Raw genomic sequence first — 68914 nt, 5'->3', positions numbered from 1 at the left:
GTCTCTTTATAAGTGTATCTTGCTTTTTTCCTATCTGTTTTTAGAATAAATTCTGGTTCAAGTCGGTTCGATTAAGCCGAAATTTTAATAGTATACTATAAGCTCGTGTATTTTAGTGATTTATATATATTCTTACAAGTCTCTGTACTTTTTGATATTTTCAAGAACAATTTCATACTTGTTTTCTCCATTTTAAATTTTCTAATTCGGAATAAAAGTTAAAAATTAAATTGATTAGTTGTACAAATAAAACTGATATTATTATGCATATTTTGTTTTTGCTTCCTACTTTTAGTATATAGTTAAACCAGTATAATATCTTTTGATTTGTACTATTTGTTACCCAAAAAGTGGAAAAGAAAAGAAAAGCGTACCGACGTTGAAAAAACGTAAGTTTTGTAGACTTATTGATAACAACATGCGTAAATTTTTCTTTTGTAAATTGATGACAGAGTTAGTTTAAGTTAAGGTTAAGGTTATTTTTTTTTCTCTTTTTCTTTTGGCATGTGAGTAATACCATATAAAAGAAAGATGGTTTGGGCCAAATTGGTTAGTTCCTTGGGGAAATTTTTTTTTACAACTTCATTGTTTCCCAACGGTTCACCACAAGTACATTGGTTGTTTGCCTTTTCCACTGGGGAGACTATTAATCTAAAGAGTATATTTAAATTTTTAGTAAACGTGCAAAATAATAAATTCAAAATATGTATTTACAAGAAGATATAATACTACTACTAAATCATATATAACCTATTTATTCTTGATAGGATTTTCGTTTTGAAGCAAATCTTGATATCATTTACACCGCATTTCAATAATCAAGACTGATAAAGATTAGACACAAATTTATGACTGGTTCACTAGCTTTTTCAAAGAAATTTCTAAGCTTACTTTTATTGTTTCTATGCTTCTACATTTCAAAGAAAATGACCAAAAAAGTGTAGTTCTATAGCTTTTTTGAATGGGTACCTAGAAGGCTCGTTTTGTCTAGTGGATATCTCGAAAATTTATGGAACTTGAGACAATCTATAATAGCAAAAAAAAAAAAAAACAGTTTTGTAGATGTGGAACTTTTTTTTATTAGTAGTCATCTGATTCTAAACGGGAAAAATGCCATAAAAATCTCCAAGTTTCAAAAATGGGACAAAATAATCCTCAACTTTTGAGATGTCATTATAATCCCCAACTTTGGGTTGACTTAACCAAAAAATATGAAACTTTCTTTGACTTTGCCGTTTTAAGGGGTTAAGTCTCTGTCAGAAGCTAATAGACGGGGATAACAAACCGCTAACGGCTTCCGTTTACCCAAAACGTCGACGTCTTATTATCGAGAAAACACTGAAGGAAATAAGAATCCCCAAATCGATTTCTAGGTTTTAGTTTTCAAATCTCCAAATTGATTTCTCAACCTCTCTCTTTTCCGATGAGTTCAAGTTCTATCACATCCGGTGGCGTAGGTGAACGTGGTCTGCCGTCGAAGTGTGTGTGTGAATCCGGACATCTTTGAGAATCCGGACCTCACACATGCATGTTCACCATCGTATATCCTCTCCTCATCCCATATATCATCTCCACTATCATCATCACTCTCGTCTCCATCGTCCTCTCTCGCAGCCGGTCCAAATTCAGCTTCAAAATCATCACAGTTCTCTTCCTCTACACCAATATTACCGTCGTCATGATCTTCTACAGAATCTACATTTGGCTCGCAATTTCGTTCTACATTTGAATCTACAATGTTCCATCTATGATTTTCCTGATCTTCTTCACGGTTACCTTCGTCACGGTTGCCTTCGTCTGCATATCTAACCTCATCACAGTCTTCATCACCAACTACCTCACAATCATCTCCACTCACGGCCTCACGATCATCTTCGATATCTTCAGCAATCTTCTTCCTTTTTTGTTTACGTTTAGGTTTAGTAAATGCCTTACTGTTTTGATCTGCAGCATCCTTCTCGTTCTCCTCTACGAGTCGCTCAGCCTCAGGACCATCCTTTTCAGTCTCCACTTCGATTTGATCCGCCTCAGGTCCATCGTTCTCATTCTCCTCCTCAATTCGATCCGCATCACGTCCATCCTTCTCGTTCTCCTCTACGAGTCGCTCAGCCTCAGGACCATCCTTTTCAGTCTCCACTTCGATTTGATCCGCCTCAGGTCCATCGTTCTCATTCTCCTCCTCAATTCGATCCGCATCACGTCCATCGTTCTCATTCTCCTCCTCGATTTGATCCGCCTCAGGTCCATCGTTCTCATTCTCCTCCTCGATTTGATCCACCTCATGTCCATCCTTCTCATTCATCTCTTTGATTCGATCCGCCTCAGTATCAGACAGAATCTCAACCGTCTCGACTTCAGATTTTTTTTGAATAGAGTCTTTCAATCGCAACGACCGCCGCGGCGGAACAAAAGTGTTTTTTCCTCCACGGGTCCTCGCCATGAAGAGAGAATTTGAGAGAATTTTGAGAGAATTTGAGAGAATTTGGAAATTTTTTTTTTTAGGGTTAGGGATTATAATTTCGATTCGAGATTTGGGGATTTTTTTAGTTACAAACGACGTTGTTTTCTCGATAATAAGACGTCGACGTTTTGGGTAAACGGAAGCCGTTAACGGTTTGTTAACCCTGTCTATTAGGTTCTGACGGAGACTTAACTCCGTGCCTAAAACAGCAAGGTCAAAGAAAGTTTCATATTTTTTGGTTAAGTCAACCTAAAGTTGGGGATTAAAATGACATCTCAAAAGTTGAGGATTATTTTGTCCTATTTTTGAAACTTGGGGATTTTTATGGCATTTTTCCCGATTCTAATCTTGTTTTTTTAGCAATATATTGATTTAAAAGCAATCAATTGTTTTTAAATTTACGGAATACTATATACATATAGATTACAAAGAACCATTTCAAACACGTTTGTTAATATATATAGTTGATACATACAAAATCATGGGTACAACTTACAACCATCTCATCTCAACGATTCAGAGACGACAATGGTTTACGCGGTGGTTAAACGATAAGAATCTGTATTGGACAGAAGAAAAATAAAACAATGAGAGGCTGTCACTTTCCATGTGCAATCCACAGCCGTGAAACCACGACCGTTCGATCATCCCCTCGTAATTTACAAGCTCCTTCTGGAATGCTAATCCAACGGTAAGAAACAAAGCAGATATATATTTACCAAATCTCAATGACAACAACTTGTTACTTTTTCTTTTGTCTCTGTTACAAAATTCTTTAAAAATATTAATAGTAGAAAACACAGGAATACATATCTTTCTTTCATATTCATTTATCATTTTCTAAACATTATAATATTACATGACAAAAATGTTAGGCCACTGCATTTACATTTTTACAAGTCCCACCGAGCAAATTTTCTCACCAAGTACTTCTATTTATGAACTTTTATTATTTCTGTCGGAATTATCTACTTCATAATTTCATCCAATAGGAGTGTTAATATTTATAAAAATATATACATATATATATATGTACACAAATAAACCTATTGCTTTGGTAGAGATTTTATGAGTTAGAATATTGGTGACAAGAAGTGATAATAATATTTTAGTAGTACTACGAAATATCGATAGAAGACAATAGTACTTCAAATAATAAATACGATGAAAACAAGATACTAACTAAACTAATCAATCCCTTCGTACCACCATATTTTTACTGTCTCACTAAATAATTTTATACAAAAGAGAAGACGGTGTCGTCAAGTACAACATTACCGGTCAAAGCTATAAGAATAATAAGATTATCATAAGTACAACATGCCTAAGATCTAAAAACTAATTGTATATTAGAAATAAATAATTATATTTGAATAGTATTTATTAAATTCATCTTGACGATGAGATGACACAAAATAGTTGTAGACCATATGTATTTAAAAATTTCTCTCCGGGTTATGCGAAAAAAGGAAAAAGCATTTCACATGTCTCTCTCCTGACATGCACGAACCAACAAATTGCTTCTTATTATTAATATTTCATTTTGATACTAAATCACGTTATTTGTTTATCAAATCAAATAAAATATAAAAAAACACATTTTGACCACAACCTTTCTCTATATAAACATTTTAGTCTCCTCCTCTCTCTCATCACCTCAACGATTTTCTCTCTCTCTCTCTCTTACGTTTTAAAAAGCTAAAACAAAAACCTCTAAACACCATCGTCTCTCTCTCTCTCTTCTTATCCAAACATGGCTGCAACAGCAACTGTATCATCATCGCCATTGAAGCGCCTAAGAGATGAGCAAGAACAAGAAATCATCATAGCACAAGAAGAAACAAAAAGACAAAAGCCTTGCTCATCTTCTTCTTCGTACAACCAAGTTCTAACTTTCCTAGATGATACACAAGCAGTAGAAGATGAAGCCGAAAATGACATAACTTCCCTTATCACCACTCTTCAGCAAGAGATCTCTACAGAAGAGCAAAACGCTGCCGTGTTTGAAGAGACCCCTTCTCTCTCCTCTTCTTGCTCCTCCTCATCTTCGTCTTCATGCACTTCGAAAGAAGATGAGTACGAAGAAGACAAAGAGAAGGTGATGAAGCATCTTCTTGAAGCTTCAGACGACGAACTCGGGATCCCTAACACTGAAACTGGCGAGAGTAATTATGAGATGATTAAGAGTGAGACTACTAATCAGGAATACGTTAATGGGTTTAGTATATTAGATGGGTTTGGTGTTGGGCTTTGGGAGCTTGAGGACGAAGCAGCTAATTATTACACGTTGCTGCAGTCAGAACTGTTCATGTAGGCAAGGCTAAAATAGATAAAACAAAAAAAAAGAGGACGGGTAAAAAAAGGAAAGTAAAAACCAAATTGTGATGATGAAAAAGAAAAAAGAAGAGACTATTTTCTTTAATGGAAATTTCTTTATCATTATTGGGGTTTCGTTATTTTTTCCATGTGAATTTGACAAGTGTCTTCTTCTTATTTGTTTAGATACTATATGATTTATATTGGTTTGATTAATTTCTAGTGGGACTAATGATAATGATACCATTTTGTTGTTTTTTATCTCTAAATTGTGTGTTACGTTATTAAAAGACTCAATCCTACTACAGTTCAATGAACATATACAGATATATAATAAATACGATTAATTCAAGTGGGTTTTACTGGTCCCATAGCGGACCATAGTGTTTCCTAGTGTAATAAGCTTTCAAAGACAATTTCTCCAATTTATTCATATACGTAAATCAGATTGAAACCCTTTGGTGACATATAAACTTCTAATTGCGTACCATGTAGTACGTTCAAACTTTACAAATTACGTGTTTTGTAACGCATCTACTTTACTTGCCCAACCGGTGTGATTTCATACCAAACGTATGAGTAGTAGTTTGATATGTGCAAAACTTAGAATTTTGTCTGTTTTTCGTAAGATGTTGAGAGTAGTAAACGGATTACAAATTTAGAATTTAAGATGTTGAGAGTAGTAAACGGATTACAAATTTATGGTATAACTTACAAGGGCCACGTCCTCAAATATTAGTTTTAAAAATTAGATCATCAAAACTGGACTGTTTCATGTTGAATAGAAATAGTGGATTTTTTTTCCTCGATCTCTCAAATATCCGTATCTATACGGCCATACGTACCATACGGTCCATACCTATGAATCTGTACTCATCATTATTTTGTCAATATCCAACTCTGAAATCTCGAATACTCACAATTTTGTAACAAAACAATATATAATACTAGTTTCAGTGTCAGGGATATATATCAAATCGAATCTAAACGATTAATGAACGAGAATAGTTTGTTCAATCCTACCTATAGTCCCATGATGCATCCAGTTAATTTTTACTCTCGTTACCATTATGTAAGAGGCTACCGCACTGATAATTCAAAATTACATAATTTATTAAAATTAGATATCAAAATTTCTGAAATTACATGACAGCTCTATATACATTCACATCTACATATTACGTACTTTAATTTTGTTGACAACGTATCTAAACGCCACATCTAAAATTTGGCGTACATCACTTGGTGGCGTGTTTTGCGATTTTAGTATTTTGCGGCTGAATAATACCTAGAGAAGCATTTCTGAGAAGTGAAATTTTGCTTTATTATTGTTAAAGTGTAAACGCGTTATACACAAATGGTAGAACGGAATTTTAATATACTTGGAATCAGAACGAAGGAACAAATAAATCAACAAAGTCAAGCTAGAAAATGTTGGATTTATTAATCTAGAAGCATGGTCCATGCATTGGTCTCTTCCTTAGTGGAGATGATCAGAATGTAGCCATGCCTACGTTAATGGAGGCTCTAGACGAGTTTCAGAAATCAGAATAGAGACAAAAACAAAAGTTTATTAACTGACGATGAGATGTTGTAGTATATCCTATTTTTTGATAGTTTCTACTTTTTAGTATCTAATTTTAAATAAACTTTATATATGAAAATTTAAGATCCTGTATCTTTTACTTTTAATGTTAACTGACCACCAAATTACAATTTTTTTTTTTAAAAAGAAAAGGATTATTCAGTTTTTTGACTTCACAGAGATCGTAGGCTAATGCTTAATGTTTCTATATAAATCTAGTAATCTGCACACCATATAGGTCCATAGCTTGAAATAAAAGGATTAACGAGAGTGTGTGCCTCGTGGTTCAATGCTCATGGTTCATGATACGGCACGGCAGTATCACGATCGTCTACGTAATATCGCTGCATACTTGCATGTATATACACGTATCAAACGAGAGAAGAGAATTATAGTTTAGCAACGTGATTTTCTTTTTTTTTTTCTGAGAAAAATTAATTATAATATATTTAAATTTGTGTTCGAATGATTATATGTGAACTAGGATGGAATGGTAAATTAGACGATAATCACAATAGACTTATTACTCTTGGACAATTTTTATTTATTATAAATGCATCCTCTTTTAAATTATGAAAATATGAAATTGTCGGTCCACTGTCCACAGTCCACAGTCCACTTAAGCGATATTTTCCACTGACGCTATGTTCCACCAGTTCCTGACATCGATAATTCAATAGTTATCTCATTTTTGAACAGATCTAATGAGTTTTGATGATTAATTATACATGTCGTGTTTGTTCGGGTAGTGGACAAAAGTTTAGATAATATCTGGAGTACATTATTGTTTTCAGCTAATTTTTCATAACTTAAATTACATAATGACAATAATTTATTCGAAATAACACAACCCTATTATTTCACCATCTTACATATTTTTTACACTAACTAAAACTATACTAAAATATACAATACAGCCTTAATTGCATTACATATATTTTGAGTAATAATATATCAAAAGTACATTTATTCGTAAGTAGTAGGTTACTATGAATACATTTCGTGTAATGCTATTCATGTAAAAACTGAATTAAAATATCATATATGCTTATAGTTTTTTTCTTCCTTATGAGTGTATAGATTGGTAAATTTGCACACTTAGACCACAAATTTTGTGCAACAAGAACTATCTTTGGATTCAAACATAGAAACCTACGATGTCTCCGAAAGATCTTTAGTTTCAAACTTTCAATCAAATGAGCTACCAACTAAAATCACAGCTATAAAGTTTTATCAGACCTATAGGAAATACATTGTGTGTGTATATATCTATATGTCCTTTTCATTTGGCTACGGTTGCGTTGTAACAAAAGAATATCAAGTGGGTATTGGAAATTTAGGACAATGGCGATCGTGACAATAATGATATGCGACAGAGGGATTATGCTCGGCTTGATTACATAGTTGAACTCAAAAGCATTATTGAAACACGTCACTAATCATTTTATTGTGTTCGTTTCATTTGGAGCTATATGTAAATTGACAACAAAAACGATCGCATCATGTCCGCCACCCTCAATTATTCTACTTTCGTCTCTTCTTCTTCAAAAATAGAATATAGATACGATTGGTGACGCAAGAGATGAAGTTTGTCAATATAATATTTAGAAGTTTTATAAAGACGTGTTAAAAAGGTTACCAGAGAGCCAAGTAATAGCAATAGAACTAAAATGATTATTTGAGAAATAAATAAACGATTGAGTCCATTCTCATTTCTAAGAGGTTTAGATATATAGTAGCAATAATTTATGGTACCTATAAAGCTCAAATGACTAGATTTCATGTTTTGATATGTTTCCAATAATTTTTTTTATACTAGTAATATTATAAGTAAATTACAAATTTTGATCACCAAAGAAAATTAGATATTTTATAGCCACAGCAGTCGTTTCCTCCTTGAAATATGATTACTTTGGCAGATCTATTTCCTTGCCATTGTGTTTCATAGATGATGCTTAATGCAACAATTAACGTTAAACACACCGCTAATAATTTTTTTTTTCTCTTTTTGTTAGACAAAATAATATTTCAATTGTTTTTGTGATTGTTTTTGAATACAGTATAATAATTATATATAGATGATTAAGGATTTCTAGATTTAACCAGTAAAATGAGTGTTAGGAAATGGTCAATAAATTGTCAAACAACAAATGGTAAAGAGGTCCTCAGATTTAGGTATCTATCTTCTTCGACGACAATTTGTGTTGTTTTCCACATTATTCTATGTCTAATTTAAGAGATAACCATTTTACTTTTTTGAACAGTTCACCACTTTCATATACACAAAAAGAGAGAATATGTATGAAATAGCCATGAAAATAAAGAAAATTAAGAAACTTGTTATGGTGTATACTAGAGATTTTTTTTGTCTATTCTTATAACTATTTTTCTTATATTACATGTTATTTTCTAATTTCACAAAAAACGCTTATATAATTTTATGGTGAGAAAATTTTGATACGTACTTTGGAATTTCCGTCATTTTTTTTTCAAAGATGCTACTTTTTCGAATTTTACACGATATTAGAAAATCTATCTTCTTAATACAGTATAACCTCTATAAATTAATACTCTTTAAATTAATACTCGCTATAAATTAATAAATTTTTCCAGTCCTGAGTTGGGCCGGTATAAAAAATGACATATTTCGATAAATTAATAAGATAATAGTTTTTTTAGAAATCCTATTTAAAAATATGGTCTCATCAATATCATAAATTAATAATCAAATAATATATATATATATCTAAGAAAATCTAGTGAAATATGACTTTATTGTTGTTTGTATATTTTTGAATCTGCATTTTTATCGGAACTCATCTCTAATGTTTTTCATTGTCGCCTTTTCAAATCGCATCCAAAAATTGTGGAGAGTCTTAAATGCAATAATTAATTCTTTACATGTAATTGGTTCTAAAATTACCTTAATATCTTCTTTGACTTAATCATTACCATGAATGATACTAGTAGCAATTTCTTCTAAACTCTAAATTTCTAACATTTATCATTTTTACCGAAATTCTAAACTTAGCAATTAAGATAGCCAAGATTATAAATTAAGAAATTCTTTAAAAATATGAATAATAACAAAAGTATATTATTGTAATATAAAATTTTCAATATTATAAAAATTAAAAATCTCTTCATATCGATAAATTAATAATTATTAATTTATCGATAAATTAAAACTTCTATAAATTAATAAATTTTCATGGTCCCGACCTTATTAATTTATAGAGGTTTTACTGTACACTATTTTTTTTTAATGTTAAATGCTATTTAGTTCCATTTTTTCTAAAATCAAATTTCTTTTGTGGAACATATTATTTTCTTACATAACATGTTATGTAGTTCAGTATAACATATGAAATAATATAAATGTTACATGCTATTTGTCAAAATTTCACAGAAAAATTATTTCATTTTCTTCTCAATCACCTAATCTTTCTCTCCTTCTATCCAATTCAACAAAAAAATGATTTTATCTTTTTACTCCATCTAAAAAATGTATTCAGAATTATTTTTCCATTAACCAAAATTATATAAATAGTTTCTTAGTTTCCAACATGGACTCAGAATTACACATGAAGACGTATCCAATTGGTAACGTATAGAAAACTGTACAAAAAACTGTAAGCTGGAGTTGTAAGCTTTTAGTAAATAGTGCAAAGCTGTAAAAATAAGCTGTAAATAAAAACTATATGAGAAAACTGAGAATAAAGTTTTTGGTAAAATTTTTGTGATTGGTAAATATTAAAACTGTATATTTGTAAAGCTTTTAAAAACTGTTACCAATCACACCCGACAACTTTGATAAAAAAATCCTTTTTTTTTTACAGCAAATATAATGTGACAACTAAAACTATATATATCCATGCATCGTGTGTAATGTACTTAGAGATGGCTGTCCGAAACAGCTCTCGACATTTCCTAGGACAATTTTGATGCGACTTCATCTCCGGGTCTAGGCATCTAGCTATCGAACATGTCATATCACCTTCTTTGCTCTATCTCCTTTAGGTCGATGATACACGAATTCGCTCGCACACGGACACAGTCCATTTATTTATTATTTTTATTTCTGTAATTCCAAATTGTGAGCATTCCGCTTAGTTTTTATTCGGTTTGGTTCGTGTGGGTTATTTTGCTTTCTTAATTTAGTCGATTTTGAGTTTTTGACAGTTTATGTATTAATTTTTTTTGGATAATACAAGAAAAGTTTATATAGGTAATCATATATTAAAAAACATGGCTTGTCACAATCAGCGAGGATCTTATAATATATATGATTATCGGTATGTATATATGTGGTTTCATATTGTTTGATCAATAAAAAAAAAAAATATGTGGTTTCATATCATACTAAAATCGGTTTTGGTTCAATTTCGATAATTCATGGGGATAGTAGATATATTTGTTTTACTATCTTATTATTGAGAAAATATGTCATGCTTATCTATTTGACAGAAGGCGACGATTTTGAAAACTTACCTATTATAATTTAGAGATCTTAATCAAAGGAAGAAAAGATATATTTGACTTTGTCTTTCAAAAGTTTATTTATTCGATTAACCAAAGAAGTAATCAAAATGAATACGACGCCAAACTTTTTTCTTTTTTTATTACTTAACCTGATAATCTTGAATTGAAATGTAGAAGAAATTTCAATTATTCAATACCATCGACCAAACGTATGATGACATTTCTTTGTAAGGAGTTTAATAACAAATTACCTAACAAACAAACTGGTCTAGGAGGACAAATTATATAGTGTAAACAAAAAAAAAAAATACACATTATTCCTAAGTTTCACCGTAAATGAGAGGAAATCACAATGGACTATAATGTCAACAAACTTAATATTCTCTAAGCCCAAAAAGTCTACAGAAGAATAAGAGCATAAATAAGGCACATCATTCAAAGTAAGGAGGACTCACACACACCACCACCTTCCTCCCTGATACTTTTGCTACTGTTTGATGTTTTGTATAGTACTTTGATTCACCCAATATGATGTACGTATCAATATCGGTGAAGCATATACTTTGAGAGTGAGTTGGGTTTTAGGACCTAAATCTTAAAATGAATGCTATCTCAATGTTCAATTCCAAAATTCTACAAAATGAGGCTCACCACTGAATCACAAGTTTCAATGTTGGATACTCTCTTTATTCTTATCTTCAGAGGAATCCAATTCTTTAACACCACTGAATCCAAGTTCAGCCATATCCTGTTTTGCCATCAAGTTCCTGCAATGATAATAATAAACCAATTAATCATATGATCACAATCCCATCAAAGTGAAAACAGGAACTGTAGAGAGAGAGAACTATGGTGGTGGTGACATACTTAGCCATTCGACACTGGAGATATTTCTTAGAGAGATGTCTACATTGTTCAGATTTATGAGCTGAAGACTTAAGACAACCAAGATACTCTTTCTTCTCCTGCAAAAACACAATCAAGAAAAATGCTTAAAGAAGTGAATTAACTGAAACATAAACCAAAAAACATATACAACTAAAGGCGAAGAAGATGATGAAGAAGAAGAATACAGCATCACATTCGTGCAAGTGATCCAAAGGGAAAATGCCCTTTTCTGGTGGTATTGGTCTTAATCCTCTGTTACCTCCAAATGCTCCACCTACCCACACAAATCAAAAACAGCCGCGAGAGTAACGATTCAGCTCGAGTTTTTAGGAAGTAACGTTGATCACTAAAAACACAGTGTTCTTGTTGTCTCCAAGAAAGATAAAACCTTTGATCTAGGGTTTTGGGTTTAACTGATTAAATAACTAACCAAACACAAACACAAAAGACAGTGTTCCTGTCTCCAACAAAGATAAAACTTAGGGGCTCTGTTTCAGTACACACAATTGGCAGATGATCAACAAAAAATATAAAATGCCCAAAGATGATGATAATAATCTCATAAAATCTAGTACTGAGAACATACCTAACAACCTAGAATCTTTTATCAAGTTAAGGCGAACCTGATCTAATGTTCACATCTTCAATTCTAGAGAAATAGGAATCTAAGAAAAAAGAAAACAAAGTAGTAGTAAGGAGAAGAGAAGAAAACGCACCTGAACTCATGATGTTCAAAAACTCTAGAAGCCCAACAAAGATGTGAATTGGATAAAATGGCAAAAACAAAGTTCCCAAGGCTTTCTATTTATTCTATTACTAGTAGTACATGGTTCTGGTTCCTGGCTCGCTCATCTGAAGAACAAAGAAACAGTAGCCATATGAACTTGAAATCGAAGATAAGAAAGAAGAAGAGATTGAAGCTGTGTTTCGTAGCAAAATGGATTGAAATCGGCCGGCGCTTGGGAAGAAGAAAGAAAGAAGCGATTGTTTTCAGGTTTTGGAAGACGACGCCGTTTAAAGGGGAGAAAAAAAAAACACAAACCATATATAATAATATAATATAGGTCGAATTTATTATTTTCATTAAGCTCAGATAAAGTTAAATATGTTATACAGGTAGTATATTATTTTCTATGTATAATTTCTTTCTTTTGTTAAAATACGTATACGAAGTTGTTGATTTTATTTTCATGAATCTCAGTTATATTTTAAAGAAACTCGGAAATTAACGTTTTTATGAAATACTTTCAGTTTCCGCATGTTAAATCTATATAAAAATTTCTAGTTTTCCTGCATTTTTCCAATATCTTTGAAGTTTCAAACGAGTCTTATGCGGATGCCAACTCTTAATCAGGTTAAAGAACGAAATAAATAATACTGAGAAATCGAAGTAAATAAATAAAGGATAGACAGGACGCTTTTGAAAATATATAAAAAGAGAAAACGAAAGAGAGATTGAAACAATTGTTCAAGCAAAATGGAATCATACGAGGAGAGGATCCATGTCTTACAAATGTTACATCATCAAAAGTGAAACGAAGTACCAGAGAAACTAGATTAACGCTTCTTCTACTACAACCACAAATCATCATCATCTTTATTCGCTCGTGGCTGATATGAATGCACTTCCAGGTTGACGGTTAGCCAATGGCCCATGGTTTGACAGAAACTGCAACAACACAAAATCCAATTCAGAATCAACATAGCTCTCGACTCAAAGCATATAAATTAAAGCTCAAAATGTGTGAAAATCAGACTAACCTTAGCATTGACACCATCAGGAACAATCCTCTTAATAGCTCTCAGCTTAGTGTACTCAGCACGGTTGAATTTAGTGAACCCCCTGAAAACACCAATCATCAATTTAGTAAATATGCTTAAATAGACAAAGAAACTGAGACAGAGACATTGAACAAGACATTACCATTTCCTGCTAACAATGATCTTTTGACGACCAGGGAACTTAAACTTAGCTCTACGAAGAGCTTCCTGAGCATGAGCTCCATGGTTATCCTTACACCTCACAGACAAAAGAACCTGTCCGATAGCAACTCTAGCACAAGTACCAAGAGCTTTACCAAAAGCACCTCTCATACCAGTCTGAAGCCTATCAGCTCCAGCACACGAAAGCATCTTGTTGATTCTCAAAACATGGAAAGGATGAACCCTGATCCTGAGATGGAACGCATCTTTACCAGCAGACTTAACCATGTACTTGTTACAAGCGATACGAGCTGCCTCAAGAGCTTCACTTGACACATTCTCTTTCTCCCATGAAACCAAATGAACACAGAATGGGAACTCATCAACTCCTTTCCTCTTCATTCCAACATCATAAATCCTGATTTTTGGATCTGGTACTCCACGGCAGTACCTTGATTTCGGGTATGGCTTTCCCTTAATCTGACGGTAACATCTCGCCGGTCCTATACCATTTTCACATCGGATTGTTCAATCAGCAACGTTCACACAACAAAAAAAACCTAAATTGACATAATCAAAACATCAAACTAATCCAAAGCCTAAAGATTTCGTATGAACACAGACTCAGAAAACAAGATTCTTCTACACATTTCAGCGATTCAATAACACTAAAACCTAGATTGACATAATCAAAATCTCAAACCATTTCCGAATTCTACCAAGTACGAATCGATTGCAGCGAATTCGAAATGAGATTGTGGGTAAGCAGAGAAGATAGACTTACTTCGTCCCATCGCGTTGGATCCGTACGGTGTTGATGATGGCAAAAACCCTAGAAATTACAAATGAGGACGCTGTGATGTTTCATTTATAGGTGCGACAAAAACAAACCCTAAATTTAGCTTACGTAACTGCTTAGCTAAATAAAGGCCCATTGGATATTTTTGGTGTGCTCGGTCCAGGCCTTTATCTTTGACTTTTTGACCTTTGTAGCTTCCAGTGTGAACACGTTATTTTTTGGATTGAAAATTAACGCGTAAGATCATCTCCAACCGTGGAATTTTCCATTTGGGTTTTTTAATAATATAATATTGATATTTCTAATATAGCTTAATTTTACATTTAAATTTAAATTTTAAATTAAAAAACTGGTCATTGAATGAAAAACATCCATACAGGTTATTCATGAGGTTCTAAAAGTGTTTGATTAAGAATCTTTTAATTGTCGCTCTCCTCTATTATTTATATTTACATTTTTTAGTAGGAAATATTTTTTACAACCTTACTATTGGAAGTGGTGTAATAGCATCTCCCGTAGCTAGAAACTCTAATGCGTTTTCACATATTTTATATTGATATTTCAATATGATTTTGTATTATATATTTAAATTATGTTTTAATTTAAAAAATGTCAAAGCAAAATTATTATATCAGATGATACATACATATGAGGGAGAGTATATATCGAGATTCAAAAAAAAATTAAAATGAAAAATCATATTATTTTTTTTCTATTTTCTATGGCCATTATCCTACGGATTACTTTGTTGTAATCGAACAAGCAGAATTTGCCAGGTCACATAGTTTCTCCTCACAAAAATATACATCACAAACACAAATGTTATAGCTAATGAATACTAAGATAGTTACTACGGTCAAGTGATATTTTGAAAAATCATTTAAATATTATTATAGTAATATTGATATAAAATATAATCTTAATTAATTAGATCTGATGTACTAATAAGATTTGGCTTAAATCTATACAGTAGCTATTAAAAATATGTAATAACATGCAATCAAATTTAGAAGTTTTAGTCGCTGAAAATAATAAAATAATCAAACCATGTCAAACACTTTTTAATAACAAAAAACGATTATTATTATACAAAACAAAGAAAATTTCTTTTTCATCAAAATTATTAAATCCTTTATTCGTCAAAAATTAGAATTAAAAGATTTTTTTCACACATACCAGAAACTAAAATCCAAAAAAGAAAGTAGATTCGGATTAAATGAGAGATTATATGCTAATAAGAACCAAGAATCTTGACATACATCAATAGTAAAAACATTTCATTTTCTCTAAATTTATAATGTTATTTTGAAATATATGAAAACGGTTATAACGAAAACTTAATAATAATATATGTAAGAACTAAAAGGTGGTGAATACTTCAAGGGTTTACATCATCACATATCCATGAGATGAATCCAATTCTATACATGAGAATCAAAATTATAATGGTCACTAAAAAAGTCAAAATTAAACAACAAACACAAAAAAACACAGTTACTAATGTCTAATGGTAACTCATCTTTTTTTTTTTATCTTATTAATTCATCCGTCCAATTTTTTTTTGAACACAAAACGCCCATGATTCATGACATGTAAATCTAAAACACAATCAAATAATACAAAATTAATATAAAATATTGATATTTATTCGATATTAAACAATAATCATAACATATTGATAAGAAACTCTACTCATGAGAGGAACCTAAACAATTAAAAAATATATATATATTATCAAAATTATATACTTAGGCTAAGGAATGCGACTAATAATATTGTGGCTGAGACTCAATATTTATAGCTTCATATCTAGGAAAAGTCTTCATAATTATAAAATACTTTCATACAAATATTCATAATATATTTAGAAATCTTAAATTTATATAAAAAAGAAACAAAAAATGAAATATCTTATAGTCTCAGTCAATCGATACAATTTTATTTTATTTTTTTTATTCATGTATTCTCAACAAAAAAAATAGATTTCATTGTGTATTTATTAAATTTATCTTAATCTACTAAAAATGTTAAATAAAAGAATATTTAATTTGGAATTTAATTTTAGGTGTCGAATTTCTAATATTATCTCAATCATTTAACAATATTTAACTAAAAGCAATAATAAGAACTTTCTTTTTTAGTTTTCAAAATATTTTTCTCCCAATTTCCTAAAAATTTTAAACTAAAAACCAATAATACAGATTTTCCTTAATTTAGCTTTCGAATTTATAACACAATACCTAATATATATATATATATATATGAGAAATTTTGAGAAATACAGTTTTTGATATACTCATTTTCAAAAATGTGTAAACTAATATCTATATTAACATTTTTGAAGTACATTTTGTGTTATGCCCTTTTAGTTTTGTTTATTTAAAAAGTTATTTACAACATTAACTCCTAAAAAATTTCCAAAACTAACATTACTCCAGATTTTGTTTCCTAAATATTTTACATTTCATTCCAACTAAAAAATAACAGCAATCAAATATAGAAATAGAAACTAATATATATATATATATATATATATAACCACACATTCTGTTGTGTTTTAAAGATATTCTATATCTAAATCCTTCGCAAACAATGAAAACAACAATTTGATTCTCATTTTGTTTTTCAAAAGCTTTGATTCTTAATGTAAAACAAACTTCGATTGACCTTTATTTAAATATTATAATTAACATATATAAACTTAATAAAAAAATTTAATTATTAAGAATATGTAAAATTAAAAAAAGTCTGAAATACTATATAATGTGATTATATAATAGATGAGTTATAAAGAGGACATGTTGGAATTAATAAAATATTATTAAATTTGTGTTAACACGGGTTAAATCCTCATTTAATTATTTATCAACACTACTAATATTAGAATATTTGCCATAAAATCAAGTTGATTTAACTAAGATTGTATAAAATAATTAAATCATTAGGGAAAATGTGACTTAATCACAGCGTAAAAATTACTGATTATGTATTGAGATCCCTTATGTTTTGTTATAATAATTTAAAAAGAAATGGAATCTTAAATACTAAATAAAACAAACGAAATATAGTAAACAAATGCTCATGAAGTGTATTGCGGATTAAAAAATAATATAAATATTTAGCTGCACAACAACCGAAAAATTTAGTTACTCCCTCCGTTTCAAAATATAGGATGTTTTAAGCAAAGCACGCAGATTAAGAAGTTTTACTTTTAACAAATTCAACCAATCAAAAACAATACTGCATAATATAAAATACTAAAGTAATCTAAAAGTTGCATTGAAATTTGAAGACATCCTATATTATGAAACAAAAAACTTCTCCAAAACATCCTATATTTTGAAACGGAGGGAGTATTACTCTATTACAAAATATCTAGTATTTAACAAATAAATACAACATAAAATATAAATTATAATAAAAATTATATGCCCGCGGTGTACCGCGGGTTAAAATCTAGTACTATTTATTACTAGAAGAATATATATATTAGGTATTGTGTAGTTAAAAAAAAACAATACGAGAAGAAAAAAAAAACAAACAAATACCATAAGCATGTAAGAAAAGGTGTAAGTCAACCTTCCCAAAATCTCTAATTAAATCAGCATCTGTAACTTGGATATCTTTGTGACTTTGACCATCAAGAGCTCCTTCAAAACTAAGTCCGAATCTCGGAAAGAATCAATGATTCATAGGTGGGAGAAAATAATGAATACATGCACCAACATAGAAAAACTATATACTGAAGTGTTTACCTCTCGGCAAAAAAGGTCAATAACCTATTTTATTTTCTATCAGACATGCCAAAACCATAGACTTCTTTAGTAGAGTAAGAAAACAAATCAACCAAGCCATCATCCCGATGAGATATGCTTGCATAACTAAACATTATAATTGTGTTTTTTTTTTTTTTTTGTTTGGGAAACAGCCTCATACTAGTACAATGTTTACTATAGGTATAATGTTAATTCAAAATAGTAATAATTTAAATTTTAATAGAGTGTGTACTGATAAGATTTTTTTTTTCTTTTTGTATTAGCCTATTAGAATACTAAGAAAATTCGATCAACAATTGGAGCTTTATGTCTTGCTTCCTTCATGAATAAAAAACCTTCCTAAACTTCTTAATACCGGCGAGCTTTACTTTGTATCGTGCCCTTCCACTAAACCATATTGACCTTTGTTTAATAAAGAATGTTATGTAATGTACTTATGTGTATGTCTTAAAAATCAAAACAGAACCAAATAATTGCTTAGCAAAATATCAAGCGAAAACTACAAGAACCACATTCAGCAACTTAGATCATGGCCTCCAAATTAGAAGTCTAATAGGGACACATCATAATACATAATAGACGACAACACACGACCACATATCTATACTCTACCGCTTCTCGCCGCATAAACAAGTAGCAGCTTGAAGTGCAAAGTATGTTAGGATGATGTCCGCTCCAGCTCGGCGTAAACACATCAGTGATTCCATCATCACTTTCTCCTCATCGATCATCTTCAGGACTCCCCCTGCTTTGATCATTGAGTACTCTCCAGAAACCTGAAAATTCATGGAGAGTTTCAATCAACAAAAAACATAAAGACTGGGAATGTTGTTGTTCAATAAGCAAGACTGTGATCAAAGAAATTACTTGGTAGGCAGCAATAGGCAATGGAGATTTGTCCCTCAGAAGTCGTATGATGTCCAAATATGGAAGACCTGGCTTCACCTGTAACAAAACCACTCCAATTTGTTACCGAACTCTAATAACATGTTTTGCTAAAGCATGATAAAGTACTTACCAGGAGAATATCTGCTCCTTCAGCCTCGTCTTCTCGTGCCTCAATCAAGGCCTCTCTGTAATTTGCAGGGTTCATTTGATACCTATATAGTTCACAACGTCAGTTTGTAACTGCTAGGGTTAGAAAAACAAATACAAATTCAGTATCAATAAGGGTTGATGGGATTTACGTCTTCTTGTCTCCAAAGCGTGGGTTTGAGTCCAGGGCTTCACGGAAAGGACCATAAAATGAACTTGCATACCTGTTGGCAGAAAATTTTATACAATTAGACAGAACAAACAACTTCTAGAAAAGCTATTGAGGGAAAAATAAATGTATGATTATTACTTTGCTGTGTACGACATGATTGACACGTTCTGGAATCCTTCAGCATCAAGAGCTGCGCGGATGGCACCCACTCGTCCATCCATCATGTCGCTTGGACTCACGACGTCCGCACCAGCTCGAGCCTGGAAAGAGAGAAGGAGAGATCATTGATATCTTATTAGTACGAAAAAATTTCAGACATTTTGAATCACTAATATCGAAAAGGTGAACCTGGGAAACAGCTTGCTTGCACAGCTGGTGTACAGTTTCATCATTCATGATCACACCTACATAGATAAAAATGTATCAGAGTTCCAACTAAAATGTACCAGATGGAATTTGGGTAGAAATACTTACCATCCTCTCTAACGATCCCATCATGACCATCGGACGAATAGGGATCCAACGCCACATCAGTGTAGATAACCTAGCAACAGAGGAGAACACTTGTCACAATTGCAAATTACAACATTTTTCATCTCCTGGTATAACTAAAAAACTGAGATTACGGATCTTACAAGATCAGGATATTTGTCTTTGAGAAGACGAATTGTTCGAGGCACCAAACCGTTGTCATTGTATGCCTCATCCCCTGTTGGATTCTACAAAATGGACGCCAAAACAAAGCGTTAAAGATACAACTCAAGAACATATATACACACAAAGAGAAGAGAAGCGTGAAAGACCTTTAAAGCCTCAGGAACTTTAGGGAACAAGACAATACTGTTGACACCAACAGCTCGAGCCTTTTCAACCTGTTTGTAAAAGAAATCAGACCAAAAAAATTCACTTTCTTGTAACATGGCGGCAACATATAAATGAATCAAATCAAAAACACAAGGTCAAAACCTCTTCAACAAGACCATGCCTCCAGCCAAGTCTATAGCAACCAGGCATAGCTCCGATAGGTGTGTCTTCCTCACCTGCCAAATTCCAGAAACCACATAATGTTTATTAAAGACAATAGAGACCCCAATGAGAGATGTTTAAAGTCAGAATACAAAAGAAACTAACAAACCTTCATGAATGAAAAGTGGGTATACAAAATTTGCAGGGGAGATGTCAGTTTCCTGAAAGGCAGCTCTCGTAACAGGGGATGCACGGTTACGACGTGGACGTCGGTTTAGATTCTGCAAGCAAATAAGTAAACATTAGAAGAGTTAAAAACAGTAAGCCTCTTAAAAAGTTTCAACCTTGCAGCTAAATCAATCAAAGAACCGATCATCTTGTACAATGCAATTAGAAGCAGATTCAATCAATGAAATAAAGTGATTAGGATACTCACAAGAGGCTGAACTATAGGTGTACCAGCCGGAGCAGCCGGTTTAGGAGGAACCGGAGGAGCCTCTGGAACATTGCCAGAAGCTACAGCGGCTTCACACTCAGCATCACTCATTCCAAGCTTCTTAGCGTGTCCATTACCCGATTCACTAGCTCTTATGACAAGGTTACGACGTTGACTAGTAGCAACTCGAGAAGAAGCAACACTCACTTTACTCACAGTTGATCTCAGACCAATAAAGCTCTTACAATCGATTCCTCTGGTGGAAGAAAAGCTACACGAGGCGTTAAAGATCGGTGTAGTAGCCATGAATCTACAAAACACACACACACACACACACACAAACAGAGGAACGCATTGAGAATATTATCAACGAATTGTGCTATTGAGTTGTGAAATTAAGGTTTCTAAAGATCTACCCGTGACTTAGAATGAAGGATTGAATTGAAAGTTACAGACTTTAAGATCGTATATTGACTAAACAAAGCAAGATTTATGTGAAAATGAAGAAGAAGGAGAAGGTTAAAGCAGTTTCGTTCGAAATGAAAACACAGAGTAAAGTTGGTGTTAATTCAAACCTTGAATGTGAAGAAGTTGTTGTTGGGATTAAGGAAGCTGAGTGGAAAAAAATGGGGTTTTAGGAGAAAGATGATAGCTTTAGATGATCGCCGATTTTGACAATTGACAAAGAAGATAGAGACTGGTGTTCACGCACTCTAGCTGCGAGTGAGAGTATACGAGTTCGAGGATTGGGAAATTTTTAAGTGTTTGGTGGTTTTAGTTTTAGAAATGGGCTTGATAGAGCTTAATGGGCCTATGTTAATTTGATGAAACCGGGCAATGTATATAAATAGGAATCGATTGTATACTCAACTATGCTATATTTGTGAATACATGGTCACACATGCCAAGTATATTATTATTGTATACTCAACTATACAGAGTATATGTATTACATGACCACATGCATGAACTATATGACATTATACGATTAACATCATAGACATATAATCCAGTACACCGGTCAATTGACTCCAGCAAAGACCTGTGTTGACTCCGGTGTTGACCAACACTTAAAAAGAAAATTCTAAATAAAAATAAAAATTATTATAGTAAATTATTTATGGATTTTCATGATTAAAAGATATTTTCTATTCAATATCCAAATTATTTTTTATATATCTCTAATATATTCATTCTTATAATTAATTACTTTTTATTTTTCAAGCTAAAGTAAATAGTTAAATAAAAATCATTTATAATTATTTTCAAGATAGAAAAATTCATTTATAATAATCTTCAAGATATAAAATCATTTATAATTATGTTCAAGATATAAAAACAATTTATAATTATTTTCAAGATATATATATATATATATATATATATATATATAAATATCTCATAATCAGATTATTTAATTACTACAAAATCAATAAAATTAAATTCAACTACTTTCATTAGAAAATAATATGCAAAAGATTGAATATATGACTATTTACTCTAAATTTTGCATGGTAATTGTTATAAAAAAATTTAGACACTCTTTTCTTTAAAATTTACATACTCAAAATAACATATAAACAACAAAAAATTAACAATATTTATTTTTAACATATGAACATTTTCATTTTTACTCTTTTTTACACAATTACAATATGTTAGATTAATTTTTAGAATTTTTTTTTAAGGTTTGAGTTCTCTATATTACATTTAGAATATATTTAGGAAATATATTAAAAATATCTTTAGATATTGAATTAACATATAAACAACAACAATAAAAATTCACAATATTTACTTTTAACATATGAACATTTTCATTTTTGATCCTCTTTTACACAATTACAATATGTTAAATTAATTTTTAGAAATTTTTTTAAGGTTTGGGTTCTCTATTTCACATTTAAGATATATTTAGGAAATATATAAAAAAATATTTAGATATTGAATAGAATATTTTTTAATTAATAAAAACCATAAATGATTTAATATAATAACTTCTTATTTTTATTTTTAATTTTAGAAAATTTTTTTTGGTCAACGCCGGAGTCAACACTGGTTTTCACCAGAATTAATCAATCAGTGTACCAGATTGTATGTCTATGGTGTTGAACACATGACGTCATATAGCTCATGCATGTGGCGATTGTGGCCATGTAATACATATATTTTGTGTAGTTAAATATACAATAGTATAGTTGGTATGTGTGACCATGTATTCACCTATACTTCATGTAGCTAGCCATCTTTTTTCCATATAAATATTTTTTTTTTGCTCTCTCTCCACTATTTTAAGAAAATTCAAAAGGATGGAGAGTTGCATTATTGATTTAGGGAGTCAATTGGGAAGAAAAAAAATGAGTAAATGAGCAGAGAGAAGCAAATATGTGGTTGTGAGATACGAAGACCTGAGACTTGTCCAAGTAAACGGAATCTTATTAATTTATACACACTCTCCCTACAAATTAAAAACCTGTTTGCTTTTGCAAAATATAATATATTATTTTTTTGAATGTAATGTTAAATTATAGTATTCAAAGGAAAACTTTTTTACAATCAGTGCGTCAGTTCTTTGACGGAATTAAAAGAATGTAGAAAACTCAAATTCTAGAGCCTAGCCATATGCCCTTATGATATTGAAGAAAGAACAAATTTTTCTTGAGCAGAACATAAACATGAGTTCTTCTTATAATAGTTTTTCTCTTTCGATTCTCTTCTTTTTGCTACTTTTTGTTATTCTAGATTCGGCTAATCTGACAGTTTCTTCATGTCAATCCGAGTGTGGAGGAATCGAGATCCCGTACCCTTTTGGAATCGGAAAGGGTTGTTATATGGAGAAGTGGTACGAAATTACATGTAATGCCTCCTCTACTTCAGGAAAGCTCGTCCCTTTTCTTTCCGTAATCAACAAGGAAGTTGTGAATATCTCTCTTCCGACTCGGTTTAGGTATGGGTCAATTCACATAAAAAACCCAATAACTTCAAAGGGATGCTCAAGCAACGGAGAAGTGCTAACTGGATCACTTTTGAATTTGACGGATACCCCTTTTTACGTTAGCAAGGGAAATACACTGATAGCGGTTGGTTGCGACAACAAGGCATCGTTGACAAATGTCGAGCCAAGCATAGTGGGATGCAAATCAAGCTGCGGCAAAAATTACCATACGCATACCCCTACTAAAGATTATCTTGCAGCAGTCACATGTAATACCAAGTATGGCTACAATGACAGGTATTGTAATGAAAGCAGCACTATGGATGAAAAAAGTTGCAACGGTGNTTTCTTTCCGTAATCAACAAGGAAGTTGTGAATATCTCTCTTCCGACTCGGTTTAGGTATGGGTCAATTCACATAAAAAACCCAATAACTTCAAAGGGATGCTCAAGCAACGGAGAAGTGCTAACTGGATCACTTTTGAATTTGACGGATACCCCTTTTTACGTTAGCAAGGGAAATACACTGATAGCGGTTGGTTGCGACAACAAGGCATCGTTGACAAATGTCGAGCCAAGCATAGTGGGATGCAAATCAAGCTGCGGCAAAAATTACCATACGCATACCCCTACTAAAGATTATCTTGCAGCAGTCACATGTAATACCAAGTATGGCTACAATGACAGGTATTGTAATGAAAGCAGCACTATGGATGAAAAAAGTTGCAACGGTGTTAAATGCTGCAAGGCAAACATGCCTGATATGATTCAACAAACTGTTGGTGTCACCATCGAAAACACCACGGCAACGGGAGGATGCAAAATTGCCTTCTTGACAAACAAGGCACATTATTTGTCTAGTGAATCTGATCCGCAAATGCTTCATGCTAGAGGATACAGTACAGTTGAGCTAGGATGGTTTATCCATACGGCGAATCATTCTTTTACGAAGTCTCTGGGATGCTATGATGTAAAAGAGTACAAAAAAGAGTACGAAAGTAATAATGGGAGGGCTCCCGATACAAGTTGTCTATGCGACTACAATGCTTATCTAAGCTATGCAAGATGCTCATGCAGATTTGGTTTCCAAGGCAACCCATACCTTTTGGACGGATGCAAAGGTTAGTAGTAATTGTGGTTTTAATTGAAGTTTTCTATGATCATGGTCAAATTAACCTTATGAAATCATCATTAAATTACAATCCTTATATTTTGAAAACCAGATTTTAATGAATGCCAAGTACCATTATCTGATGGAACTTCAACTTTCTGTGGCCCACGCGCTTCTTGTGTCAATTTGCACGGAAGCTATGACTGTGTGTACACAAATCATCGGCCACTTGCTATAGGTAAGTTGAGGGAATTTTTTTTTATCCCAAAATTTGTGCGTGTCTCCATTTAACGCCCTTTTTGCCTTTTATAATGGTGATGACCAACATTTTCGTCAACAATGATGATGAACTTTTTATATATTACCATTTACCCAAGAAGTAAATAAACGAAAAAAAAAACGTTTTTGCTTTCTTTTTTGAGTTTCCAGGACTTGGGGCTAGTTTTGGCTCATTAATCTTAGTTGGTGGAATATACTTGTTATACAAGTTTATTAAAAAGCAAAGAGAGTTACACAAAAAGAAGAAGTTCTTCAAGCGTAATGGGGGTCTATTGTTGCAACAACAATTGACTTCCGCAGAAGGCACCGTCGAGACGACAAAAGTGTTCGGTTCGAAGGATTTGGAGAAAGCTACTGAAAACTTCAGTTCAGATAGAATACTTGGTCAGGGTGGTCAAGGTACTGTATACAAGGGAATGCTTGTCGATGGAAGGATTGTAGCAGTAAAAAAATCCAAAGTGGTGGATGAAGACAAGCTAGAAGAGTTCATCAATGAGGTTGTCATTCTTTCACAGATCAACCATAGGAACATCGTGAAACTCTTGGGATGTTGCCTTGAGACACATGTCCCACTTCTCGTCTACGAATTTGTTCCTAAGGGTAACCTTTTCGAACATCTTCATGACGAGTTTGATGATAACACGATGGCTACTTGGAAAGTGCGTCTCCGCATGGCTATAGATATCGCTAGTGCTCTCTCATACTTGCACTCGTATGCATCTTCTCCAGTTTATCACAGAGACGTCAAGTCCACAAACATAATGTTGGATGAAAAATATCGAGCCAAGGTATCTGATTTTGGAACTTCAAGATCGGTAACAGTGGATCATACCCACTTGACAACAGTAGTTTCGGGTACTGTGGGATATATGGATCCAGAGTACTTTCAGTCTAGCCAATTCACAGACAAAAGTGATGTCTACAGCTTTGGGGTTGTGCTAGCCGAGTTGATAACCGGAGAAAAGTCCATTTCTTTTTTGCGGTCTCAAGAAAACAGGACATTGGCAACTTATTTTATTCAAGCGGTGAAAGAAAACAAACTCTTCGACATCATTGATGCTCGAATAAGAGATGATTGCATGTTGAGTCAAGTGACTGCAGCGGCGAAAGTTGCGAGGAAGTGTCTCAATCTGAAAGGGAGGAAACGACCAAGCATGAGAGAAGTGTCAATGGAGCTTGATAATATTCGTATGTCTTCCGGAGATATGCAACCGCAAGAGCATATCAGCGAGAACGAGGAAGAGGAAGAAGAAAACAAAGGAGTTGTGGAAGATATCATAAGTGTAGAATCAAGGAACAATGTTGTAGTTACCGCTCCAGCTTCTCAATACAATGTTGTTACTGGGTCGTCTTCGTCGTGGTCAGATGTTGAACCATTGTTTCCTCTCCAAACACGGTAAAACTTCAACTTTGAATACTTGCTTGAGTGTACAATAAATATTTCTATTATGATCGTTAAGTGTGTCTGTGTGTAAAAACTATGTGTGTATTGTGTAATAACGAATGTTCGTATCCATTTCCCAACAGAAATAAAATAATTCAAATACATAATTTTATATTTTATATTTTTTTTTTGCAATAACTAGTTACATTGTTTGTTTGTTTGTTCTCTAGTGTATTTCATAGGGACAAAGTACATTAAAAAATCCGAATTGTACTGAGTGAGTCAGTTCCACCAAAACCAAACTTTTGTCCTCTTCATTTTATAAACTCCACAAACTAGCAAAATGCTTTATTGAATATTTGAAGAGTTTGTGAAACAAATTAGGACAATATGAGACGAAGAATCTCACCAGAGAACTTGAACGATTTCTCAGTCTCTTGCAAACAATGCCTCTTCTCGTCTCTTGTTCACCACTGCCCATTCAAATAACAAAATCCACATTAGCCCCATTACAATGAATCCTTCCTGTTATAGATAGTGTTATATATATGTTCAATACCTCTGCAACGCTGTTCAGTTTTTTCCTCACATCTTGTAACAACTGAGATAGTTGGCCATCCCATTTATAGAACTCAAGTTCTTTACCATCGAGTATCTTCTTAGATACCTGCAAATTAAAGTTTCAGAAACTAGTTACAACTTCCAAGTGAGTTTAGTGCAGAAAGTTTTTCTTCTTTTTTACCTTTGTACCAATCATTTGGCCACCGGCACTATGAGCAAAGTAAATGTTGTAAAAGTGACATATGAATGCTTCAGGATCCCTCTCTGCTAAAACTTTTAAATACTCAGAATATGTTCTACCAGGAGCCATTGCCTCTGGAATCTCATAACCTTGTTCCTTGAACCACTCCAAATCCTTCCCAAGTTTCTCAGCTCTTTCCAATCCCGTGTTCTTGAACACAACATCTACTCGTAAACAAAAACAGAGAATTTAACAAAATGTTACACATGAAAAACATTATAAAGACAAGACCTACCTTTTCCAAACCACTTCAAACTCTTTAAATGAAACGACATGATACTACTCAAAATTCATAAGAAATGAGAAAGAAACTCACAAGTTGGGAAATCGGATTCGTCAATGATCCCTTCAAGAGTGTCGTAAACCAATTTACTATCCACAAGAAACTGTAAGTATCCTTCCACAGTCGGCTCCCATTTAGTCACAGGACCTTCCTCTGGAGATTTAGATTCTTTTTCTCCTTCCTTTGCCTGATCTCTAGTGTGCAATCTCATCGCCACGAGTCTCATCTCGCCCACGAAACCAATTGATTCTTCTGGATACTTCTCTCTTCTTACCATCTCCTTTACAGCAGCCGCGGCAGACACCACGGAAGCTGGACCTCCGTTTGCTTTTACAGCAAGATAGCCACGTGGAGCGGTTAGGTTTCGGGGATAACTAATCCTCACGGTCGGTCTCAGACCGAGATAGCTCTCGCTATAGAGTCTTGTGCTTGATGGAAAGTGGCATGAGGAGGAGTTAAGTGTTGTTGTAGCCATGATTCTGCAACATACACACACAGAGTTAAGGATTTATTCAAGCTATAAGATATATAGAACCGAAATTAGGGTTTTTAGGAGAAACATGAAGGAAGAAGTGTAAGCAACAAGGCTAACGAGAAAAATACAAAACACGGTTTATGTCTTTTTGACAATTGACGGATTCAAACACCTAAATGTTATTTTTCAAATCAAATCGGTGAAAATAAACAAAGATCAGAACCATACCTCTGGAACTCTGAAGATTGAATGGAGAACAATGGAAGATGAAAGGGTTCAGGGGTTTGGGATTTTTCTTTAACATTCCTTTGTAACAATTACCAATATCATAAATTGGTATATTTCCTTTTCTGTTTGTTTACTTTTTTTTTTTTTTTTTTAGTTTCGGTTTTATTTGTTTCCTAAAACAGTCTGATATTTTTTTGTAATCGAAAATTTAGATTTTTTTCCGTTTCTTTTGTTGAATAAAAGTGTCATAATACGTTACGTCTTCTTGAAGAAGTGACTCGTAATTAAGGAATGTTTTTCTCACTTCGTGGCAGAAAGAGAGTAAAAAAAATAAACTCATGGACTAACAAAAGTGAAACCCATTGAGATTACTTTCTTTAGTTGTGCGAGTGTGATTGACCTTTTCGGTTAAAGCATGACAATTAAGTATCTGCTTGCTCTGGCTAGGAGTTTGTTTATCATAAGCAAACAACACAAACTGTATTCACAAAAGAGTAAATTAAATATAATTTACATCACACAGTTTTTTCTATGAACATCAGAAAAACATCATGTTCCAAGTAAAAATTCTACATCAATGTGTTTTCTCTTTTTATTCTATATGTCACTATCTTTTCTTTATCTTTGTTAGTCTCTCTTTCTACTGTAGGAAGACACATGAGTCCTAAGACACTAGAATGTTGTGGCGTTCACACACTTTACCTCCATTTTCACCCCACCACTTCTCCGCTTGTTCTTCGGTAAACTGTTTCCGGCTGCAATAAAAGCAAAGTTTTTAGCGAGCTTGAACGAGATATAACATAATATGTCATGTTGTTTTGCTTAGCAATCATATACCTGAACCTGACACGCTTGAGTTCATTACCACCACCAGGTAAAGACAACAATGTTAAATACACTCCTGGTTCGTCTTGCACAACTCTCTCTGGCTTCTCACTGTGTTTCCTATGCCCGTTAGCTAAGCTCCTACTTGTTAGGTTATTTTGACTATCATGAGAAACCATGCTTCTTATATGTGTTTGGCTACTAGTCTGAGTTAATGTCCCTGATGTCTCTTTGTCTGTGTGCTTTGAGTTGGTGTTAATACCATCCTGTTGAGATTGTTTTTCAGCCATTTCCTTCATCTGCAAAGACCATAGTAAAGTTATGGGTGATCGATATATGAAACAGATGAATGTAGTTGAGTTTGAGTCTGGAAAATGTCAAACCTGAGTGGTCAGAGATCTAATAACCTCCTTTGCAGATCTGTTTTCCTCTGCTTCATCTGCTGCCATTGCAGTAACCACTTTCAACTGCTTTCTAGTTTTTTCGAGTTCCTCTTCAAGTTGGTGGGTTTTGAAATTAAGTTGTTCTACCTACAATGTTCAGTGAATAGAAACAGTCTTTTAGGTCTAGAAGCATTTGCTTTTGATGTAATCTACAGCTGAAATTAGATATGGTTAGAAACCACTACCTGTTCCTTTAGACCTGCCATTTCTTGACTAAAACTTTCTTTTATTTGTTTAGATTCCTCAGCTGCAACTTCATAAGATCGACGTGGACTAGTTGACTTTACTGAAACAGGAGACGCTGTGCGAGAGCTCACTCCTGAACCAGGAATTTTAACCTTGGGAATTTTCGGCAACGCTGTTGATCCTTTGGATAATGGTGAACTAAGAGGCTGTAAACTGCCATTCATGAAAGGGAAGACATTACGGTTATTTGCTTCAGATTTTAAGTCTCTTCTGTGGTGCCTTCTTTCACCGTAATGCAATAAAGAATCAGCAGACGATATTCTGGAGTGCACTGAGAGGAATCTTTGAGTTAAGCTGTCTCTTTCAGGAACATCTGTTGATTTCCGCATGTTCAAAAAGTTTCTGGCCTGTGAAGTTGGCGTAGAAGGAGATGATTCTCTAGACTTTTTCAGCTTGGTAAAACATCCGTAACACACTCTGTATGGTTTGTTCATATCAGGTGCCAGAGCAGCTCTCAGAGACTTCCTACTGCTGCATACTTTACAAAATACCAGACCACAGTTGTAACAGTTGTGGCGTTTTCTTCTAAAGGTGAAGGGATTGCGGCAACCAGCACATAGAGAATGTTCAGAGCCAGGTACCCATTTGTGAACACAAATCACAGCAGTAAAGTTTGATCCACATGTTATAGCCTTCACTTGCTTTTCTTTCAGAAATCCCACAACCGCTGGTTCCATTTTGTTCTCAACGTTTCCTTGGCCTAACTGGCCATTTAATCCCTTTCCCCATGTGTAAATTTCTGATTTACATGTCAAGACTGCAACATGATAAGAACCACACGCAATCTCCTCCACAGAAGCCTCTACTATGTCTCCTTCAACACGTGCAGGAAAGTTTCCCTTGGCCGTAGGGTTTCCCAGCTGGCCATAAACCGTGCTACCCATTGTATACACATGTCCTGTGGATGTAAGACAAACCGTGAGACTATGTCCGCAGGCAACTTGGTAGATATTTTCATTCGTCAACGAGACTACACACTCGGGAATTAGTTTTGAATCATAATCACCATGACCAAGCTGGCCTTTTTCGCCGTCCCCCCATGTGAAGACTTGCCCGCATGAAGAGCCAACTTCTGCATCAGATGCTTCATTAGTCACTTCTACCACTGCAGCTGTATGCCAAACGCCACAAGCAACCTTCACTACCATTAGTCCACTTAAGCTTTCAACTTCACGCGGCACACTTGTGCTTCTCCGGTCTCCATGACCTAGAGCACCAAAAGATCCATCTCCAAACGTGAACAATTGGCCTGATGATGCAACTACTGCTGTATGCCAAGGACCGCAAGCGACATACGATACATGAGTTCCTTGTAAGACACCAGTCACTCTCTTGGGAATCCAGCAGCTGGATTCATTCCCGTGCCCAAGCAAATCGACATTATGAGTGCCATCACCCCAACTGTAAAGATCACCGGATTGAGTAACAGCGCATGTATGGAAATCCCCACAGGCTACAGATTTGAAACCAATTCCTCTGACACTATTAACAAACTTTGGTTGGTGGGCATCTTTTTCTATGCCGTGCCCTAGCTTTCCTCCTGCTCCCTCGCCCCAGCTGAAGATCTCTCCTTGTTTGGTAACTAAAACCGCATGACACCTACCACATGCAATGTTTTGGGCATCAAGAATTGTTGACTCTAATGCTTTCGGTAAAAGGGCATCCTCTGTCGTGGAGTTCAGTGACTTTCCAGTACCGCTCAGTACACCATCATATATAGCTTCACCCCAGACAAAAACATCACCTAAGGCATCAAAGTCTTCGTGAAATGAACCATGGCTAGAGGTGCTCAAAACGCTAGATAGACTGATCCGAACTGGGTCACTGGTCGAGAACCGTGAATTTGAATTTTCAACAATTGAAGGAGCTGGAGAAAATGGAGAGAAGGTGTTGGCATTGGCTTCTGTCTGATTGTTACTGGCGGGTGCAGTTATTGAGACAATGTCAGCAAACACTTTTCCCAACCGATTAGGTGCAGAAGTCTCAGTAGAGGGTTGAATAACTTGATCCTGTAGTAATTAAGATGATGCAAAGTATAAGGTGTATGTTCAAATTCCTAAAAACATGAAACGTGGTGTTACTCACAAGAATTGTTACAAAGGGAGACACTCTTCGAGCATGAGGGGTTGGACATTCAGCGGAAGTGATCTCAGGTTTAATAGTGTTTTTCCATTTAGAGACTTTTACACGAGTAATCAATGCCTTCAAACCAACAACCCAAACTTCTGCTTCATCTTTGTCTTTACATATCTGCCCAAAAAATCGTCAACAAAGTCAAGATGAATCNACTAAAACCGCATGACACCTACCACATGCAATGTTTTGGGCATCAAGAATTGTTGACTCTAATGCTTTCGGTAAAAGGGCATCCTCTGTCGTGGAGTTCAGTGACTTTCCAGTACCGCTCAGTACACCATCATATATAGCTTCACCCCAGACAAAAACATCACCTAAGGCATCAAAGTCTTCGTGAAATGAACCATGGCTAGAGGTGCTCAAAACGCTAGATAGACTGATCCGAACTGGGTCACTGGTCGAGAACCGTGAATTTGAATTTTCAACAATTGAAGGAGCTGGAGAAAATGGAGAGAAGGTGTTGGCATTGGCTTCTGTCTGATTGTTACTGGCGGGTGCAGTTATTGAGACAATGTCAGCAAACACTTTTCCCAACCGATTAGGTGCAGAAGTCTCAGTAGAGGGTTGAATAACTTGATCCTGTAGTAATTAAGATGATGCAAAGTATAAGGTGTATGTTCAAATTCCTAAAAACATGAAACGTGGTGTTACTCACAAGAATTGTTACAAAGGGAGACACTCTTCGAGCATGAGGGGTTGGACATTCAGCGGAAGTGATCTCAGGTTTAATAGTGTTTTTCCATTTAGAGACTTTTACACGAGTAATCAATGCCTTCAAACCAACAACCCAAACTTCTGCTTCATCTTTGTCTTTACATATCTGCCCAAAAAATCGTCAACAAAGTCAAGATGAATCATGAACTCTCTAAATGCTTTTCTACAATTGGCAAATGGCACGAAAACTCACCAAATCCAAGGACCTGTCGGGACATATAAGCGAAAATGACTGATACTCTTTCTCAGGACGTGGATATCTCTTAAATGTAGCCTGAAACAAACTTTAGCCATTGAGTCTAAGATGAAAGTAAGAACAAGTGGAGGTAAGAAGAATGATAATATAAAAAGACGCCAATAGAACATAACACCAACTTACAAAGTAACAATAGTCGAAATGGGGATATAAAAATATTTCAGACTCTAACTTATAATTAAGAAACTGTACTTGTTTTGTGAACGAAACACGCATATTGCAGAGAAAAACTCACCGTGCGTTGTCCAGGAACAATTCTCTGGACTTGATTCAGCTTAATCTGCTTCTCTTCTTTCCCAGAGTACCATACTAATGCAGACTCATCCTATATATTCACATATAATATATATGAGCAAAACAAGAAGGAACACAGAGAGTTCTAATTCTAATCATGGCGTCAAATGAAAATCTTACACTTGTGAGCTGGAATGGACAAAACTTAGGCTTCCCTCTACGTCCATATTTCAGCAAGTACGACCCTTTCTTAAGAGACGTAATGGCCTGGAAAAAATCATTACACAATGTTATAAAATACACTGCTTCAAACCATACTAACTATCAAGAAATGACATAAAGACACAGCTGATGATAAAGAGTAAAGGTACCTGTTCGACGTCTCTTTCAGAGAGACTAATTCTCAAGGAATCAGCCATTGATGAAGCTGCTGCAAAGAGCTAATCCCCTTTTGAATTGGAATCATAATTCTCAACCAAACCGTTTAACATTACTCGAATCTCGTTCCAATCATTCCTAAATCCTATCTAACCCATTCTTACTAGTTAGAATCCCTTCAAAATTGAAATAATTTTCAAAATCCCCAAACCCTCAAGTCCAAAATGTACATTAAACCAAAAAAACAACAAATCCACTCTGGAAAAATCCTCAGGAATTAGAACCCTAGCTTTCTCAATCGCCTGTTCACCAAAATTTTCAAATCCTGTTCTTGATATATCGAAAGCCAAAATGCCACAGGGCTGGCACGCCTCAGGTTTCGATCCTAATAATCTGAAAGCCTCGATAAGTATCAAATGCGAAAACGAAAACCAGCCTCGCCGAACGTAGAAGCCTGTACCGTCGTCGATCGCCGGCGATGAGGATGGAGGAGCAAAAAATTTTGAGAGGCTTGTCGTGATTTGAGAGAACCCACCTATACGCCTATGCTTCGCTCCCGTATTCAAAACCTTTCTTTCTTTTTTATATTTTTTAATTATTCTTTCTTTTAATTTCATCATTTCCATAACTAACTATATGCACATCGTTAATAATTAATCTAGGCCCGGCCCATAAGCCCAACTCGTTACAAGATAATAATTGAATATTTCTAATTATTTGTTTTTCTCATCAAAGTACTACAGAACAGCGACAAAAGCGGACAGAAATGGTCCCTACGAATTTTGACTTAAAAGTTTTGCTTACACACACAAAACAGTAAATGTTTTTTTTTTTTCCCCCCCACAAAAATAAACAAACTAAAAGATGTTAACTGTTAACATTGAATTCCATATTAATCTTGAGTGAAATAAACTGAAACTTTAGCAAAATCATGTTTACTAGATAGAGCTTATACATAAATCCTGGCAAATTATTTTTTTAAAAACCATAGAGACAGACAGACAATATATATTATAGTCACATAGCGAGAGCTTATAAACTGAAAGTAGCTTAACCGGTTTAAGAACAGACCGAGACCAATGTAACATGGTGGTAACTTTAGTACCTATAGTCATCATCAAAGATCATGTAATTATTGCTTCCTCTAGTACTCCTCCCTCTTTCATAACTATCCTTCTGCATCCCACAAAACACACACAACATTACATTAGCTAATATACCATTATGTAGTATGTAACATTTTAAGGTAAATGAGCAATGTGAGAATTTTACTTACCCTAACGATCATTCGCTCAAACGCCTCGGTACCGTGTTGTTCCATGTATTTCTCAGCAGCAGTGAGGATGTCGTCATCGTCCCGTTTGGGGAAGAAATTGAATTTCTTGTGAGGAACATACCATATCTTTGTGGTGGCTCTTTGAGGATCTCTGTAGAATGGTCTTACGAAATGTTTGTAAACATGTTGTGCTCCGTTGAACTGTGGTAACACTAACCAACATATCCCAAACAGCTTCATGTATGGCCATATCGGAAACCTTATATGATTAACAAAAACAAAAACTAATAAGTATTATTATCTAATTATGTAAGGAAAAAGTATTGAAGTGTTAATGAATCACACACTAACCATTCGAGAGGTTTGGAGAAAGTGAGTTCAAAGAGAGAGAGGAGTGCGTAGAGAACCCAGTAAGTGAGCCATTGCTCATCTTCTGGTAATGATCTTGTCTCTATTGCTTTCACTGATGCATATCTGTTTTGCACAACATAAAAAATTCAATTATTACAAAAGTGAAATGCCTCGTGTCTTGGATTCTAAGTGGGTTTGTGTGGGTATACGTGCATCTGAAATACTTTTTTTTATTCCATATAGTGACAGAGGATCAAAGTTTTAAAAGATTTTGTTTTTATATTTCTTTAACCCCAAAATTTTCAAATGTTCATCTAATAAATCTGAACGCAAGATTGGCCTAGAAAGTGAGTTTTTGGCAACAATTAAATTAGCCATATCAAACAGATTTAACACAAATCATATGAGAGACAGAGAGAGAGAGAGAGAGAGAGAGGGAGGTTTCACTTACAGAGGGGAGACAAGAGTAACCAATGGGCTGCAAAAGCAAGAACACAGACACAGTAAGTATCCACAAAACTTCATAAATTAGTACTAATCTAAAGAGGGTTTCATTTTTCAAAACCTATCTAGTAGAAAATGTAGCTAAACTTAGTAGAAATAAAACGAAGGAACCAATATAGGATCTAGTAAACACCAAAAACACAGATCAAGATAGGATCTGTAAAGAGAAATAAAGAACAAGGAGAGAGAGATTTACAGAGCAAGGACATCAAAGTTCTTGATGAGAACTTGAAGAACATTATCATCTCCAGAATTTGAAGGCATTATTACTCTCCAGTTGAACTCTTCCAACTTCTAAAGCTTTCCCCTTTTTTTATTTTCTTCTCTCTTTCTCTCACTCACTGTAGAAGTAGAAACAACAAAAGTGGAGGCCAGGTTTCACTTACAGAGACCCTTTCTTGGACTTTTATGACCAAGTGCACTCCCTTCGTTTTTTTTTTAATCTATTTTTTTTTTTACTTTTCAAAATTTTGGGGTAAAAAAGAGGCACCGAAATTTTACACTTTATTATGGACAATTTTATTTCCTTTTCAACCACACCTGTTGGAAATTTGAAATATTACTTGTGATTTTTTCCTTATATCAATTTATATGTTTCTACAAAAAAAAAGTAAAAAACTATTAAAATTTTGAATGTTACTACAATTTGTTAAAAATAGTAACTTAATCTTGATCGTTGGTCCAATCTCCCAAGTCTGGTCTCTAGACCTTGGTTTTTGCCTTGGAAAAGACCATGTTGACGTTCTCAGCTTAATCCAACATGGGCTTACGAAAAATCTAATAAATGGATGGGCCTTACAGGAGCCCATGTTTTCTATCTACCTCATATCAATTAATGGAGCTGGAGGAGTTATTCCAACTGGGGCTGAGCATATAAAGGATTCGTCTAGTTTTTTTTTTCTTTTTTTCTTTTAATATATCAATCATGAAAAAGGTTGAAAACCATATAAAGACTATTTTCGTATTCGAAATTTATGTCTTAAGTATTGATAATGACTAAGTTAGACCCGCGCGATGCCGCGGGATATTATTTTATATATTTTGAAATACATTTGATATTCATAAGTATGATTTTTAATTTTCTGAAATTATATTAATCATGAAAATTATGGTTTACACAATGCTAAGATATTGAAATGAACCGAAGAAAACCTACAATGGTTTGTAACTCCATAGTATTTGTTATTACCATTATTTACTCATATAATTGGCTTAACTCTACTATATGCTATGTATTTGTTATTACCATCTTCCTTATATCAATTTATATGTTTCTATAAAAAAAACTATTATAATTTTGAATGTTAGTACTACATTTTTTTAAAAATAGTAACTTCAATCTTGATCGATGGTCCAATCTCCCAAGTCTGGTCTCTAATTAGTAATTACTCTCTAGAATCTAGACCTTGGTTGTGCCTTAGAAAAGACCATATTCCATATATATGTACTTGACGTTCTTGTCAGCTTAATCCAACATGGGCTTACAAAAAAATCTAATAAATGGATGGGCCTTACAGGAGCCCATGTTTTCTATCTACCTTATATCAGTTAATGGAGCTGGAGGATTCCAACTGGGGCTGAGCATATAAAGGATTCGTCTAGTTTTTTTTTCTTTTTCTTTAATATATCAAGGGAATTTGCACTCACTAACCAACAAAAAAACTATAATTAGCCCACTAACTACTCTAACCATTTATAACTAATATACTCTATATAAACTATAATATATACTATATTACCCTTGTCCTTACTATTTCCTTCCACCCTCTTCCACTACCATCCCCACCCCCTACCACCACCTTCCCCACCCCCTAAAACCACCATCTCTACCTCCTANTTACTCTCCAGTTGAACTCTTCCAACTTCTAAAGCTTTCCCCTTTTTTTATTTTCTTCTCTCTTTCTCTCACTCACTGTAGAAGTAGAAACAACAAAAGTGGAGGCCAGGTTTCACTTACAGAGACCCTTTCTTGGACTTTTATGACCAAGTGCACTCCCTTCGTTTTTTTTTTAATCTATTTTTTTTTTTACTTTTCAAAATTTTGGGGTAAAAAAGAGGCACCGAAATTTTACACTTTATTATGGACAATTTTATTTCCTTTTCAACCACACCTGTTGGAAATTTGAAATATTACTTGTGATTTTTTCCTTATATCAATTTATATGTTTCTACAAAAAAAAAGTAAAAAACTATTAAAATTTTGAATGTTACTACAATTTGTTAAAAATAGTAACTTAATCTTGATCGTTGGTCCAATCTCCCAAGTCTGGTCTCTAGACCTTGGTTTTTGCCTTGGAAAAGACCATGTTGACGTTCTCAGCTTAATCCAACATGGGCTTACGAAAAATCTAATAAATGGATGGGCCTTACAGGAGCCCATGTTTTCTATCTACCTCATATCAATTAATGGAGCTGGAGGAGTTATTCCAACTGGGGCTGAGCATATAAAGGATTCGTCTAGTTTTTTTTTTCTTTTTTTCTTTTAATATATCAATCATGAAAAAGGTTGAAAACCATATAAAGACTATTTTCGTATTCGAAATTTATGTCTTAAGTATTGATAATGACTAAGTTAGACCCGCGCGATGCCGCGGGATATTATTTTATATATTTTGAAATACATTTGATATTCATAAGTATGATTTTTAATTTTCTGAAATTATATTAATCATGAAAATTATGGTTTACACAATGCTAAGATATTGAAATGAACCGAAGAAAACCTACAATGGTTTGTAACTCCATAGTATTTGTTATTACCATTATTTACTCATATAATTGGCTTAACTCTACTATATGCTATGTATTTGTTATTACCATCTTCCTTATATCAATTTATATGTTTCTATAAAAAAAACTATTATAATTTTGAATGTTAGTACTACATTTTTTTAAAAATAGTAACTTCAATCTTGATCGATGGTCCAATCTCCCAAGTCTGGTCTCTAATTAGTAATTACTCTCTAGAATCTAGACCTTGGTTGTGCCTTAGAAAAGACCATATTCCATATATATGTACTTGACGTTCTTGTCAGCTTAATCCAACATGGGCTTACAAAAAAATCTAATAAATGGATGGGCCTTACAGGAGCCCATGTTTTCTATCTACCTTATATCAGTTAATGGAGCTGGAGGATTCCAACTGGGGCTGAGCATATAAAGGATTCGTCTAGTTTTTTTTTCTTTTTCTTTAATATATCAAGGGAATTTGCACTCACTAACCAACAAAAAAACTATAATTAGCCCACTAACTACTCTAACCATTTATAACTAATATACTCTATATAAACTATAATATATACTATATTACCCTTGCCCTTACTATTTCCTTCCACCCTCTTCCACCACCATCCCCACCCCCTACCACCACCTTCCCCACCCCCTAAAACCACCATCTCTACCTCCTACCACCACCTCTTTACCACCATCACCACTAGGGTTCCCAATGTGCTTCAAGGGTTTAAATTTCCTCCAGCCAAACCTCCGGCCACCGCCGTCGGCCAACAATCCCGGCGAACTTTTCCGACACCAAATCCGGCGAACAATTCCGGCGAACTTTTCCGGCTACTCCGGCAAGCCACCACCGAAGTACCACCTCCGGCCAACCACCGCCGGCCAACCACCACCAGCCAGTCACCTCCGGCCAGCCACCTCCGGCCAGCTACCGCCGACCAGCTACTTCTGGCCAGCTACCTCCGGTCAGCTATCTCCGGCCAGCCACCACCGGCCAACCACCGCCGGACAACTATCTCCGGCCAGCCATCACTGTCCTCCACCACCATTGATAATTTTGCACTGCTCTCATCCTAATCTTCTAATTTTTTAATATATACTGTTATTTACTACTATAGTTTTTTTGTTTTGGTTACTGACCTAATTCACCCATATATCACTCATGAAAAAGGTTGAAACCATATAAAGACTTTTTTTTTTGGTATTCGAAATTTATGTCTCAAGTATTGATAATGATATATATGGTATTTTATGCCTTTACAGTAGTCTTTTTATCATTATTTCTTCTAAAAATATATAAAATGATTATCGTGAATTAGATGACGAATGATTGTATTAGCGTAGTCTGATTAAACATAATAGAGAAGCAAGTGATGGAATGATGATCATCTAATCTTTTCCAGATCAAGAACAACGAATACACTCTTCTATAAGGGGTATATATACCTACGTAGATCCATACATCTATATTTTAAGCATACTTTATAGACATTTTAATTCCTTTTGGACCTATTGGGTAATGCCAGATTACTACTACTTCTACTTGTGCCCTTTCCTATTCTTTTTAGTATAAAATAAAACGCCGACATAAAAACAATGATCGGTCATGAGACTCATGACTCTCGTATCTTATATGTTTATCATCTATAAAAGTAATACGTAAACAATAATATACAAATATCAAAGAAGATTCATGAGATCATCTGTGTGTCTGTGTCTATATATTTTTTCCTATCACCGTGAAATCTAATGTACTTTTAGCTTATTGGTCATATTATTGAGATTAAAAAAAAATCGCATATTCTTGTAAAAATGCTTGATAATTTCCTTTATTTAACAGTTTAATTCATTGACATAACATATGGATGAGATTATATAACCGACAGGCCTATGATGTCAAGGAATGGTTCACACCGATCTACAGAAACTTCAAGTATTATTTTCAATATATATACATATTGGTTTTATATAGAACAATAATTTGTTTCTATTAGCAGAATATTAATTAATTATATATATAATGAGCTGTGTGTAATATTTAAAAATTGTTAACGCCTCAATTCCCATGCTCGTTGATATCTCTGATTTATATACAGCTTAGGTCTATTACACATTCGTTTCTCTATATATGCATGTATACCTATGCATGGGAAGACCGTATGTACATAAATAGTAAACATAAAACTAATAATGTAGACCGACACAAGATGCAGCGATATGGTTATTACGCATGTTACATGTGCTCATGTATTTTTCCGTATGATGAAAATTTCCTGGCTAATTTTACATCTTCAATCGATGTATCCCATGTCCCCATTATAGATTACATATAATCGATGTTCCATCCATCCAATTAAAGATAAAGCTGGAATTTTCTAACCATCATGAGTTTTTTTAACATGCTTATTACATATGCATGCATAGAAACATAAATCTACATTCAATAAAATTTCGTTCTAGACACATTGTTTTCACTTTACAGTATAAATATATTTCTTCAAATTTTTAGCATAGACTGAAATATTCTTGGTGAAATTTTTGGCTCTCCGAAATTCGCAAAACTCTGACATATAAACACAATTCTATGAATGCATATATATACATTTCCATATAACAAGAATTAAAGTTGATAATAAGTGTCACTGATCCAGAGATTATAAATCGTGCGTCTTCAAATGTAGCACGTACGAGACCTAATTAGTTCCGAGTTCCGACCATATATGGATCTATACATAATTTTTTTTATAGTTCTACTTCTTGTGTCTTACGTTTCATTGCTGATAGGAAATAGAACTATACAGACCAAGCATTCTCGCAAAATAAATGCCATAAAAATTATGCAACGGCTATAAATTGAATATATTAAACGTATCCCAAACGATGCGGATAGAAAGACCTACTGGCATTAATATGGTATCATATCTACAAGTTAATGCATATCCACTCGTCATCAACACACTCGTAATAACCAAACCAATCACATTTTAATGCTTATTAACTTGAACAATATGATTTTATTACTAATTATAAACATGTCAACAAAATATTATTATAGTTAATTACCATCAAACATTGATAGACCAGCCAATATTGATCAGACCAAAAGATGTGATTCATAACGAGAAAATAATAAATCAAAGGAGATAGAACCAACGTAATATGTACCTCTCCGAGACAATGTAGTCGAAGGAATTAAACCATGAACGAAGAGATTAATTGATAATTTATAATATCTTATAGACTATCCGTACTGAAATATACAATAATATAATACACAATATAGAAAACTTGTTCAAAAACCCTAATCAAGTAGTGTGTCTCATTAGAAAACTCTCACACTCAAAGGGAGAAAAACATTTGACAAGACAAATGTACTACTTAATGAGGCCAAAACCTCTAGAAAAAAACAAAGAAAAGAGATTAATAGCAAAATCCACATACGTACGTACTAAGATATATCGATAATCACGTTCATACTTACTCAATACATTAATCAGAAGAATAAAGATAAAAATCTGATCAGAGCTCTTAGAATTTAGAAAGAAAAAAATATATGAAATAGTGAAAAAAAAAAAAAGCAATGCGAAAAAAAACACGCTTGTTAAGAACAAACAAACAAAACGAAAGGACCAAGAAAAATAAATCTCACAGAATATATATGTTTGTGTGTGTTTGCCTAGGAATGATGACTGGTGCTTCCATCTTCTTGATGGTTGTGATGATGCTCTCCGTCGCGGTTTTGTTGGTTGTTGTTATGGTTCGCCGTTTCAGCCACCGGTCGGTAAGCAGCGTTCAACGCCGCTAAAACCCCATAATGGCTATTTTCTCCACCGCCGCCACCTCCTCCATAACCAGACGCCAAAGGCTGTCCGGAAAACAAAGCAATCGGAGCTGCAAAATTCATAAGATGGACACCACCGCCACCACCACCTCCACCTCCACCGCCGCCACCACCACCGTTGGGGTTATAAACATCTCCGGGGACAACACCGGAATGGTGAGGGTTGATATTAAAAGCCCATAGGTTCTGTGTGTTGTCACCACTACTCCAAAACGGCGCCGTGGCAGGACTCTGGCTCGTAGGTAAAGATCCGGCGGTTGATTGTACTAGATAGTTCCCCATTTGGTTGTGATCTAAAAGCTGTGAAGAAGAAGAAGACGAAGAATGTGACTCGTTCTTGGGACGAACCTGTTGCTGATGATGATGCTGAAGATGAGTCATGGACTGATGAGGAGAATGGAAGTAATAGCTACTAGGAGTTGTACGAAGATGAGCAGCAGAGAGAGAGGATCTTGAGCTACGAAGTGAGATATTTAAAGAAGTGAAGTTAGCCGGAATGGTTCCAGTCCCTGTAGCGGCTATAACCGCCGGCTCAGCTTGTTGGAGTAGCCACTCGATGGTTTCACCGTCGGACTTATGGCCAAGCTCACGTGTTAGCTGAAAGACACGAGCAGCGCACATGGCAGGCATACGGATCCGACGGCCTCGGCCTTCGACTTTGGTGTGTCGGTCCTTGGTAGAGGTTCGCTTAGGAGGAGGCTTCTTAGGNGAGAGAGAGAGAGAGAGAGAGAGAGAGAGAGAGAGAGAGAGAGAGAGAGAGATTAAAGCAATGAATATGAAAGCATGGACTTTTATTTTAATTTTTTTCTTGCTGCTTTATATCTTTTGTTTTTATTTATGGAATTTTATTTACATTATAAACTATTCCCTTTGAGAATTTCTCGTCATTTTTGGAAATAAAAGAGATGGGGCTACGTGGTTCTCCAATCTGTACAAAATATTCAAATATAAGATGTGTTTTTTCTTTTATTTTTGGGGGTGTGTGGTGTGTTACGTAAACGTACAGTGATCAAAATGAGTGAGGAAATAAACGGTGTTTCGTATTTATTGTGTTTGATTAGTAATAATACAACCCTACTCGATCTCGATACGAACACTCTTTTTCATTCTTTCCAATAATTTAAAAACTGACGTCAGTGTGTTTTCGTCGTAACTTTTAACTTCAAGCGATCGGGGAAATTAATTGCGCACATTTAGCGAAAATTTCAGCGATTCAGACAGAACTCAGAAGTTTTACATACGATATTTTGTACATATGTGACAACAGAATAATAAATAGATAGAATTATTATTGACAGTGATTAATCCTTTGGCTCTATGGTAGTTCACGAGATCCACATGATATAATAGAATCCAACTGCTTTTTTTATGTGACAGATGGATTTTCTATTTTTCTCGTCTTGAATGAGTTACCAGTTTGATATTATTATTCTTATCTAAAAAGACCATATATATATTATACGGTATAACTTATACCCAAGATAAAAAAAATCTTATATAGTGCTTTATAGATTTGTATATAAAAGCAAATTTGTAATGCTTCTCTTTTGTTTCCACCATTGGTATTATCTCATTGACATACAATTGTCGTTAAAAGATGTAGCACTAAATTTAGAAAATTATTTTCGACACTCTGATGTGGACAGAACATTTGATCTTTAATTATTTTATTTTATTTTATTTTATGAAAGTTTTATAAGTAGTGATGAAGAAGTTTCATTTCTAATGTGATGATTATTCATACAGGCAGTTCAGTATACTAGTATTTTGTTTACATATACATTCATAATAGGAGTTTAGAGAGTTCTTCTTTTTGTTATTTTTCACCATAAATTTACAGAAATTATAGATGATAATATACATGTTTACGTTTTAATAAAATATATAACTTTTTTTGTAAAAGTAAAATTGATATATTATGAAGATTATAGTATATTAAATAATCCTACCAAAAATAGTATATTCAATAAAATAAAAATTCAAATGTGTTTTCTAGTAGAAATCAAGTTTTTTTTAAAAAATACACCAACGAACAGGAGGATGTAGATAGCAACAATTTGCCAGGTAATATGTTTATAACATTTGTTCATATGTGGAGAGAAGCTAAAAAAAAAAAACTTAACACATTAGTTTCGAGATGTGGTGATTCCGAAATATGTTATATGGAATTCTTACAAGATATATATTTATAGAATTCAAGAAACTTTCATCTTATTTCTATGTTAGAAAATTTAAAAGTGCATATATGACATTGCAAAGAGTAACGATTAGTTACAATTTAAAAAGAATAATCGTGAAGTGACCTTAGAGCAGTAGCAGGAGGTAAGTCCATTTGTATAAGGTACCATTACACCCGGAATCGAGTCCCGGCTCCTACGAATATAGGAATTTGGCTAATGGACCGGCCAGTTGTAGCTTAATGGTTGAAAAAAAAAAAAGAATGATCGAAGATTTTAGGAATTTCAATGTCAGCCATGCCGACTAATTAATCACTCATTAATTCTTTTCAAGTCATTTTCTTAACTGGCATACTATTTATGTACATATGACTCCCTATTTCTCCTCTTCAAACAAGGTTTTAGGACCACACAATTTTACTAATCAGTGATTTCTTTTAGAATCTAATATTTTTCAACAACTATACTTCGATCCCAACATCCTGGTTAGGTTAGTCCATGATGATCAACTCTAAAGAATTTAAGGACGGTTTAGGTCTTTATTATAATGTTTTATATTGATCCGCTCCTATAAATTTATTAGATTGTATAAATAAACTTCGTTTGGTTAGAGACGATTTAAATATATATTACAAATTAACATGTGATGATATAAATGTTGGAAAGACAAGAATAGTTTAGCAGTCCCGTAGGACATAACATTTTCTGGATGATCAAGGTTTTCCGTTATTATACATCAATCTATCTGTCTAAATATACTTTTAAGGTTGTAAAATACAAATTTGACAACAAACACTATATATTAAAATAAAAATACTAACAAGAAGAAATGAGAGTATATAGTAAATTAAATAAGAGATGGACAGTAGGATGAAACAGACTCCACGTGCGTGTCCTCTGCATCATTCACTCTCTAAAGACAGCGACCATAGCCTCATCCCCTCCCTTATGGACCCCTCTTCTAGTCAAGTCAAATTATTTTTATCTTTTCTCACATTTCTTTCATTTACTTTTCTCCTTTTTGATTGAATCTACAAATTTTACCATCAATCACGAACCCTATTTCAAACATTACTGCGCGTAACAAAGGTCATCTTATATTGAATGTCACAAACAAAAAAAAAAGGGTCACCTTACCCATTGGTCGCATTGTTTTACAGAAACTTCTTCATTAACATTCTCTATATTTTTGATGGAAACTTGAATCATAACTTCATTTTCATTTTTTTAAATATAATATTCAAGAAATGAATCCAAAGCTTAAAATTTTAAAACTAAATATTTTCTTAAACTATATAATTGATTAAATCTCGAATTCGAATAGTAATAAAAATACATACTAGATTAAATTTAAATTTATAATTATTCATGAAATATAGAGAAAAAAATTTCGAATCAAAATATGGATTGAATATCCCTACTTTATAGTATTGAATACACTAGTTTTACTTTGCATTATTTTCCAACTCATCTCATTTATATATAAGAATAAAACACTTGAGAGTAGAAAAAATGTATACAAAATGGAGAAATAATATAAGAAATGGGAAACAAATTAAAAAAAAAAGGAAAACAAATAATTAAAAGAAAAAAGTGGGCTCCCATCCACATTCACCAGCAATGATTGCCTCACTGCCTTTGCAGCTCCACTTCTGCTTCTTTCCTCTTTCTTTTATCTTTATTTTATTTTCTCCACCTTGCTTTAGATTTCCTTGATATTTGCCCCGAATAATTTATATGCTTTACATTTGGCCCCTCCAAGTTTTATACATGGTAGGTGTATCAATACTCTTCGACCCATACTCTCTTATTGGTTATTTCCCATTTTTATTTTGAAATTTTCTGCATTATTTAAAAATCGCTATTAAAATATAGATATACGCACTTAATAGTCTAAATTGGATTATATTCGTAAAAATAGTGTTGTGATAAAATTGTAAATAAGTAGGGATATATGTATTTAAAAAAGAAGAAGCAATAGTATTTTTAGTTGATCGGTGACACTACTGTGTATTATATCATATTAATCATTAGACAAAAATATATAAATGCAAAATAATATTATATATTTGTTTACTAATCTTTAACCACATCATTTTTGTAAATACATCTAAAAAATGGCTATATAATTAGCCAATATATATATATATGATTATGGGTTTAAAAAAGAAGAAGCAATTCTCCATTATAACAAGCACGATTGGTCAAAATTTCCATTTTATTAATAATCAATTAGATTTCCTAAGTCCCGACAAAAAAAAAATAGATTTCCTAAGACATATTAAAAACATTATGCATCAGATTAAACAAGGTTTCAATTTTCTACTTTGGTAGTAAATGAATACGATTTATCATAGATTATAACACTCGTTGAATTTTATATATGTAATGTTGTCATTTGAGTTTCGTTATGTGTCTCGTCTTAATGGTACAGACAGCTTAACATGAACATAATTATAAATACACGTTTTAGATTACGAGAACCATTTACACTATTTAATTTTGATTTGACGGTTATATTAATTCTGGTTATGAATAAATTAAACGAAGATAAATAATTAGCATACATATATTATATATCCATGACATAGAGAGAGAGAGAGCATTGAAAGCCATGTACCGTCCATGTTGGATAGAGAGGTAAATGAAAGGAATAATTAATAACATTGGCATGTATAACCCATGTGACAATAGTCCCAATATACAACTTATAAGCAAACACAGTTTGGTCGAGAAATATCTAAACAAAGTTAGTTCAATCGAATGAAACCAAGTTCAAGTCCGATGCCATAATTAAAAAAGATGTTTTATCATGACCGCTCCATCGTAAATATATCAAAGAATAGTTCCAGTTATAAAAGACCTATGGATCAAAAATCATAACCAAGTGGTGAACCAAAAAACTTGACCAGTAACACTCCGTGTTAATCGTGAATCTGAATACTCTCTCATCTTGTTGACCGATCAAAGCTACAGACAAGTTAGACGGCAATTGACTTGAGGCTTGAGCGGTCACTCTCTTACCTTGATCGACCATTCAAGACTCTCTTAATCCTCATTTTCATACTTTTGATTTGGTTTATTCTGAAGATAAAAAATGTATAGTGTACATGTAAGCAAATTTTATTGAAGAAAAACTTACGTTTGATTTAATTTACTTTTGGTGTTATAAATTATTGCATAGAAGGAGAGAGAGAGACGAAGAAACAACATAAAACTTGTCCTCTCATGAACTGTCACTACGGCTAGCGACATCATCACGTTGCATCCGGAACCCTAGCATTCATCATTCATTGTTTGTGTTTGGACCCTATCTAATCTATTTTTATACTACAATTTTTTTTTCTTTTGATAGGATCTATATATAATCTATATTTATGCATAATTCATGTCTGCACCTCTACCTTCGTATCTCTGTCTCTACTCCTTTTGTTTCTTTCTACAACTGTCTATGTACTTTTACATCTTACGTATAAATTTCAATTCCATCGGAACTAACTAACTAATTATTATTATTGTTTTTTTAATTTCTCACAAACTAACCCATTTATATTTTGATTGACATTAATTTCAATTATATCCTCTTTAACATTTTAAGTATATTAGAAAATTTATGTTTTGCTTGTCTATCTAACAAAAACATGACACATACATATGCATTAATTCTATACAAAATTTTTAAGCGAGGTATTTATATGCATTAATTCTACACAAAACATCTTTATCAAAAAAATCTATACTCTACAAAACAAGCATGATTACTATACCGCTATACTTCTGTATATAATTAATTCTATATGCGTAGCTTTAGTTTAAACTTTATATACAAGCACATGTGCGTGTACGTAATTGCATACAGCATGCATACGTACGTGTAAACAATCCAAAAACAAGACAGAAGAGGATGCGTGTGTGTGTCTATATATGTATATATATATGTTTAATTTTCATGTACCTCATCTGATCTCCATGACCGTGTGATACCGATGTCTCACCTTCTCTTCCATATATAGTTTCTTCAATTTTTAGTTTTCCCTTTAATCTCTCTAAAAATATTTAGATCGAGAAAAAAACGAATTTGGCTGGAAATCCTGGAATATTGAGCGTTATTAAGGTTGGTTTTATATATATACTGACTGTATCCATATAAGAGCGTGTATGATCTCTTATCATCTTTTCTTCTTAAAGGTCCAGAATCGTTTTTTGAAGAAAGAACAGAGACTCTTATAGTCCTATATGGCCTGTTTGGATCTCTTAAGAAATAATACTTCCTAATACAAATTAAAACTTTCAAACATTATATTATTATATTATAGGCATCATTCTGTTATTCTACAAGTGTTCTGATTTAGGAATTCGACAGTTTTAGGTTGCTTTAAAACAGTGACGTGCTCACTTCTAGAGCAGTTGTTATGACTAATACTAATTAATTCAAATTATAGCTCAGAAAAAAATACAGTTCAATGATTACTCTGAGCTAGCATATAAAACATCCGTGAGATTCCGACCAAGAAGTAATCATTATAATTTGTTATATATCTTTTTTTTTTTGTTTTAGATTTATGTACGTATATATAGGTTATGGTAGGACAACAGGAGTCAGGAGTACTTAGTTAGCCTTTGTAATTTTTATCCAATTTTGACTCTCGATCGACATTAATTATCACCATTTAGTTTACAGCATCATAGATTCATAATTACTATGATCATCTCTCTTATAGCTGTTAACTCCCACATATATCCAGAGACTATGACCATCGGTACGTACTGGTATTGATAAGACTCTCTTTATACATGAGTTTTAGTGCACTCTTCGCTCTAGTAGCTATAAGCTTCGTATGTGCTTCCACTCGGTAGGCTAAGGTTCTAGAATATATAATTACATCAAAACGGACATTGTGGATCAATTAATGGATTCGGACGAAACGAAAAAGAATAATATATATGGTGAATATGGAACATACGAAATATGTTAAACAGACGGTGTGGAATTATACAAAAATTGGGTTGGCATTATTATAATTAAAGTATTGAAATAATAAATAAATATATACTATTTAATTTCCTATCACTTTATATGACCAAAATATTTATTAATTACTAAAAATAAAATTGTATTAACTGATTCATTAATTTATAAAAAAAATTTCAGTTTTTTTTGTTTTTTTTTTCAAAGACACATACTTGCACGCACCATGTAGCCAGTCCGAAACTTCAACTGGAAGAAAAAAAGTCAACCATTCTTGGCAAAAATATTGTTGAATGGACGCACTTCATCCACTCTACTCTGAGTGCTCCATTAAAAGCCTAAATAGCTTATTTATTATACGGTTATACCAATCAGTCCTGATACCAATGGATTACATAAGTTTTGGAAAATCGTTACTACAATTTGTCATTAGGCACATCATGCATACTATTATGATACACATGTGCGTATATATTCATGTTGCAACATCTCTCTGTTGTAAGTTTATACGATTAATATGGTTGAATTGTTTTATATAATGTATAATCTATATACACCATGTTACGTACATAATGGAAACTAAAGTGACGAAAAAAAAAGACGAGAGCACTAACATAGTAACATGTAGATGCTGGAAGAGGAATAGCATCCAAAATAAAAAAACAGCTCACAACTCAAATAGAAATATACGTAAATGTTTGTACGTTTATGCGTATTGCGTATATCTCACACAAGAAGGCAGAAGCATTTACTCTCTCTATCTGCTATTTTCAATTCCTTATTATTTATAACAATAATATTTACGAAATTATATTTCTTCCGTAAAACTGTGAAAGTCTAGCTAAAATTAGACCATTAGTTAGTAATTAGAAATTTAGAACTATTTCAAGATACCTTAGTCCTCTTGGATCATCAACTAGCTAGTGTAATTAATTAGAACTATTTCCTTCTCCATCAAAGATTCTAATTTCCTATAGACCTTTTTCCAAAATGCATGCAATCGACATGCCGTTAAATCTCTTAGTTGTTTAGTATTATTGTGGGTGTTATTAGTTTACATGTAATCTACTCGAAGTCTAAACATTATTTTCTTTAAAAATATCATCATGCAATACTAAAATATGCTATCATATTTTAGTTCGTTTAATCTTAAGATACCAGATATTGAAAAACGATCTTTTATATATATATGCCTTGCTCGCATGTATTTTAGTATGTGATTTTGTTCTAAATGAAAGAGAATTAAATTGAGCTGAACTACAAACTCTACAGGAGGGCTAAATAAGTTAGGGTAAGAAAAAATATTCTATCTATATTTAAGGTTGTCTAACTTTTCTTCTTGTGGGAATTACCAATTTGCGCGGTTGTATGAAGAAAATATATATATAAGGGGGACAAGGGCTGCCAAAGGAGCGTTTTCTTCATTTGTTTTTAAATTGCTAAAGTGGAATGAAAAATACAATCTATTAAAAAGTTTTATATTTCTTCAGTACCTCTCGAGCCCATGTAGGGAATTACGATAAATACCACATAGTGATTTTGAGGAACCCTCAAGTTTCTTTCAGTCGTTTTCTTCTCTCCCCATCACTATTTGATCCGAGCCTACGTACCACTTATCACAATTTTTACTTAATTTATATTAAATTTTTCATTTAAAAAACAAATTTGGTGGTCACACACACCACCCAAAGCCTATCAACATCCGTGTCGGCAAAATACCACAAAACCTTTAAATCTCGACATGTATATCTCCATTAAAAAACACATATGTAACCAGTTATACGTATAAATACAGTTGACAACTCTTGTAACATATATATCGAAAATGTACGTGAGACAAGTTTAGTGGAAACTGGAAAAGAGGTCTATGGCCGAGTTTGGTGGGTGAGGCTGACAATGCTACGTCACACTCCAACCGTCCGTATTCTCGTTTCCCAATCTTTACTAGGGCTGACGTCATACTCCTTCGAATCATCTCCATTGTCTTAAAAGGAAGAAAAGACATTCGGACAAGTTCTTAGAATGATGTCAAAAAGTATATGTAACACATGAAAAAAAAATGTATGTATTGATGTAAGTAAGAAAATATGGAAAAAAATAATAAGACTGTTTATGCCATTGGAAAGGAAAAAGACCATAGTATCCCGTATCATCCGATCCAGGCAAAATGGTAAAAAAAATCCATTTTAATTACTACAAGTGAACGAAAGTCTGAAACTAAAATATTAAACTAGAAATATTATATATGTGTATACTGTACATGTATAGTATCTGTTCATAACAAAATATTTCAGAGAAATCAATATACAACCTTCAAAACTTTCATTTAAAAGTAAAAGACCAGAAACTAGCGATTTATTATCTTCTACATGGATTCTTTTACTGTGTCTACATGTTCACTTTTGGACTGCATATGAGACATGTATGGGCCTAGCCCAGTATAAACAACAAAACTTTGCTGTCATTACAATAACTCTCTACTTAAATTTAATTTTAAATTTAAAAATCAATCATTAGGTTAGGTGGTTTGCCCCAAGTTCAGCTTTTGCTTGTTTAAGGTTTTGTATTTTGATTCGTTGTTACTTGTCTTGGCCAATAAAGATAGGATTACATTTCAAACTCAAAATAGTTTAAGAAAATCCACACGTGATGTGATGTAAATTATTAAATAATCTCATCCTATAAGTTTGTTCTTACTTCGTTATAGATTAGACTAGAGCCTAGTAGTGATCTACCTCTTGCTTCATTGATTCGACCCCAATTTTCCCGACAAGACGTCTTTTGATTAGATTAGACAATTGAACAATAACGAAGGATTTCTTACAGTAACCTAGCTATTAAGGCTTTGATGGGACTTATGTACAAGATTATTCGATTAAAACATAAGTGTGTCCTAAATCCTAATGAGCCAAATTATAAATAGTTATACTCCTACCATCCTAGAAAGAAGGACCAACCCATGGAAATGAATCAATTGAATTATAGCTATTTTCAACTATTAAGTATAAAGGGAATGGATAATGTCAAAAGACAAATGCTATAATTGGCCATAATTGCAAATCATATCTCCTTAATTCCAACCGTATTGCGTGCATATTATTATTAACAAAGCTAATAGGTTCGTTGGAAAGTTCTGTTTGTTTGCCACGACTTATGCAGGTAAAAATTAAACCCAAAGGAGCCAAAAAAAATACTCGTAATAATTTGTAAAAAGAAAGCTAAAAGGTTAAAGCACTGCTACCAAAACCTATATTAGAAAATAAACTTACATAAAGTAGATTATTGGATTCCAAGAGGAATTCTACTTTTTCTTCTTAACATGTTTTTCAATTATTTGCCCTTTTTTTCTTTTTCTTTTTTTCTCTCTACTATTCAAAGAGGATTTGAAGCTACAAACCCCCCAATTGAAGAATATGTTAATGTTTTAGTCAAATTACATTTTGGTTTCTTCCTACTTATTTGACGGTTGATGCAATTATTGGAATATGTTGTTTAAAGCTTTCATAATAAACCTGCAGCTAATTCATTATACTAGACTAGCCGACTAGAGATCATTGGTTGAAGTTTTCGTTCAATTTGAGATAAAAAATGATTTAAATGTTGGTTATGAAACATTAAAAAATGAACGGCTGGTACTATCAACAGAACATGTTTTGAGTTTTAATAATGATTTTGTGTCTTTGTGAGTGATGAGCTATTTCATCATACTCAGGTAGGATCGGTAGTCGAAGTTGTGGTTTGGTTGTTGTGTTCATGGTCCGGTTCAATTTGGAATAAACAGTGATTTACTGTAAATACAATGACATTCGATTCTATTCCGTTAAACTCGTTTGTTTCTTTTTTTGGGTGCAATCGGAAAACAAAAACATATCATACTTTAAAAACTGGTAAAAAGAAACTTAAGATTTGTTGATTACAAACTTTTATAGTTTTATTAATATTGATTTCTATATATTATTTATTTCAGTCACTGAGAATATTACAAATATTTGAATTATTTGTATAGGTGAGCTAAAAAAAGAGACGGGTTTCACAAGAATTTCTAAAATCTCTGTACTTGCATTTTTTAATAGTTTTAAGGAACAAATATAAGGGTAGAAAGAAACATGATACGATCGATAATGCTGACATTTTTAATAGATGTAAAGTTTGATTATATTGAGAAGTTTAGGCAACATAAAGTATTCTTGGTTCAACACCAAGACGACTTACAGTTTTTTCCTTCTCCATTATCTCCAGTAACACATTGATTATGCACGCACCAAAAGAGCATGTAACATGGAAATATATGAGCATTTCTAATCATTTTGACTTGATATATGATAGAAATTACTAGGAATTTACCTCGAGATCGTTCTAGAATATCTATTAGTCATACTATTAACTCCATCAATATCCAAATCAGTGGAAAAGTCTTCTTTTGTTATATTCAGAGCATCTGGTAGTCCCACCATCAACCTGCAGAAGTCAATTTGACATAAAGATTAGTCCAACAAGAAAGATATTTATAAAATTACCTACGAGGCAACCTTTCTAATGATAGCCTCATCAAGGTCAAAATGTCTTTGTTGCTGCAAGAACCAGAACATGGTCCTTTTCCTTTGTCTTCAGACCGTCCCAGAATATCACAAACTCATTTTTCATCTTATGCATCGCCTGATGTATGCAAGCAGAAAAAAAAGAAAACAAGGAAGCGAGCAAGCAAGCAAATAAGCAAGCAAGCAAACAAGCAATGAATGAATGCAGAAGTAAGGAAGCAATTATGAATGTGCAAGGCAATCAAATATGCAACTATCCATGTATGTATGTATTTTATGTATGTATGTATGCATATATGTATGTATGCATGTATGTATGTATGCATGTATGTATGCATGGATGTATGTATGCATGGATGTATGCATGCATATATGATGTATGTAGAATGCAAGGACACATGAATGTATGTATGTATGTATGTATGTATGTGCGAATAAATGCATGTAACTATGTAATTATAGGCATTCTTCAATTATCGCCAACAATCAATCCATACTTCTCTGTTTTCTGATTTTGAATCCACATTATATGCTCTTGAATTTGCAGCTGCAGAAGAAACGACACATGACATCAAACTTCAAAAAGGCAAGAACAAAAACCAAAAGACCAAGAAGAAGAAAGATAGTTGTACCTAAGAGCCGCTTCCTTGATTACACATAACACTATAATGAATCAGAACCACACTTATATGATATCACCATCATCATGTAACTGAATAATAAGAACAATGAGTAAATATTTCCAAACACTATGAAAACTTGATCGAATCCGAATTTTTAATAACAATGAGTAAAATACACAAAAAAATGTGAAAAAAATATTTACCGATGTAGAGAAGAAAAGCGTCTCTTTCTCCTTTTCATCAACCAAAGAAGAGTTTAATCAAATCTGTAGCATAAAAAAAAAATATATGTATAAACCAGAAGAATCAGAACAAGAATCAAACCGGTGATTCAGAACAAAATCTAAACCAAGAAACAGAGCACCACAAAACTACTTCATCTTCGATCACCTAAACCACAAAACCTAAACCTAAAACAGATCTTCTATTTCAGTATCCCCGATCGTTATCAAAACCAAATCAAACAAATCACAAATCGGTAAAAACTATCTTCGATAGTATTGATGATGAACCTAACAGAATCGATCGAAACAAATGAAAGCAAGATGATCAACGTATCGATGATACAAATTAAGAAACAGTAACAGAAAACGAGAGACGCTGTAAAAAAGAAACAATCAAATAAAGTAACAAAGAAACACAATTCATAAACAGATTAATCGAGGATTCAAAATCATCGTAATTGCCTCGACTCGACGAACACTAAATTCGAGGGTTTGATCTCTCGTGTAACTGATCTTAGAATCTTTAGCCGAATTTAGATCGGTGGAGTAAGCAAGACCATCGGAAAAATATATTCCGGTTCTTCAACCTCTCCAGATAACCAGATGCAGAGATGTGAGAAATTAGGGTTTTTATAAAACAATGAGATACTAGGTAGTAACCCGTGCTATAGCACGGATAAAATATTTTATATAATTATATTATTTTAAATATCTAATTTATGTTTGGTTTTACTTTGGATTATTACACGTATATAATATATAATCTAGAGGAACGGGAAACACGTCCTTGTCCCGTTTTATCATGTCCCGTTCCATCTCCTATCTTCCCATATCCATCATAATTTTTTGTCTTATTGTAACGCTCCGATCATCACCTTAGTGGGCCCACTCATATCCATTCCCGATCCATAGGCCCACCTCGCTTAGTGGGCCCACATCCATTCTCGGCCAGTAGGCCCATCCATATCCAACAGTCGATTTGTTACGTCCAGGAGGCTTTAAAGATTTATTTACCATCCCTACAAATTACCACATGATCTTTCCATGTGTTTTGTCTCCACTCGCACAGTTTCGACAATCACTTTCCGGATGGTCACCCATCCTGAAACTACTCCAGCTCAAACATGCTTAACTTTAGAGTTCTCTCAGGACCTTTGACCGAAAAGAAAACTGCACTTTGGTGACATAGGTGACCAAATCAATTTTTTTAAACATCTCCGCAAACCGGGATGTCACAATTATGATCATTCTCTTTTACATAATTACTTGGTAGACAATATTTTTAATAGAGATTAGGTAAGAAATTTAGATGGGATACCCATATTCTTCTTGAATATATTTTTTATTTATTTAGTTAGTTTTTACTATCAAAAAAATACAATATTAACAAACTATCTAACTGTTTTAAAAAAATACTAAAATATTGAAGTTACCCGTTCCAAAGTGGAGAATTACTTCACGAAATATATAAAATCTCCATTTGAATATTTTCAACCAAAATTTCAAAATATCCATCTCATATTAGTTCTTTATATGTCACATAGTGAATTTTTTTAAGAAAATCGTTTAAGTGCAATCTTTTCTATTATACGAATTACCCATTTCCATTGCATATCCAAAAAGACAGTGGCTTTCAACAAAGACAGTGATGATGAATCAAACAGTTTTTAATCATGGACTGCTGATTGTGGAAAAATAAGAGACTTATTTGTCATTTTTTTTGGTCATCAGATATAACCAAAAATAGTTTGAGAATCGAAAGTAACCAAGAACAATAATAAACACCAACAACATTATTCATCAACATGCACTTGATCATGAAGCCAAGATGGCCCACAGTGCTAAATATGACTAAAATCTACCATTTCTCGTGACACTACTCGCGATAACAATCGTCACTTTATTCGCCGGAACAGCCACCTTATGAAAGTCTCTACAATTGAAGCCATCCAGCCACCTTATTCTCATATTTATTTATGGTTTTGTTTTTTTCTTCTTTCAAATTTTTGACAAACATTAATAACATGATGTCGTGTTTTTTTTTTACTTAAATCTTTCATATAAATTAAGTTAGTATTAAATTTTCTCATATAAATTTTAAATTTGAAAAAATGAGTTAGAATCTTATTATTTTAAATATATAAAACTATTTGTAAAATATTGATAATAAATATAAATTTTGGATTTCAATTTGGTTTTAGTTTGAATTATTGTTCATATAAATCCAAACATATCTACTTTGTAATAGGAAACATTTCCCGTCTCGTTCCATCCCATCCCGTCCCATCCTGTCCCGTCTTGTCTTTCTCTCTTTATCCATCATAATTTTTTTGTCCTATGATCGTTCTCTTTCAATAAATACTCATTAAGCAATGTTTATTAATATGTATTCGGTAAGAAATTTAGACATAATACTCGAATTCTCCATTGTATATTTAATTTTTAGTTAGGTAGTAAAATTATCCAAAAACAAATTATAATTCTGAAAAACATCTAATTATTTTGATTAGAACTAAATTAGCTGTAGAATTACGGGAAGTAACATCAAAATTAAGATCCCAATACAATAAAAGAAAAACCCGTGCTACAGCATGGGACAAAATATTTTTATAAACGTTATTTTTCATGTAAATTAAAAAAAAAAACCCTAGTAAAATACATCCTATCCTGTCCTGTCCCCTCATGTCCCAACCCATCTCCTCTCGTTCCGTCTCATCTGTTTCATATCGTCTCGTCTCATCCAGTCTCGTCTTGTCCCATATCTATCAAAATTTTTTGTCTGATGTTCTTTCTCCTTTAAATAACTACTCGGTAGACAATTTTACTAAACAGTTTGGGTAAGAAATTGGGATAGCAGAGTTCTCCATTGAATATTTTTTTATTTAGTTAGTTGAAATTATCTAAATTTATAATTTTTCAAAAAGATAATTGTTTTCAAAATTAGCAAAATTTTCAAAAATCCCATTCCAAAGTGGTGAAAATTAGTGAAAATTTGACAATTGAATTTATTTATCTATATTTTCTGATTTGTACTTTTATCTAAAATTTATGTCTCTCTTTTTCTAAAAAAATTGATCAAAATATTTTTTTTCATTATTCGTATTACCCATTTCAGTTTACTTATACTATTTCAGTATATGTACTTAATTAGTAAATTAAATTACTTGAAAACACTGATAAAACATATATTTAGTCAAATAATTAACATTTTTAGGTTGTAAAACTTTAATTATCTAATATTAATATTTTTCACAAAAATTAGGTTGCCATTCTTTTAAGGTGTTTTGTTAATATTTTGGTGTATATGTAGAATTCTCCAACCCGTACAGAAAATAAATATGATCATCATCTTCATCAGCTGGAAAATATACATTTTTTGCAATCCATCCATAATAATCAAGCACAAACCGTGTTTGTTAAAAATGTTAAAGTAATTTTGTTATGTGGTGTTAAATCTCATCCTGTCGCATCGCTTTCCGTCCCATCCTATCCATCCTGTTAGAAATTTTATGTCCCATAACCATTTCTTTTTAAATAATTACTCATATAATAATTTATTAATAAATTTTGACTAAAAAAATTAGGCAAAATACATGTATTCTCCATATGAGTGTTTAATATATATATAGTTACAATTCCGTTTGGGCTGAAATTTTTGTTTTCAAATATGTTTTAGAAGAATTTTATTTTAAATTGTGAAAATTATTGACCATGTATCTCTACTTAATTACATTTCCATAATTTTCGTTTTGTTTTAGTTACAAAAATATTTAATATATGGCAAAAATGTAATTCATACATTTAAGCATAATAAATCATGTTATATGAGAAATAATTGTATCAATTAATACTTGCATAATCATTAATGTACTTTCCAGTTTCCATGATATTAATAGCATATTTTCTAATCCAACTTTTGATTCAATTTTGGTTAAAATTGTATAAGATGTAAGTACACTGTTTTCTCAAATTATCCATTTCTGTCTCACGTCCACTATTTTTCATCTTAATATTATTAATAGATTGGAATTTTAATCATAATTTAATTTACATGTTCTGATATGAAATTATGTGCATAAATAGTAATATATTTCTGATGATATTAAGAGTATATTTATATATAAAATTAATCTTATGACTAAAGATTTTCATTCCATCTTTTGATTCAATTTCAGTTATCTTCTGAGTCTAAAATAAAATCCAAATGATATTATTTAATGTTTTTTTGAATATTTTGTTAATAAATAAAGTTATCTTAAATAAAATCCAAATGATATATGTTCTCCAAACATATCCCTACTATTAAAATTAATGTAATGAATTATTATGACTGCTTGTATATTAAAAAAGTCTGTAATTTTAGAAAATTTATTTGCTTATAATTTTTTCAATGAAGTTCATCAAAGTTAGAGATAAAAAGCTGGTATTTGTTTAACTCATGCTTTAGACGAAAAAATATCTTAAAATCCATTCCAACAAAATAAGAGAGGATTGTATTAATCAAATACATAATTGAATAACAGCAGTCAAAACTCTTTGAAAATCTATTGGATCGATAAACCAATCTCTGTTTTCATCAATGACATCAAAAGCTTGCTTCACTTCCTCCAACTCCAAGCTTGGCTCTTTCTCTTCAAACAGATTGGAAAGCTCCTCGGAACTGTTTGATAAAAATATGTTGTATGTTTTTATGTAGATATTAGTGTTAAACTGTTAATGTGTGTCGCAAATTGAAACACTAACCTGTGACTGAAAATGGAGCCGGGAAGACGCAAAGCAACAAAAGTAGACCGAGTACATGAGGTAATAGTGAAGAACACTTCTTTCTCATCTTTCTCTGTGTCATATGTTATTGACCTTCGGAAACACATTGCTGGTGCTGAAGAAGAGGCCAGAACCTGGAGAAAAATGCTTAAGCAAAAGAAACTCATCTGAAAAGACATATGACGAAGAAGCTGATCAGACCAAACACAGGGAAAGAAAAAAAAGGACTGGTTATGTCAAAGCTTAGACACAACACCATCCACAACAATTTTAGTAAGCTCCCGACGCAGAATCTTGCAAGCAGGATCTTTAGAAAGCGACTCATCTTTTTTTTTGGTACGGAGCAACCTACGCAAGACACAAATTACATAAGCGAACCAAAACATCAACTCTATTAACATGTATTCGAAACTTTGAACACTCAAAGTAAGTGTCTACCTTGCATAAGAGAGATGATGATCCATAATACTATGGCACAAACCATGGGTTAACAGTTCCCTACTGGTTCTAATAGTGAATGTAAACGGATTGAAAAGCCAAACCATTACAGAATAATGTATGTACATATCTTCTCAGGCACCTTACGTTCTTTCAAAATAGTAAGGATAGCCTACCCACAAATATGAAACATGAAAATAAAATTCAGAATGACCAAAGAACAAATCATCAAACAAATCAGAAGCTGAGAAGAGAAACTTTCCAAGTGACCAATGAAAGAAAGAATTAGGAGTTAGACATTGTTTAGCAAAGGCGAATATCGGTATGTGGTTCTCTTGTAAGGAGATTCACCAGATGCCATCAACAAAGCAGCATTAAAAAAAAACAATGTAATAAACATCAATGTACCGAACCTCCATGAGAGCATCTTGCCATTCTCCATAGACAATCAAAAAGACTTGGAAAAACATGGAGAATACCAGCAGAAACCGGAAACTCATCCCTACAAATCAGAACTCAAAAACCCCAAATTTATATTCCTAATTGCAAAGAAGAAGCAACGATGTCGAAGTTCAACAGCTCCAAGACTGTACTATGCAATTAACAGTCTAATTACAGAGAGATTTGTGTCATTCATTCCATCTTTAAACTTTTTACAGATCCTAAAAAGAGAAAGGGAACATTGAGAGAAACGAAATACATACATTTCGGTGGTTCATCATCAGTGTTCTCTAAACCACGTCTTCTGAGTCTTCAAACCTTGACTCATAAACTTAGGCCCTTGAAATTTTACGTTCTTCAAGGCGTTTACAATGATGATTGAAGTCGCCGGTGTATGCTTCTCCTCCCGGACATCTCCGATCCAACCTTTTTAAAAAAAAAAACAGATCGAGAGCAATGAGCGCTACTTCTCTCTCTTTATATATATATATATATATATATATATATAGCAGAAGAAGAACAATACTACGGAATAAAGCAAAATATAATCAAGTTTCATCTGCAAACATTGACAAAATCCAAACCAAAAATTAAATCAGAATTACTCATCCATAATACAAACAGATCTCGCAAAACATATCTTACATATCTATTAGTGAACGAAAGAAAAAGAAGCAATTAGAATACAAAAAACTGATCTTACATATTGTCGAAAGAGACATATCTCTATGTACTGCAGCAATCCAGAACCTCTTCCTCTATGCTTTTGCTAAAAATAGAGAGAGAGGCGAGAGAAAAAGAAGAATCTGAGTAAGGGTTTTGTTTTTTGTAAGAGATTAAAAGGATCTCAAAATATACGGTCAGGATTTTAAAAAACTTAGAGAATGAATGGCTGAGATTATAACATGAAACGAGTCAAATTACTGGATTAAATGACCCGCGTGTTTATCCGTTTTTCAGTAAGGGTTTAATGACAATTTTATCCTGCACGAAAAATATTAAAATGGTCATAATTGCAATGGCATTGTATTGTAAATTCTTACAGAACTAAGGTTTTTATCAGGCAATATTTTACGATTAATAGTAGGGATATGAGAGAAAAAAAACTTCCGTTAGAGTATATATAAATTTCAAAATTTGAAAAAGAGAGAGATCCCAAAATAAGATCCGTTTCGATAACCTAAACAAAAATTTCAAATTCCATCTTTGTAGTACATGTCATAATTGTCATGTGCAAGTTCGATTATAAAACCAGGTTTGTAATCTTTTTTGGTTTAAACCTTTAACCGTGATGTTAACCACCGTGATCTCATAAATAATTTTAGATTGGTTCAGGTTGGTTTAACATGTGACCTTAATTCTAACAAGTTCTCTAACCCAATTAGATCGAAGTGACTATATATGAATCTCGTCTCTTCCCAAATTACGCATTCTCAACCTAAAATGTGATTTGATTCAACCATTTAATAATGTTTTGATGTAGACAATGGTGTTCAAGTTGTGTATAAGCATGTATTAAACATAGAATGATATTGAGATAAACGTTTTATATATATAACAGCCATTACATGTTGAAGCTTCCATAGAACACAAACCAAGATTATGAAGCTAAACGTGCTACAAGTAAATGATTCATCATTCATGCTTGATTAACCTGAGGTTCAAGAAGCAAGTAAGTCTGTGTATGAGTTTTTGACAAGAACGTTCTTGATAAGATCAATGGGAAACTGAATTCAAAGCGATTCAAGGAAAAGGGAGAAGAGTCTCTATTTTCTCAAAGCCAAAGGTGTCTTACACAAGGGAAATAAGATCCTATTTATAAAGCTCCAACTACTAAAAGCCTAAAACCTAATTCAAAGGATCAAGAACTAAAACTAAAAGTACTTCAAAAACTTTATTAAAGCAAACTTCTTGAAGCCTTGTATTGGTAGGATTGAATCGTCTTCTCATTTTGGCATAGACTCAAGCTGAGGAACCGAAAAGATTCCAGTCATTGACTTTGAAAGTAGAGAGTGATTGTTTAATGACATCACGCATTGGCATTTTTCCAGACTGTGAAGCTGGGACAGCTAAACCAGATCCCACAGCATCCGCGCTCTCGCTCAGAGGGCTGCACAATACGCAAACACGTGAGACAAAAAGACATGTTCAAACAATAACAACAAAAACAACACCAGCAACAACGACAACAAAGCTATTGATTTCCTCGTTCTGTATCAAAACGATGCAATGTCATATTCAATTGTTGGCAAGTTGCAACATAACTGAGTGACTCAAAATTTAACGTTTGTGAGACTTACTTTATCAGAATAGGTTCATATGCAGTCACCAAGACATCTGTATCAACTCCCTTAAGACGCAGATTTGCCACATATACCTGCAGAATAAACCATCACATAAGACCAGAGGTGTCTCAAGAAACAAACTTATGGAAAAAGGTACAGAACAAGGATAAGCTTAATTACCCTCACTAGGTTTTGTGCTTCTCTTCCCTGTCTTCCTTTGGATATAGCCTGTAATGATCCGTTTGTTAGAGAAAAACAAATAGAAAGGAAAACTTACCATTAAAATCATGTGAATGGACCTTACCATCTCTCCAATAGCGGTAGTTGCAACAGCAGGGATGTTTCTGTACGACAGTCCAGGCGCCTCAATGACCTCTGATTGCTCAATCAACTGAAAATAACACGACAATATTACTAGATTATCTTCAAAAAATACACCAGTATTAGTCTGTTTCGACTAATTTCAGAGACTGAACTAACTAAAAAACAGCCTCAAAAGGGTTCAACTTTGAGAAATCTATAATGTTTAAAACATTTTGTAATCAAGAAACTCTAGAGACATATACACTAGTTCTTGAAATTGATTTGTCTTCCAAAAACATATAAAGAAGAGTTCTAGTGTAGTGGTGTTACCTGAAATCCTTCAGCATCTTGCTCACGCGCAAGATCGTTAAGGAACCAAGAAGCACTGCCAATGTCACCAACCTCAGTCTTGAAATCTAGCAACTCAAATATCAAACTCTCATCCCTTGAAGGATCCACAAACACTTCCTGTAAAAACCAATAATTTAAACAGCAAAGGACTGTTCTTACAACACATCTTTAATTAGAAAACAATGTTCGAAATCTTTGAACAAAGAAAGAACCAAACCTGATGATCTGGAACTTGTCGGATATCACTCACATCCTGAAGATTCAGGAAACCGTGAATTACAATTAGCAGCGGAAAAAAGAAGAAAAGGGTTATATTGAGAGATTAGAGAACCTCAAATCTTTGAGGGAAGACAGTGGAGATAGCGCCACCAAACAAAGGTCTCATTGAACACAACTCACTAGACATGTTTTTGCTACATTCACAAAAACAAAATCCTCGAAAAGATTAAAACTTGACAGAGAAAAAAAAAAAAATTTGCTATATAACCACCAAACACTAGACTACTACTAATACACTCAGACTCAGATCATAATTACAAACAACAACAAAAATCCTAAATTTGGGATTAAAGAGAAGAAAGAAGAGTACCAGTGGATCGATGTTATCTGGAAAGTAAAAGGGCAAGAAGAAAAATCCAAGTTGCAGAGAAATCAAAAAATTGAAGTTAAGAGTATTTATATCAGTCGGAATCAAAAAGAAGCGTTGCTTTGACGTCCGAACAAGAAGCGTTAAATTTACGCAAACAAGAAACTATATTAGCCTTTTAAAAAAAAAAACCCATTTTAATTGAGAATTAAAAAAAAAAAAAAAAGAAACCCAACAATTATATATACTCTAAGGTGAAAAATATATAACAAAGAGAAAAAATTGCTGGGAGAGATCAAACGAATGGACAAAATAAAATTACCGGAAATATTTCACTCAGAAACAGATGACAAAATTCGAAAAAGCAAGAACGATTTTAGGAGTGTGTTTGTGTTCTTCTTCTTCTTCAATGTCTACCGAATAAGAAGCAAAAAGTGACGGCTTCCCTTGAAACGGAATCGTTTTACTTGACGAATGTTTTTAACTCAGGCCCGTCTGTTTAACGGTTTAAAAGCCCGTTTACGCATTTTATTATTATATACAGTGTGTTAATGTGTTTGATCGATCTAGGAATCGAACCAAGGGGGATGAAGTAACAAAAGAGGTAATCAAAACCACTGGGATAAGAAGACAATTACGTAAAAAAAGAAATTTTGTTTTTTTGGTTCCGCTCCATTGCTTTCATCAGCCTATTATCATCATCATCTTCAACCTTCACAAAATTCTTCTTCTCCCTTCTTCAACATCACAAAAACCTAACCTCCGATTTCTTCTGATTCCTCCTCCTCGATTCAAAGCTAATTAAGGTTTAATCAATTCTTCGATCTCTGTTCCTGCTTTGTTTCTATATATGTATATTTTTTTCTCTTTGAAGTGATTTTGTGATTCTCTTTGTTTTTTGGGTTTCCGATTTCAGTTCCCCAACATCATGAGTAATCAAAGGAAGAGAAATTTCCAGATTGAAGCGTTTAAACAACGAGTCGTGGTTGATCCAAAATACGCCGATAAGACTTGGAAGATCCTCGAACATGCGATTCATGAGATTTACAATCACAACGCTAGTGGACTCAGTTTCGAAGAGCTTTACAGGTTTCTACATCTTCCCTTCTTTTGATTTTTTTTTACCTACTTGTACTTGTTGTTGTTGTTCTGAAGCTGTGTGTTATTTCTGATTCAGAAACGCATACAACATGGTTCTACATAAATTTGGTGAGAAGCTTTATACTGGACTTGTTACCACTATGACGTTTCATCTCAAAGAGATTTGTAAGTCTATTGAAGAAGCTCAAGGAGGTGCTTTTTTAGAATTGCTTAATAGGAAATGGAATGATCACAACAAAGCTTTGCAGATGATTAGGGATATTCTCATGTATATGGATCGGACTTACGTTCCGAGTTTGAAAAAGACTCATGTTCATGAGCTTGGACTTCATCTTTGGAGGGATAGTGTTTTGCATTCGAGCAAGGTTCAGACGAGGCTTTTGGATACGCTTCTTGATTTAGTTCATAAGGAACGGACTGGTGAAGTTATAGATAGGGTGTTGATGAGGAATGTGATTAAGATGTTTATGGATTTGGGTGAATCTGTGTACCAGGAGGATTTTGAGAAGCCGTTTTTGGAAGCTTCTGCTGAGTTTTACAAGGTTGAGTCTCAGGGTTTTATTGAGTCTTGTGATTGTGGTGATTACTTGAAGAAAGCGGAGAAGCCTTTGACTGAGGAAGTAGAAAGGGTAGCTCACTATTTGGATGCCAAGAGCGAAGCGAAGATTACTAGTGTTGTTGAGAGAGAGATGATTGCCAACCATGTGCAGAGGCTAGTTCACATGGAGAATTCGGGTTTGGTTAATATGCTTTTGAATGATAAGTATGAGGATATGGGTAGAATGTACAGCTTGTTCCGAAGGGTTAGTAATGGTCTTGTTACAGTTAGAGATGTTATGACTTTGCATCTTAGGGAGATGGGAAAACAGCTGGTTACTGATCCAGAGAAATCAAAGGATCCGGTTGAATTTGTGCAGCGGTTACTTGATGAGCGGGATAAATATGACAAAATCATCAACTTGGCGTTCAGCAATGATAAGACATTCCAGAATGCTTTGAATTCTTCGTTTGAGTATTTCCTCAACTTGAACACCCGTTCTCCTGAGTTTATCTCATTGTTTGTTGATGATAAGCTACGAAAAGGACTGAAAGGTGTGGGAGAGGAGGATGTGGATCTTATTCTTGATAAGGTGATGATGCTGTTCCGCTACTTACAGGAGAAGGACGTTTTTGAGAAATACTACAAACAGCATCTGGCGAAAAGGCTTTTATCTGGAAAGACTGTGTCGGATGACGCAGAGAGGAATCTGATAGTGAAACTGAAGACAGAATGTGGGTATCAGTTCACTTCGAAATTGGAAGGTATGTTCACTGACATGAAGACTTCACACGACACACTGCTAGGATTTTATAATAGCCATCCCGAGCTTTCAGAAGGACCAACACTTGTCGTTCAGGTTCTCACGACCGGTTCTTGGCCCACGCAGCCAACCGTTCAATGTAACTTACCTGCAGAAGTTTCTGTTCTGTGTGAGAAGTTCAGGTCATATTACCTCGGGACTCACACTGGCAGGAGATTATCTTGGCAAACCAATATGGGCACAGCAGATATCAAAGCAGTGTTTGGAAAGAGTCAAAGGCACGAACTAAACGTTTCGACTTTCCAAATGTGTGTCCTTATGTTGTTCAACAACTCCGATCGACTAAGCTACAAAGAGATCGAACAGGCAACTGAGATACCCGCCTCAGATCTAAAGCGTTGCTTGCAGTCAATGGCATGTGTCAAGGGTAAAAACGTGCTAAGAAAAGAACCAATGAGCAAGGACATAGGAGAAGAGGACTCGTTCATTGTGAACGACAGGTTCACAAGCAAGTTCTACAAAGTGAAGATAGGAACGGTGGTGGCACAAAAGGAGACGGAACCAGAGAAGCAAGAGACGAGACAGAGAGTAGAAGAAGACAGGAAACCTCAGATCGAAGCAGCCATTGTGAGGATCATGAAGTCGAGACGAGTGTTGGATCACAACAACATAATCGCAGAGGTCATTAAACAGTTGCAGTCGCGGTTCTTGGCAAACCCGACAGAGATAAAGAAGAGAATAGAGTCGCTCATTGAACGCGACTTCTTGGAGAGGGATAGTACAGACCGGAAACTTTACCGCTATTTAGCGTAAAAAGTCTGGAGATGTATATGGTCTCTCTGTTTATTTTGCTTCGTTTTTTTTTCTGTAGTCTTGTAAGTTATAAACGTTTTGTTTCCATTGAAAACGTTTGCCTGTTATTGATCTAATATCAGACAAACCATAGTTGTGTTGCTTGGATGAGTTTCCTATTAGGCACAAGTCATATCTTACAGCGAGGAAGGCGGAGGCTGACATATATACTCCGGCTCAGCTTTTCTAGATGCGATAGTAGGCAAATCACTCAAACTTGAATTACAATTTTCTCGTCCAAACTTGCTATTTTAGGGCTATTGGATTCATAAAGCACCCACATTTAGTTTTTAATTATTATTTAGAAAACAAGAACGAAAAGTACTCAATTGGCGACTCCTAGGCCTAGTTCAGATTAGCAGCATTTTTCTTCCACTCACACCCTCATCAGCCATATGTTTATTTTTTATTGGTTAAATTTTAACACCCATTTCATGGTATTACCAATAGGAATGGTCTGAGTGGCGGCTTCCTCGTCGGCGGCTCCTGATTTCCTCCTTCTCAAGATAGACGACGAATTAGCGCTGTTCCCTGAAGAAGTGTTTCCTGAAGAAGTGTTCCCGGTAGATCTAGTGTTCCCGGAGGACAAAAAAAGAAGAAAAACCTGAAATTCTTTATTTATTAGATAAGAAGAATTATAATTAAATGTAAATTTGTTACGAAAAAATCAAATAAATAAAGGAAATATAAAAAAGAAAAGCTTATGTTGCTTTGCCGCCTGCACCGGTGGAGGCTTTGCCTTTGGGGTCCCTAGGGAGTATCTCCCCTCCGGCATCGTGGGGTTTTGTTTAAAGCACATATATGTGGCTTAGATATATATGTTAAAGTACAATTACGGTATGTAAGAGCATAAAAGTAAACAAGACACAAGCTTTGTTTTGTTAGTCAGCATTTCTTATTGGTAAAGTATAAGTTTCCTTTTTTGGGTTCAAGAAATGGAGCAATTCTAATATATACTAGATATTCACCCGCGGTACACCGCGGGGATATATTGTCGTTTAAAAACTAAAATTTGTTTTTATTGATTATATTACATATATATATATGTAAATAATATTTTTTTGTATTTGTTGAATTAACTATAATTATATAGTGTATAATTTCCATTTACTATATGGTGTGGTTTATTATATATATCCTTAATGTTCATTAAATTTTATTTAGTCAACAAATAAACTATTTTTTAATTTTTTTATTTAATTTACAATGTAAAGATAATAGTATTACATAATATATTATAAATTTAAAATATATGACTATAATATAATTTGAATTTGTATTATTTGTTGTTTTATTCCTATATTATGTAAGATTTTTGTATTTAGAGTTGTGCAAGTCGATTAATTGATTCTTATTATGTAACACATCAATTGATTCTTATTAGTATTGTTTGAAAATTTTAATATTAGTAATATATTAGCTTCTAAAAACAATTCAATGGAAAAAAAAAGAAAAAAAAAATTGGGCTCGTTCGGGCCCAAAAATATTGGTCTGATGTCTTAATTGCAAGATCTATAAATGAAAAGGGCTTGGATCCTGATCTGTTAATAATATATAATTTTCAAACCCAATCCGATTTTTATTTTTTAAAACTAACTCAATGGCAGTCTTGTAAATAAGTGGCAAGTTCAGGATTTATTTCATAATTGTACTTAAAAAATGTATATATAGATGTTACCAAATCTCCTA

The 68914-nt window shown here is 33.4% G+C and overlaps 12 protein-coding genes and 2 long non-coding RNA genes across 26 annotated transcripts; 3 read left to right on the top strand and 11 right to left on the bottom strand.

Annotated features, from left to right (window-relative positions):
* Window positions 1430-2440, bottom strand: LOC104789739 (glutamic acid-rich protein-like). Its single transcript, XM_010515388.1, has one exon. The coding sequence runs from the start codon at window positions 2438-2440 to the stop codon at window positions 1430-1432; it is 1011 nt and encodes a 336-aa protein (XP_010513690.1).
* On the top strand, window positions 4131-5040 carry LOC104788052. The gene has a single exon (XM_010513730.1). The coding sequence runs from the start codon at window positions 4215-4217 to the stop codon at window positions 4773-4775; it is 561 nt and encodes a 186-aa protein (XP_010512032.1). The 5' UTR covers window positions 4131-4214; the 3' UTR covers window positions 4776-5040.
* Window positions 11044-12765, bottom strand: LOC104788051 (cytochrome c oxidase assembly protein COX19-like). The gene is made up of 4 exons (XM_010513729.2): window positions 12449-12765; window positions 11918-12006; window positions 11712-11809; window positions 11044-11611 (listed from the first exon to the last, which is right to left on the bottom strand). The coding sequence occupies exons 1-4, from the start codon at window positions 12456-12458 to the stop codon at window positions 11512-11514; spliced, it is 297 nt and encodes a 98-aa protein (XP_010512031.1). The 5' UTR covers window positions 12459-12765; the 3' UTR covers window positions 11044-11511.
* On the bottom strand, window positions 13129-14537 carry LOC104788050 (60S ribosomal protein L10-3). The gene is made up of 4 exons (XM_010513728.2): window positions 14440-14537; window positions 13657-14158; window positions 13494-13575; window positions 13129-13401 (listed from the first exon to the last, which is right to left on the bottom strand). The coding sequence occupies exons 1-4, from the start codon at window positions 14447-14449 to the stop codon at window positions 13330-13332; spliced, it is 666 nt and encodes a 221-aa protein (XP_010512030.1). The 5' UTR covers window positions 14450-14537; the 3' UTR covers window positions 13129-13329.
* Window positions 18678-21560, bottom strand: LOC104788048 (delta-aminolevulinic acid dehydratase 1, chloroplastic). Of its 2 annotated transcripts, none has more exons than XM_010513726.2 (13): window positions 21415-21560; window positions 20840-21149; window positions 20573-20684; window positions 20404-20477; window positions 20241-20309; window positions 20073-20156; window positions 19912-19981; window positions 19786-19841; window positions 19576-19697; window positions 19418-19489; window positions 19249-19330; window positions 19098-19175; window positions 18678-19006 (listed from the first exon to the last, which is right to left on the bottom strand). In XM_010513726.2, exons 2-13 carry the CDS (start codon window positions 21143-21145, stop codon window positions 18839-18841), a joined length of 1293 nt encoding a protein of 430 aa, XP_010512028.1. In that variant the 5' UTR covers window positions 21146-21149; window positions 21415-21560; the 3' UTR covers window positions 18678-18838. The 2 variants fall into 2 exon arrangements, with proteins under 2 accessions (XP_010512028.1, XP_010512029.1); XM_010513727.2 differs by lacking the exon at window positions 21415-21560 and adding an exon at window positions 21256-21386.
* LOC104788047 (wall-associated receptor kinase-like 9) lies at window positions 23387-26728 on the top strand. Of its 2 annotated transcripts, none has more exons than XM_019246101.1 (4): window positions 23387-23792; window positions 24176-24894; window positions 24997-25122; window positions 25314-26728. In XM_019246101.1, the coding sequence occupies exons 1-4, from the start codon at window positions 23470-23472 to the stop codon at window positions 26561-26563; spliced, it is 2418 nt and encodes an 805-aa protein (XP_019101646.1). In that variant the 5' UTR covers window positions 23387-23469; the 3' UTR covers window positions 26564-26728. The 2 variants fall into 2 exon arrangements, with proteins under 2 accessions (XP_019101646.1, XP_010512027.1); XM_010513725.2 differs by having other exon boundaries at window positions 23387-24128; window positions 24476-24894.
* LOC104788043 (heme oxygenase 3, chloroplastic-like) lies at window positions 27015-28107 on the bottom strand. Its single transcript, XM_019246099.1, has 4 exons — window positions 27666-28107; window positions 27290-27513; window positions 27107-27214; window positions 27015-27020 (listed from the first exon to the last, which is right to left on the bottom strand). The coding sequence occupies exons 1-4, from the start codon at window positions 28105-28107 to the stop codon at window positions 27015-27017; spliced, it is 780 nt and encodes a 259-aa protein (XP_019101644.1).
* LOC104788044 lies at window positions 28793-34384 on the bottom strand. Its single transcript, XM_010513722.2, has 9 exons — window positions 33561-34384; window positions 33370-33456; window positions 33191-33280; window positions 32893-32973; window positions 32641-32805; window positions 29789-31858; window positions 29544-29690; window positions 29173-29459; window positions 28793-29090 (listed from the first exon to the last, which is right to left on the bottom strand). Exons 1-9 carry the CDS (start codon window positions 33606-33608, stop codon window positions 29000-29002), a joined length of 3066 nt encoding a protein of 1021 aa, XP_010512024.1. The 5' UTR covers window positions 33609-34384; the 3' UTR covers window positions 28793-28999.
* LOC104788045 (HVA22-like protein c) lies at window positions 34487-37654 on the bottom strand. 2 transcript variants are annotated; one of them, XM_019246100.1, is made up of 6 exons: window positions 37536-37654; window positions 35895-35967; window positions 35646-35672; window positions 35195-35317; window positions 34844-35102; window positions 34487-34743 (listed from the first exon to the last, which is right to left on the bottom strand). In XM_019246100.1, the coding sequence occupies exons 2-6, from the start codon at window positions 35960-35962 to the stop codon at window positions 34666-34668; spliced, it is 555 nt and encodes a 184-aa protein (XP_019101645.1). In that variant the 5' UTR covers window positions 35963-35967; window positions 37536-37654; the 3' UTR covers window positions 34487-34665. The 2 variants fall into 2 exon arrangements, with proteins under 2 accessions (XP_019101645.1, XP_010512025.1); XM_010513723.2 differs by lacking the exon at window positions 37536-37654 and having other exon boundaries at window positions 35895-36083.
* On the bottom strand, window positions 41624-43379 carry LOC104789738 (transcription factor TCP15-like). Its single transcript, XM_010515387.1, has 2 exons — window positions 43368-43379; window positions 41624-42974 (listed from the first exon to the last, which is right to left on the bottom strand). The coding sequence occupies exons 1-2, from the start codon at window positions 43377-43379 to the stop codon at window positions 42108-42110; spliced, it is 879 nt and encodes a 292-aa protein (XP_010513689.1). The 3' UTR covers window positions 41624-42107.
* Window positions 51144-55463, bottom strand: LOC104788042. 6 transcript variants are annotated; one of them, XR_768093.2, is made up of 5 exons: window positions 54783-55463; window positions 54589-54668; window positions 53763-54503; window positions 53631-53651; window positions 51144-51402 (listed from the first exon to the last, which is right to left on the bottom strand). It is a non-coding gene; the product is annotated as an uncharacterized LOC104788042 (long non-coding RNA). The 6 variants fall into 6 exon arrangements; XR_768092.2 differs by having other exon boundaries at window positions 53631-54503; XR_768094.2 differs by lacking the exon at window positions 53631-53651.
* LOC104788041 lies at window positions 59254-61255 on the bottom strand. Of its 2 annotated transcripts, XR_002038226.1 has the most exons (5): window positions 61150-61255; window positions 60710-60872; window positions 60006-60507; window positions 59547-59915; window positions 59254-59463 (listed from the first exon to the last, which is right to left on the bottom strand). It is a non-coding gene; the product is annotated as an uncharacterized LOC104788041 (long non-coding RNA). The 2 variants fall into 2 exon arrangements; XR_768088.2 differs by having other exon boundaries at window positions 60006-60872.
* Window positions 62165-64428, bottom strand: LOC104788040 (probable ran guanine nucleotide release factor). Of its 3 annotated transcripts, XM_010513719.2 has the most exons (9): window positions 64294-64407; window positions 63975-63991; window positions 63717-63798; window positions 63603-63638; window positions 63365-63502; window positions 63036-63122; window positions 62912-62959; window positions 62747-62823; window positions 62165-62556 (listed from the first exon to the last, which is right to left on the bottom strand). In XM_010513719.2, exons 3-9 carry the CDS (start codon window positions 63789-63791, stop codon window positions 62409-62411), a joined length of 609 nt encoding a protein of 202 aa, XP_010512021.1. In that variant the 5' UTR covers window positions 63792-63798; window positions 63975-63991; window positions 64294-64407; the 3' UTR covers window positions 62165-62408. The 3 variants fall into 3 exon arrangements, with proteins under 3 accessions (XP_010512021.1, XP_010512019.1, XP_010512020.1); XM_010513717.2 differs by lacking the exon at window positions 63975-63991 and having other exon boundaries at window positions 64294-64428; XM_010513718.2 differs by lacking the exon at window positions 64294-64407 and having other exon boundaries at window positions 63975-64212.
* LOC104788037 (cullin-3B) lies at window positions 64612-67333 on the top strand. Of its 2 annotated transcripts, XM_010513714.2 has the most exons (3): window positions 64612-64777; window positions 64888-65060; window positions 65149-67333. In XM_010513714.2, exons 2-3 carry the CDS (start codon window positions 64900-64902, stop codon window positions 67184-67186), a joined length of 2199 nt encoding a protein of 732 aa, XP_010512016.1. In that variant the 5' UTR covers window positions 64612-64777; window positions 64888-64899; the 3' UTR covers window positions 67187-67333. The 2 variants fall into 2 exon arrangements, with proteins under 2 accessions (XP_010512016.1, XP_010512017.1); XM_010513715.2 differs by lacking the exons at window positions 64612-64777; window positions 64888-65060 and having other exon boundaries at window positions 65146-65237; window positions 65321-67333.

Source organism: Camelina sativa, chromosome 5, assembly GCF_000633955.1.
Source record: "Camelina sativa cultivar DH55 chromosome 5, Cs, whole genome shotgun sequence".
Lineage (NCBI taxonomy): Eukaryota > Viridiplantae > Streptophyta > Magnoliopsida > Brassicales > Brassicaceae > Camelina > Camelina sativa.
The sequence above is the reverse complement of the archived record's forward strand: the minus strand, read 5'-3'. Positions and strand labels throughout refer to the sequence as shown.

What these genes read in the sequence shown, in the direction of transcription:
- LOC104789739 (XM_010515388.1), bottom strand. Translation starts at nt 2,440, where the DNA reads ATGGCGAGGACCCGTGGAGGAAAAAACACTTTTGTTCCGCCGCGGCGG.
- LOC104788052 (XM_010513730.1), top strand. Translation starts at nt 4,215, where the DNA reads ATGGCTGCAACAGCAACTGTATCATCATCGCCATTGAAGCGCCTAAGA.
- LOC104788051 (XM_010513729.2), bottom strand. An exon ending in ACTTGCACGAATGTGATGCT is followed by an intron (nt 11,810 to 11,917) that starts GTATTCTTCTTC and finishes GTGTTTTTGCAG; the next exon opens with GAGAAGAAAGAGTATCTTGG. An exon ending in CTCCAGTGTCGAATGGCTAA is followed by an intron (nt 11,612 to 11,711) that starts GTATGTCACCAC and finishes TTATCATTGCAG; the next exon opens with GAACTTGATGGCAAAACAGG.
- LOC104788050 (XM_010513728.2), bottom strand. An exon ending in ATCATTGTTAGCAGGAAATG is followed by an intron (nt 13,576 to 13,656) that starts GTAATGTCTTGT and finishes TGGTGTTTTCAG; the next exon opens with GGGGTTCACTAAATTCAACC. An exon ending in CTGATGGTGTCAATGCTAAG is followed by an intron (nt 13,402 to 13,493) that starts GTTAGTCTGATT and finishes GTGTTGTTGCAG; the next exon opens with TTTCTGTCAAACCATGGGCC.
- LOC104788048 (XM_010513726.2), bottom strand. Translation starts at nt 21,145, where the DNA reads ATGGCTACTACACCGATCTTTAACGCCTCGTGTAGCTTTTCTTCCACC. An exon ending in AAGACAAATATCCTGATCTT is followed by an intron (nt 19,982 to 20,072) that starts GTAAGATCCGTA and finishes CTCTGTTGCTAG; the next exon opens with GTTATCTACACTGATGTGGC. An exon ending in CGCTTTGGAGACAAGAAGAC is followed by an intron (nt 19,331 to 19,417) that starts GTAAATCCCATC and finishes TGAACTATATAG; the next exon opens with GTATCAAATGAACCCTGCAA.
- LOC104788043 (XM_019246099.1), bottom strand. Translation starts at nt 28,107, where the DNA reads ATGGCTACAACAACACTTAACTCCTCCTCATGCCACTTTCCATCAAGC. An exon ending in CGAATCCGATTTCCCAACTT is followed by an intron (nt 27,514 to 27,665) that starts GTGAGTTTCTTT and finishes GTTTACGAGTAG; the next exon opens with ATGTTGTGTTCAAGAACACG. An exon ending in GCCAAATGATTGGTACAAAG is followed by an intron (nt 27,215 to 27,289) that starts GTAAAAAAGAAG and finishes TTTAATTTGCAG; the next exon opens with GTATCTAAGAAGATACTCGA.
- LOC104788044 (XM_010513722.2), bottom strand. Translation starts at nt 33,608, where the DNA reads ATGGCTGATTCCTTGAGAATTAGTCTCTCTGAAAGAGACGTCGAACAG. An exon ending in CCGACAGGTCCTTGGATTTG is followed by an intron (nt 32,806 to 32,892) that starts GTGAGTTTTCGT and finishes TTTTTTGGGCAG; the next exon opens with ATATGTAAAGACAAAGATGA. An exon ending in TGGCAGGTCTAAAGGAACAG is followed by an intron (nt 29,691 to 29,788) that starts GTAGTGGTTTCT and finishes TGAACATTGTAG; the next exon opens with GTAGAACAACTTAATTTCAA.
- LOC104788045 (XM_019246100.1), bottom strand. Translation starts at nt 35,962, where the DNA reads ATGCCTTCAAATTCTGGAGATGATAATGTTCTTCAAGTTCTCATCAAG. An exon ending in AACTTTGATGTCCTTGCTCT is followed by an intron (nt 35,673 to 35,894) that starts GTAAATCTCTCT and finishes TTGCTTTTGCAG; the next exon opens with CCCATTGGTTACTCTTGTCT. An exon ending in GTTACTCTTGTCTCCCCTCT is followed by an intron (nt 35,318 to 35,645) that starts GTAAGTGAAACC and finishes TGTGCAAAACAG; the next exon opens with ATATGCATCAGTGAAAGCAA.
- LOC104788040 (XM_010513717.2), bottom strand. Translation starts at nt 63,791, where the DNA reads ATGTCTAGTGAGTTGTGTTCAATGAGACCTTTGTTTGGTGGCGCTATC. An exon ending in GACAAGTTCCAGATCATCAG is followed by an intron (nt 63,503 to 63,602) that starts GTTTGGTTCTTT and finishes TGGTTTTTACAG; the next exon opens with GAAGTGTTTGTGGATCCTTC. An exon ending in TATGAACCTATTCTGATAAA is followed by an intron (nt 62,557 to 62,746) that starts GTAAGTCTCACA and finishes CGTATTGTGCAG; the next exon opens with CCCTCTGAGCGAGAGCGCGG.
- LOC104788037 (XM_010513714.2), top strand. Translation starts at nt 64,900, where the DNA reads ATGAGTAATCAAAGGAAGAGAAATTTCCAGATTGAAGCGTTTAAACAA. An exon ending in AGTTTCGAAGAGCTTTACAG is followed by an intron (nt 65,061 to 65,148) that starts GTTTCTACATCT and finishes TTTCTGATTCAG; the next exon opens with AAACGCATACAACATGGTTC.